This window comes from Macaca thibetana, chromosome 8 (genome assembly GCF_024542745.1).
Source record: "Macaca thibetana thibetana isolate TM-01 chromosome 8, ASM2454274v1, whole genome shotgun sequence".
NCBI classification, from domain to species: domain Eukaryota; kingdom Metazoa; phylum Chordata; class Mammalia; order Primates; family Cercopithecidae; genus Macaca; species Macaca thibetana.
Genome location: NC_065585.1, coordinates 69,696,047 through 69,768,135, shown reverse-complemented (window position 1 = coordinate 69,768,135; position 72,089 = coordinate 69,696,047).

Here is a 72,089-nt window from a genome sequence, read left to right as displayed (position 1 = left end):
ACAGCAAACTACCTCTGATAAGCACTGTGCTAGGCGAATAACGTTACAGTGATGAACAAGATGAGTCCCCACCCTTCATACATTTTGCATCCTACTAGAAGAAAGAAAATAAACACATTTTTAAAATATAGGTTGTGGTAAATGTAGTGAGGAAAATAAAAGGTGTACACAGCAGAATTATTCTACATAGGATGATCTGGAGAATTCTCAATGGAGGTAAAGTTTGGCTTGGGCGATACCATAGTTTTTGAAGCAATTCTAACAACTGCATGAGCACTTAGAAAAATGGCAGTTTTATTGAGGTATAATTCACATATCATACAGTTCGCCCTTCGAAAGTATACAGTGAGTGATTTTCAGTATATTCACAAAGTTTTGTTAAACAATGACCATTATCCAATTCCAGAATGTTTTTATCACCTTTCTGCAATATACTCATGGTCATTAGCACTCCCCATCCACCGTTAACCACAGTCCCTGAAAACCATGGGTACATTTTTTGTTCTTACGATTTTGATTATTCTGAACCTTTTATATAAATTGAATGATATAATATATGTCTGATTGTGTTTGGATTCTTTCACTTGCATAATGTTTTCAAGGTTCATTTATATTATAGCATGTATAAGAACTTTGTTCTTTTTGTAGCCAAATAATATTCCATTGCATGGACAAACCATATTGGTTTATCCATTAACCAGTTGATGCAAATTTGTGTTGTGTTGTTTCCACATTTATGCTTTGAATAATGTTATAATCATTTATGTACAAGTTTTTATGTGAATATGTGTTTTCAGTTTTTTTCAGCACCTAAGCAGAGAATTACTGGGACATATGTTAACCCTAAGTTCAATATTTTGAGAAAATGCTGAACTGTTTTCCAAAGCAGTTGCATGATTTAACATGATCCTTGCAATGTCTGAGGGTTCCAAGTTCTCTACTTTCTCACCAAAACTTTTTATTTTCTGACTTTTTGACTATAGCCATGCTAGTGAATATGAAGTGGTAACTCATTGTGGTTTTGATTATATTTCCCTGATGGGTAAGCCTTTTTTTATGTGTTTGTTGATCATTTGCATGTCTTATTTGAAGAAATAGGTATTCAAATACTTTGTCCATTTAAAAATTTTGGTTTTTGTTTTGTTTTGTTTTACAATTGTTAAGAATTCCATATATATGTGGGATACAAGTACTGTTTTATATATATAATTTACAAATACTTTCTCCCAGTTTGTGAGTTGTTTTTCACTGTCATTGGTGTCTTTTGAAGCAAATCATTTTTAAATATTGATGAAGTCCAATTGAGCTGTTTTTTTCTCTTGGTATTTTGTTTTATTTCCATTTCGTTTCTATTAATCCTTGTTCCTACTTCACTTCATGTTTCATATTGTTAAAGAAACTTATGTGGACTTACTGCTATATATTCAATGTCATTTGTACATTTATTCTATGTGTTCAAAACATTTTACAATATTCACAAAAGTTAAAAAGATGGCTTATAATAAGATTCTCTTAGAAAGATTCTGGGAAGACTTTCAAGAGTTATAAGGATAGGTATAATATTTGTATGTATACAAACAAACTCGAGGCATTATTGCATAGAATAGCTGTAAATGGTTTACCATACAGTTTTGAAAAAGACATCACTTTGTCCTATTTGATGTGAAAAGAGCTTGAATTATTGTTTGGATATGAGTTTATTATTTAATGCTTTGCATACTTGCAAAGTGTTAGAACAAAGCCTTTCCTAAGAAATGCTGTAGAATGAATAGAGGAATGTTAGAGAATTTTTATGTCTTTTAGTGTGTAGTGATTAATATGTGAAGCTTCTTTTGTCTTTTTTTCTAAATAGTTTATTATTATTATTACTATTATTATTATTTTGAGACAGAGTCGTTCTGTCACCAGGCTGGAGTAAGGTGGCATGATCTTGGCTCACAGCAACCTCCACCTCCCAGGTTCAAGTGATTCTCCTGCTTCAGCCTCCCAAGTAGCTGGGACTACAGGCGCATACCACCAAGCCCAGCTAAGTTTTGTGTTTTTAGTAGAGATGGAGTTTCACAATGTTGGCCAGGATGGTCTCCATCTCTTGACCTCATGATCTGCCTGCCTCGGACTCTCAAAGTGCTAGGATTACAGGCATGAGCCACCACGTGAGGCCTATTATTTTTATTTCGAGTCTTTTCTATGATTTTTCTACTTATCATTGACTTCATTTCACCAACTTTTTATTCATACTAATTTAATATTTTTAATATTATTATGAAAATTGCTTGTTAAACAGAATAAATACTTTGTTTAACAAACATTCATCAACTAGTAACCATTTGGTAACCATAAGCATTAAGGGTGGAAAGAATTATGGTATGGTTCCAGTCTTCAAGATTGCCACAGCCTTGCATGAGATATAAATATAATACTAATTATAAGCAGTATAATTATAGCTATGAAAAAATTATAGACTATATTAAAAATTATATACTGTAGGAGTGCAGAAGAGGAAGTAATTCCTTCTTCCAGTGGTAAATATTAGGGTGGGTAAAATGTTAAAAACTTGTTGATGAAATAAATTTGGAAGGAAAAAATAAGTTTCTCCACGTCCAGAGTAAGTGCAGAGCAGAGACTCTGTATAGAGAAATATGTGGGCACTATGCAGGAAGGTACCAAGTTTCCCAGACAATGATGTGTTTGGGAATGGCTTGACTGTGTTCCCTGAAGTTCAGTTCTTCATCTATTTATCCTTTTATTGTACTTGCTGTATTTGAATGGTTTTTTTTGTGTCAGTTGTTTTAACTACTGTTGACATGATAGTGATGCTAAGACCTATATATGCAACCTCTACCTCTCTCTTTAATTTCAGCCATGCGAATCTGATTATTTGCTGAATCTAGTTTTCTCAGTTACTACACAGATAGTTCAAAACCCACCAAGCCAAAGTCATCAAAATCTCCTCAGGTTGTATTCTTAATCTCTGAGAAAAGCACGACAACTGATCTACATGTGAATATTTAAATGTCATTTTCAGGTTCCTTTTTCCTACATCTCTTTTTTCAACAACTCACAAGTTTGGTCAATTTTTTGTTTTAATTGTTTCCACAATTAATCCAGTCCTTTTCCTTCTTATAACTATTCCAGTCCAAACTTCCTCAGTAACATCAGTTAGCAACTCTATCTATGGCGATCAACTCCTTGGTGCTGTCTACCTCCAGTCTTCTCTGAATTTATTTCCTAGGCAAAGATCTTTTTCCTGGCTTCAGAGGCACCAGAAACATTTAGAACATTTTTCAAAACATATTGTAATTAGTAGTTTACATGACTTGTCTATTGCACTGTAAGTCATTGAAATAGAAATTCACAAAAGATAGTACATGGGCCACTTGATTTAGAACCTCGGAATACATATTTAAAATTTCAAGTATTGTCACCCACCCCAGGTTTACTGAGGTATAACCTTAGAGCTATGAGATTTAGGAATCTGTCTTTCAAAACAAGCACTTTATGTGATTTTTATAAACTGTAAAGTTAGTGAACCACTGCTGTGATCAAAAGAAAGTTTTAATTACTTCCCTATCTTAATGTATGCATAGTGAATATGGGAGAGAAAAAAAGCAAATAAGCATAAAACAAATGATGAATGAATGTAGAAGACAGTAGAAGATGAGGCAGGAAAGACAAGAATGGGTCAAATCCTCAAGGGCCTGGAATTCCATTCCAAGGAATTTGAGTCTTAGCCATTAGACTAGTGGTAGCCTACTAAATAAAGAAGGCAGTGTTGTGGATTAGACACATATTTCCAATCCTGTGTTTACCACTTACAGGTCTAGCTATAGAACAACTGCTTTGTAGAGCATAGTTCATACTACTATAGAAGCCTGTTACGGACTTTTGGGTTTTTCCTAGTTTTGGGGTAGCATGAGAAGTCTCTTAAGAACATTTGTCTTCAAGACATTGTGTGGCATATGTTCTCTTGTTTCCTGGGTAGATACCTAGAAGCAGAATGACTTGGTCTTACGGTAAGGTACATTGAATATTTTAAGAAGTTGCAGAATTTGGTTATTTAATGCAAAATCTGAAAACAACTTTGATGAGGCATACATAATATATAAAAACTGCACATATGTAAAGTGTAAAATTTGATTAGATATATGTATACAGCTATCTCTATAATACAAACCATTTCATCTAGGAAAAAAAGAAACTGCAGAGCAATTTTCCAAAAAGTGATTGTACAATTTTGCAGTTCTACCAGCCATGTATGAGAAGGGGCTCCAAATCTTCACCAATAATCAATATTTGCTTTTTGGTATTAATATTTAATACTTAATATCTAATAATATTCTTATAAAATGTTATCACAATGGTCAGGAGAGATAAGAGGTAGAAGTGCTTTTTTAAATTGTGAAGTCCTGTGCAAGTAGTAGAAATTATTACTGCAGTGGATCCTCTATCTTACAGGTATAGAAATGTTTATAGACCTCACTATAACGTCACTTGAATCACATTTTAAATTCTCAAGGGATTTTTGTTGCATCACTAAAGAGATTATTTTTATACCATGCTTTAGAGAGCTTTTGAATTAGTTTTGCTAATAATAAATAAGAGGCTACAATTTCCTGATGTCATATTGGAAGAAAAAGTTAGACATGCCAAGCTGTCTGCTTTAGAACAAAAATGGTTACTTCAGTGGAATTTAAGATTGGTGAAGTAAAAGGATTCAAAACCAACACCAGGCATGATTTATTGAGTAAAAATTTAATGACGAAAGTTGTTCTCCCACAGTTTGAAAATCACTTGACCCAGATATATCCCAAGTGCATGCCGGCTGGGTTATGTAGTGGTTTAAGTGTCCTAGAGTCCGCAAGCTACAGCAGACCATTCGTTTAACAATATTTCTGCCGAAATATTAAAACTCAATTAGCAATCTATATAGAAAAACTATGTTTATTTAAAATATTCAATCAACTTTATTAAGGCATGCATGATATTAAAATGCAGAATTCAGTGAACTTGACAAATGAATACATCTTTACAAACATCCCATTAGTCACTGATTTTTCCCTCTTTTTTTTTTTATTTTTTGTTGAATAACATTCCACTGTATAATAGATCATGTTCTGTTTATCTGTTCATCTGCTGGTGGGCATTTTAGTCATTTACAGTATTTGGCTTGTGTGAAGAAGGCTCTTAAGAACATTTGTCTTCAAGACATTGTGCAACATCTGTCCTCGTTTCTCTTTGAGTGGAATGCCTTGATCTTATGGTAAGATATATTTAACATTTAAGAAACTTCAGGGCAGTTTTCCAAACACGTATTACAGTATGATTTTGTATTTCACCTGTCATGTCTGAAAGTTCCAGTGGCTCCAAATCCTCACAGACAATCAATATTCATTATTTTTGTTTGTTGGTTGGTTTCGTTTTTAGCCTTTCTAGTGAACATGGACTGGTATCTCACTGAGATTTCAATTTGCATTTCCTTAATTAGTAACGATTTTTGGCATCTTTCCACATGCTAATCAACCATTCATAGGCCTTTTGTATCTTATGTCTGCTCAAATCTTTTGCCAATGTTTTCTGAGTTGTTCTTGTTCCAATTTTAGTGTTGAAGAGTTCTTTATATTAGACACAAGTCTTCCTGTATCCAATGAGTTGCAAATATTTTCTTCCAGTCAGTGGCTTGTGTTATTTGCCTAACAATAGCTTTCAAAAAGCAAAAGTTTCTAATTTTGACAAAGTCCACTTTATAATTTTTATATGTTCTTGGTTTCTGTGCCTATGAAACCTTTGTCTATTCCACAGTCTCCAAAAATTTCACCTATGTTTTCTTCCACACATTTTATAGTTAGCTTTTGTATTTATGTCTGTGGCCCATTTTAAGTTCCCGAATTCTTTCACTTAAACACATATGGAACAAAACATTAATTGAGTAAATGCCTTACTTAAGGGGAGTGAAGGTATTCAATACTTACCTTTATGTGTTCATGATGTATTAGATGCCACCCCCCAACCTAAAGGAGCTTTATGTGAAGGTCCTCAAATCATTCAGAAATGTTTTATGTAGAAAGTGCTGCTTATTAAGCAAGAAAATTTCTATTTATGAATTTCCTATCCTCTGACAAATGAAAATCTTTGGGTCCAGTGAAGAATTCTGAGGTCCAATGAAAACACCTCTCGTGGTTTGCCCCCAAAATACCACAAAAGATGGAAGAACAATAGACATTACAATTTTCACTGGTTTCTACCAGTAATGCCCTAATCTTCAATAAACTTTATACCTCTAGTGGGAGAATCCCTTTTTCGCATTCTTGGAGGGGATAGTAATGATAGCAGCTAATATGTCTTTAGTTTTTATTTCATCTCTGGTGTTGGCATAGTAATATTGCATAAAAATAATATACTAATTTATATCTCACAATAACATTGTCAAGTTACAGTAATATTATTTTCACTTTTTGAAGAGAAAACACAAGTATAGAGAAGTTACATGACTTAACCAAGTCACATAGCCATGAGTAGCAGAATTAGGATGATGTTTTTAATAGACAGCAAGTTGTTCCTAAGGAACAGTAATATGCATGACTTTCTGAATTCACATGAAGACACTAACTTTGAGGATAGTTATACAATTTGGAGAGATACCATTCTATTTTCCTTCATTAACATCCCTTTCTCTTTGTAGAAAAATTTAAGTTTTAAGTGGTAGAAACTCAACTCAAACTAGTTTAAGCAATGTAATACATTTGTTGACTCATGAAACTGAGAAAAATGTTGAGGACTTTTGTCAAAGAACTAACAATAATATAAAAAACAAACTGGAAGGGCCGGGCACGGTGGCTCACGCCTGTAATCCCAGAACTTTGGGAGGGCGAGGCAGGTGGATCATGAGGTCAGGAGATCACGACCTTCCTGGCTAACCCAATGAAACCCCGTCTCTACTAAAAATACAAAAAATTAGCCGGGCGTGGTGGCGGGTGCCTGTAGTTCCAGCTACTCGGGAGGCTGAGGCAGGAGAATGGCATGAACCCGGGAGGCGGAGCTTGCAGTGAGCCAGGATCACGCCACTGCACTCCAGCCTGGGCAACAAAGCGAGACTCCATCTCAAAAAACAAACAAACAACAACAAAAAAAAACCCCACAACAACTGGAAGAATACTAGTGTCAGGGTCAGCTACCAACATTTTTTCTCCCTCTTTTTCCCTCCTCTTTTTACACTTCATCTGTCCATTTGTCTCTTCTACGTTTTAAATGTAGGATTTAACGTCTCCTACTGTAAATAGACATTGTTCCTACGTGGTGGCTCCAGAACGCAAGGTTTCTTTACCCAAGGGGAAATGAGCTTTGCTATCCTGCTGTTCATACATTTCTAGAAAGAGCTTTGATTTGCTCTCATGCTGTATTATTTACTGCTGTGTAACAAATGACCAAAAATGTAGCAGTTTAAATAATGTGAATTTATTATTTTAACTCCAGTGGGACAAGAATCCAGACACAGTTTAGTTGGATGCTTTGCTTCAGTGTCTGTCAGAGACTGAGATCAAGGGCTAGGCTGTCATCTGGAAGCCTGACTGAAGAAGAATGCACTTTGAAGCTCACAGGGCTGTGGGCTGGGCTTGCTTCCTTGCAGTCTGTTGAGCTAAGGGCCTTAGTTTCTTGCTGATTATCATGAGGAGGCCACTCTCACTTCCTTGCCAAAGAGCCTTGCTATATGGTGACTTACGTTATCAAAGACAACTGGAGAAGAAGTCCATAGAGAGAGTTTTCTCACAAGATGGAAGTTAAAATCTTGTGCAATGTAATCACAGAAGTAGCATCCTTTTACCTCTGCTATATTCTGTTGATTAGAAGCAAGTCATTGTTCCTGCTCATGCTCAGTGGGTGGAGATAATACAGGGACATTAACAATAGGAATGGGGATACTTGGGGGCCACCATTTGGACTGGAGAAAAATTAACTACCCATCCCACTAGAACTCCTCAAGGACTTTATTCTTTTATCCTTAAGGATAAAAGGAATATGGTCTATGACTGTTCAAGCCTAAGTCAATTATCCTATGGGTCCATGGGGGCCACAAAAAAAGGAAAGTAGAAAATTTTCTGTGGAGAAAAATTAGTTATCCCACTGGAACTTCTCAAGTCTAAAATTAAGTTCTTATCTGTCTCTCCAAACTAAGTTTATTTATATCAATTTCATGTATCATATTTAAAATTATTCAGAACTTACTATTTGGAGAACTTTTGTCTCGATTCTCAATTTGTGAATTTTATAATTGGAAAAGAAAACCATTAATCTACCCTGAAGTAAACGAATTGATCAAATATGTTGGTTTTGAATATATATTTGTATTAATCAAAGAGAATGGCTGTCTCTAGACTCAGAGTTTCTTAGCAAAATGGTCAGTGCTGCATTTAAGGGAAAATATAACCGACCTTATATTTTATTTGCTTTTCAGCTTTATTGAGATACAAGTGACAAATAAAAATTAAACATATTGGCTGGGTGTGGTGGCTCATGCCTGAAATCCCAGCAATTTGGGAGGCCGAGGTGGGCGGATCATGAGGTCAGGAGTTCGAGACCAGCATGGCCAATATAGTAAAACCTCATCTCTATTAAAAATACAAAAATTAGCCAGGTGTGGTGGCATGTGCCTCTAGTACTAGCTACTCAGGTGACTGAGGGAGAATTGCTCAAACCTGGGAGATGGAGGTTGCAGTGAACCGAGATCACACCACTGCACTCCACCCTGGGTGACAGAGATTCTGTCTCAAAAAAAAAAAAAAAAAAAAAAAACCACAAATATATTAAAGATGTACACTTTTATATGTACATGATATATGTAAACTTTAAGATACGTAAACATTGTAAAATGACTACCACAATCAAGTTAATTAAGATATCCATCACTTCACATAGTTACCTTGTTTATGTGTGTGTGTGTGTGTGTGTGTGTGTGTAGTGTTGAGAATACTTATGATCTACTTTCACCAAATTTCAAGTATACACTACATTATTTTTAACAATAGATTTAACAGACCTTAAATCTTTGTTTTTACTTATTTTTTTATAAGTAACATTTGAAAGTTAACTATATTCTGTGAGTAGGTTCTAGGGACTTTCCTATGTAGTATCTCATTTATTTCTTATAACAATCCTTGCAATTAAGTAGAGCAGCTGCCATTTTATAGAAACAGAAGCTTGGATGATGACACCGTGGATGTGTGTTAGTCAGCAGAGATGACTTAGAAGGAAGTTTCAGAAGGATCAGGGGAAAACCACAAGAGTGTGATGCTCCGGAAGAGAGCTACTGTGCAATATGTAGTCTAAGATGTCTCAGAATATTCAGATAAAAATAGGCCAATAGTATTTAACAACACAGAGATCATTGGTGACCAGTGAGAAGACGTTGTCAGTGCATGTTGGAAACAGAAGTCAGTAAGGAGTGTGCTGAGAAGTGAGGACAAGAATAAACCTGGATAGGGTGAGTAGGTATTTCAGGAAATTTGTCTATAAAGGGGAGAAAACAGACAAGGGACAATAATTGAGGGGAGAGAATTTTTGTATTTTTGTTTGTTTAATGAGAGTGTGATTTAATGAGTGTGTGATTTTAAGGTAGGAGACACTTGAGAAACTTAAATGTTGATTGGAAGGATTAATTTTTCTCCAGCCCAATCCTGAAGCAGCAAGGGGTAAAAGATATAAGAAAGAGGCGCAGTGGCTCGCGCCTGTAATCCCAGCACTTTGGGAGGCCGAGGAGGGCGAATCACGAGGTCAGGAGATCAAGACCACCCTGGCTAACATGGTGAAATCCCGTCTCTACTAAAATACAAAAAATTAGCTGGGCGTGGTGGCAGGTGTCTGTAGTCCCAGCTACTCTGGAGGCTGAGGCAGGAGAATGGTGTGAACCTGGGAGGCAGAGCTTGCAGTGAGCCGAGATCGTGCCACTGCACTCCAGCCTGGGCGACAGAGCAAGACTCCGCCAAAAAAAAAAAAAAAAAAAAAAAATATATATATATATATATATATATATATATATATATATGAAAGAAATTATCTGTAGTTCTTGAGAAGGGAGGATGGGATGTGATTCAGAGCACAGGTGGAACACTTTCTCAGAGACACGAAATAAGTAAGTTTGAAGCCAGGACTTGCCCCAGATTTTAATCCGAAACAGGACAAATTCACTTTGAGAGCAAGATGAACATTTTCTTTTTCACACTTGCCCTTCTCTTTCTGTAGACATGGCCAGTTTTGTGTGTGTGTGTGTGTGTGTGTGTGTGTTCCTGAACTAGTTCATCTATTATTTCCCAAGGGGCTCTTTTAAATGGACCAAAAAGTAAATGCAGTATGGATAAATAGGATAAATATGAGGAAAATTGTGCTTTTGGCAAGTTAACAGTTCTGCTTGAATAGAGACTAGATATTAAGGTCAGAAATTGAATGAGGTGATAATTTCTTGTCAGTTCTAGTTATAAAGTCCTTATTTTAAGCAGAAAACAATATGAGCAGCAGGAAGTGGGAGGTAAGTCAGAAGATTGTCATAAGATTACCCAGAAAGCTTTGATGATTTAAACTAGCCTGAACATCACTAAACTTTCTCTATCTAAACATAGATAGTGTTAGAAAGTATTACCAGATAAAAATAGTTTACAATTTCACTCAGTACTCAGTTATTCGCTCCCAGGTACACACAAGGCAGAGAAGTCCCCTGTTCCCAATTAGTGCTTTGGTGCTTTTTATATTTTTTTATATTATATACTTTATATTATTATATTATAGTATATATATACTTTATATATATTATATATTATGTATATGTATACTTTATATATATTATATATTATTATATATACTTTATATGTATTATATATTATAGTATATATACTTTATATATTATATATATTATAGTATATATAATTTACATTATTATGAAAGGACATAAATTACATTTTAAATGCAATAAAATCACCTTCAGTAATGCTTTGTGATCTCAACAATCCATACAAGTGCTCTAAACCTTAGATTTCTCTCCAGTAAAGAAAGAAATGTATACAATAATCTCTAAGATTCTCTTAGCTTTATTAGTTGCATGTGTCTAAGTTAATAATTAAGTCTTTCCACAGGAAAAGTGACATATCTCTAAAACTCAATGCAGAAATCCTCTTATCTAGGTAAGGGTGTTTCTTGTTAAGGGTGGGATGCAGTGAAGAGACTGGGGATTAGCTATATCAAAACCAGCAGACAGAGTTTATACCCCAGACACTCTACGGATACAGAGTACACTTGAGCTAACGACAGTAGGCCACAGAGGGGAAGACTAGCATGTTTTCAAAACAGAAGCCAAAAGCAGATAGAGAAAGCAAAAGTATAAAGAACCCAGGGGTAAAAAAAAAAAAAAATCCCAAAGCAATACGTAAGGAGAGTGAATAAGCGGTGAATAGACTAGGCAATATATGGATCCAAATTCTTGCCTTTGCCTGTATTTTATGTGTTTACTGTGGCATTGTATTTGGAGAGACTCCAATGTTCAACGGGTAGACCTATTTGAACTTCAGGTTCTAAAAGTTCCTCAGATTACAGAGTGTTCAAGAGTGTGACAGTTAATAACCAAAAATAAATATTATATGTATCAGTTCAGAATCTCTTTTAGAGGGAAATAGCAAGCAGAAAGACCAACTCAAGTTGACTTTAAATGCAAAATTACTGGCTGAAGTAACTGAAAACTCAGGATTAAGACTTAGTTATAGACAAAGCATACATTATTAGAGACTTAAAAAATGTCATTGTGGGTACTTTTAGCCATTGCCACCTTCTCCAGTCTGAGAGTTGGGCAGGGAATGAGTAATTCCCCAAAGAAAAATCAGCTTACTGGCAGTGCGGCAGGGGTTACGGAGGCTCAGAGCAAAACAACGAGCGTCTTCTACATGATGGTGAATATCTGTGTCCGCTCCCCTCCCTTACCTACTGAGGATGTCTTAGCATATCTCAGTTCAGCCCCAATGGACAGGAAGAAAACCGCTCGCCTCTTTACCATGACTGATGTGCAGTTGTGTCCTTTGGACCTAAGTGTCTTCAGTCATTCAAAAGGGAATTATTCCCATAAAATAGCCATGTAATTAAGAATGCAGGGAGACAAAGAAATGGCAGGAGGCCGCTTCTATGCCAAGATTTCAAGGTAATTTCTTACCTGGGTTATAATATAAAGCTCATGGAAGACAATATTTATTCCTGCTCAGTGGGCAAGATATCCCTATGAGTTATTTTCTAGACCACAGAGTTAGAGTCAGTTCCCTTCACCACTCTCATAATCCCCATCTTCATGGTTCTTCTGGTTCCTGGATCCAAAACTTTTGAAACCGGGGTGTCACTTATGACAACATTCTCATGGATGTGACCAACATTTCTAAACTTCAAGATTTATCACTTATTTCCCTGCCTTTTCCCTAGTCTCTCTCCCTGGATGCTTTTGTTTTTCAAACAGAAACTTCAAATCGCAATTACTTCCATGCCCCCAGAAAACAACAACAAAAAGGACGGATCTTGAAATCCTTTCCAGCAATGCTTTCCGCCCCCCACCCCCACCGAAGGAAAACTACATTATTCTCTCCAATTAAAAGATTTGAAAGAAAATAAAAATTTAATGTCAATTAGCCATGCTGTTGCATATGCCCAGATGAGAAAAATAACACAAGTAAATTTCAGACTAATGATTTCTAGGGCTGACATTATGTTATTTAAAATGGTTATGTCCAGTCTTCCTTAGCAATGTTCAACTCACTAGAGAAATGTCAGGGAATAAACCTTGTTCATTCTCTGGCTCAGATGTTAGACTTGAATATAGGTGATAGTGGTACCTCGTAGAGTTCTTTTGTGGTTTTTAAATGAAATATTCAGTAAAATGAAAGACTTAGAAAGAACTGGTCCTCTTTCTGAGATAATGTACATTGGTAACTCATGATGTATGTGATGTTGGTGAAGAGCTCTATTTTTAGAAATAAACTTTTGAACTGGAAATCTTTTTGCATTCAAGTGAAAATAGATGATCTCATACTTTGCAAGTTGTCATGAGAGCACAAATGCCAGAAAGGCAGGCGAAGAGCAATGTAAAGGATTTCATGTGCTAAGTGAAATAGTCTATTGCTGCATGTCATTTCCTTCCTTCAAGTCATTCTTTATCAACATGCCCCTGTCCTGCCTCCTAGATTCACACTTGCCAAATGTCTTACGGCTGACAGGGAAGATTTACTGGAAAGAAAACAACAGTAATAAAAGAAGGGAAGGAGGCCCAGCTTGGCAGTTCACTTGCATGTGATGTTGAGATTTGGGCAAAGAGAATGTGAAATGGTTTATGACACTCCAATGTCCAATACTTCTGTCACTGTGAAAATAATCTTTGTCTTTGCCTAAGAATACAGAAAGTGTTAAAGGGAGAGAAATAAGCTTTTTAAAGTACTTGTTTATATCAGACATCAACTAGAATATGTTTTTATGTATTTTTTGTATTTGCAAAGCATATATTTGATGAAGGACTTGTATTCAGAATATAGAGAATACATAAAGAATAGCTTAATAACAACGCATTGAAATATAGGTGTAATGTGTGAGTGGACTCTTCACTGAATAAGTTATATGCATGGCCAATAAACACACATAACAACCTAAATAACGTTAGTCATCAGGGAAATTCAAATTAGACTACCAAGAAATAGTACCACATACCTACTGGAATGATTGAAATTAAAAGCTTTGACAACAAATGCAGCAAAAATGTAGAGAAACCAGAACTTTCATACCTTGCTGGTGAGAATATAAAATGATACAATCCTTTTGATAAACTGTTTGCCTTATTTATTTAGATTTTTAAAATTGATATAGTATAGCTGTATATGCTTTTGGAGTGCATGTGACATTTTGATACAGGTATGCAAAGTGTAATAATCAAATTGGCGTGATCAGTATGTCCATTACACTAAACATTTCTCTTTCTTTTGTGTTGAGAATATTACAATTATTCTCTTAAAGCTATTTGAAATATACAATAAATTATTTTTAACAAGGATATTTTACCTGTGTTTCTTCACTTTACCCTCAAAGAAGTTAAATACTACATACAACTTTACATGACTATGTAATTTTGTAACAGTTAAGAAAGTGCTGCCGAAACATATTATTTCTCACAATAATGCCTTTCTGGGAGGCATTATTCCTATTATTTTAGTGAAGAAGAAACTGAGCCAATTTATTAACAAGGTTAATTTTGTTTGATTTTGGACACTGATGCTAACATAGTCTTTTCTTCTTAATTCTACAATGGAGCCATCTTTACAGGAGTTAAGAAGGTTAAATGAGATGGTGCAGGTGAAGTATTTGTTTGTACAGTGGCTGCACATAGTATGCACTCAAGAAAAGTTCACCCTGATTTTTCAGAGAAGGTTAATGGCTTGCTCAATACTTACATGTAAAGCCAGAATGTGGTAAGATTTAGACTCAAAGCAATTCTTCCAACTCCAAGCTCTTTCTACTATGCTCTGTCTCCTGAACAAAAAGACAAACATGCAGAAAAATTCCATTGTTCTAATCTTCCAAAGTGTGCACAGTGATGTACCCGTGCACACATCACTACCTGCCACCTCTTTCCTGGGCCATCATACTTTTTGGTCCTATTCTTTTCACACACTTGTTTAGATACCTCTTACAGTAGGCAGAATAATAGACCCTTAAAGTTGCTACATCCTAATCCCTGTTACTTTACATGGCAAAAAGGACTTTATGATAAGATTAAAGATCTTGAGATTGGAGTTTTATACTGGATTATCCAGCAGGACCTAATATAATTACAAGGGTCTTCATAAGAGGGAGGCAGGAGTGTCAACCTAGAGAGGAGAGCTGACAACAGAAATGAAAGTTGGATTGCTGGGACCATGAACCAAGGAATGCAGGTGTCCTCTAGAAGCTGATAAAGGGCAAAGAAGATTCTTTCCTAGAGTTTTCAGAAAGAAAATTGAAAACAGCCCTGCCAACGCTGAATTTCAGCCCAGTAAAACCAATTTCAGGCTTTGGACCTCCAGGACTGTAATATAATACATTTGTATTGCTGTAAGCCACTAAATTTGTGGTAATTTGTTACAGCAGAAAAGGAAAACTAATACATCTCCTTTCATTTCTTTCTCCTCCTTTACCATGCTCCTCCATACTAATCTACTCAAATATCTTGGTGGTGAGGGTAAGGTAATTATTTTTATTTGTAACAGCAAATTTAATATTTAATCTTTATGTGGCAGTGGCACAGATGCCAGCAGACTGGGTGTCCCTAGAATCTCAGATCTTCTGGAAGTATCTTTTAATATTTAAAATAAACTGCCTAGAGAATACAATCCTGGTAATTTGGGAAATAAAGCATTCCTTTTAATATTCTTGTGGATTATAGAGGGATTTTGTTTATTTATTACCTTTGATTTAAATTTTTGTTTTTTGGTAAATTACCAGTTTTCTCTCTAGAATTTCATTTTCTGTGGCTGCAGTTCTTTTCTATTTGCACCATGTCAAACTAAGTGTGAGGCATAGACCTCCATTTATCTCCACTCACTATCTATTTATTTTATGCAGAAAGTAAATTAGTAATAACATGAGGTACTGTATATAGAAGAACTTTCCCCAAAAGTTGGAGTAAACAGGGTGGGTTGATGTTACAAGCCAGTGATACAGTAAATATTTAATATTAGCTTGCTGATTTTAAATATCTTTGCTTGTTTCCAGCCTTGGGGATTTCTTATGGGTCTCTGCTTCCATACTCCATGTTAATGAACCCTGTGTCTCTCCCTAGATTTCCTCCTCTTTTACCTACTCTCCAAATGTCCATTAAAAAATTGTTTGTTTCTCATCTAAAATTTGTTAAAGCTCTATAAGCCTCCAGGGAAACCAACCAGGTATAAAAAAGAGTATCAGTTTGGAGAAGTATCTAAAAAGGTAATAGGGAAGGGTTTTTATAGGGCTTTGATAGTTGGAGTTTTAGTCATCAGGTAGCATCAGGTAAAAGTTAGGAAAAGAAGAAAGACCTTATAAACGAAGAGATTTGCTGGAATAGCTAGTCGTCTTATTTTTGAAACATACGTGTCTTTATAAAGTTACTTTTAAATCAGTTAGTCTTTGTTCTTATATTAGAATGCAAGGGTCTGAACTAGCTGGTATTAAAGCATTTTAAGATTTTTTTGTCTCCACTCCAAAGTACTTCAAGTTTTCAAAACATTTTGAAAATATACTCAATTTGTACATCCAAAAACTCTTTTAGGGGCTTTCCAAAACAGAGCATCCTTTGTTTGTCCACATTTTTTCAGCATAAAGTATTCCCAGAGGCATTACAATTATAACCTTTCCTTAAAAACAATTCAATTCTTAGAAATGGCTGCTTTCTCCAGGCTCTCTGGGACAAATAAAGTATGCCATTCTGGTAGAAGGCAGAATCAGAAGAGTAAGATTCTGCAAACCACATGCTTTTCTTCTTGTGATAAAGTGGGCTCTATTCTTTTCATTATTCTCAGTTTTCGGGTGAGTTAAATGATGCTGACAGATAAGTAACTTGCCTAAGGTGTGGCATGGAGGTGTGATATGTCTGTGCTGTGCTACAGCTACGATTCAATTCATTGAGAACTTCCTATGAAAAGGCACACAACTTAGGAGACACCATGCAGGCTCAATGTCCCAATGAGACATTGCCCTAAGATTTGGAACATTTTACAGATGCTAAGATTTATGTCTATATGTTTATTGTCTTTCTCCATAACTGCTTTCATTTCTATTCTTAGAAAAAAATTCTTGTCTCTTCCTACTGTATACTGTCTACATTCTGACATTATGTTTGTGTATATGTGTGTGTGAGAGAGGAGAGAGACAGAGACAGAGAGACTTTAGTATCTGAGAGAGATACAATCTTTGTTTTGTCCATGTACTCCAGATATGGTTAAGTTTGTGTCCCCACCTGAATTGTAATCCCCACATGTCAAGGGAGGAAGCTGGTGGGAGGTAATTGGATCATGGGGGCGGTTTCTCCCATGCTGTTCTAGTGACAGTGAGGGAGTTCTCATGAGATCTGGTGGTTTCAAAAGTGGCAGTTTCCCCTGTGGGCACTCTTTCTCTCCTGCTGCCATGTAAGATATGTCTTGTTTGCCTTCATCTTCCATGCTTGTAAGTTTCCTGAGGCCTCTCCAGCCATACAGAACTTTGAGTCAATTAAACTTTTCTTTATAAGTTACCCAGTCTCAGGTAGTATCTTTATAGCATTGTGAAAATGAACTAATACAGAAAACTGGTACTGCAGAGAGCAGGGCACTGCTATAAAGATACCTCAAAATGTGAAAGCGACTTTGGAACTGGGTAGTGTGCAGAGGTTGTAATAGTTTGGAAGGTTCAGAAGAAGATAGGAAGATACGGGAAAGTTTGGAACTTCCTAGAGATTTGCTAAATGCTTTTGACCAAAATGCTGTTAGGAATATGGACAATGAAGTCCAGGCCGAGGTGGTCTCAGATGGAGATGAGGAACTTCTTGGGAACTGGAACAAAAGTCATTCTTGCCATGCTTTAGCAAAGAGACTGGTGGCATCGTGCCCCTGCCATAGAGATATGTGGAATTTGAAACAGAGAGAGATTATTTAGGGTGTCTGGCAGAAGAAATTTCTAAGCAGCAAAGCATTCAAGAGGTGACCTGGCTTTTTCTGAAAGTGTATAGTTACATGCATTCACAAAGAGATGGTTTGAAATTGGAACTTATGTTCAAAAGGGAAGCAGAGCATACAAGTTTGGAAAACTTGAAGCCTGATTATGTGGTAGAAAAGAAAAACCCATTTTTCTGGGAGAAATTCAAAGCTGCTGCAGAAATTTGCATAAGTAACAAGGATTCAGATGTTAATAACTAATACAATGGGAAAAATGTCTCCAGAGCATGTGATATGGTTTGGCCATGGGGAAATATCTTTCCCCATGTGGAAAGACCACCCATGTGGAGCTGTAAGTCCATTAAACCTCTTTCTTTTGTAAATTGCCTGGTCTTGAGTATGTCTTTATCAGCAGTGTGAAAAAGGACTAAGAGGCATGTCAGACATCTTCACTGCAGCCCCTCCCATCACAGGTCTGGAGGCCTAGGAGGGAAAAATGGTTTCGTGGGTCAGGCCCACACAGCCTCAGGACTTGATGCCCTGCATCTGAGCTGTTCCAACTCCAGCCACGGCTGAAAGGGACCAAGGTACAGCTTGAGGCATGACTTCAGAGGGTGCAAGCCCCAAGCCGTGGCTTCCACATGGTGTTGGGCCTGTAGGTGCTCAGAGCTTTAGAGCCTCTGCCTAGATTTCAGAGGATGTAAGGAAATGCCTGGATCTCCAGGCAGAAGTCTACTGCAGGGGTGGAGCCCTCATCGAGACCCTCTACTAGGGCAGTGTAGAGGGGACATGTGGGGTTGGAGCCCCCACAGAGTCCCCACTGGGGCACTGCCTAGTGGAACTGTGGGAAAGAGGGCCACTGTCCTCCAGACCCCAGAATGGTAGATCCACCAGCAACTTGTACCATGCACCTGGAAGAGCCATAGGTACTCAATGTTAGCCCATGAAAGCAGCCGTCGGGGCTGTATCCTGCAGAGTCACAGGGGCAGAGCTGCTTAAAACCTTGGGAGCCAACCTCTTGCATCAGCTTGCCTGGGATGCGAGACATGGTGTCAAAGGAGATTGTTTTGGAACTTAAAGATTTAATGACTGCCCTGCTCAGTGTTCTATTTGCATGGGGCTTGTGGCCCCTTTGTTTTGACCAATTTCTTCCATTTGTAACAGGAACATTTACACAATGCCTATATCCCCATCTTGAAAGCAACTAACTTGTTTTTTATTTTATAGGCTCATAGGTGGAAGAGACTTACCTTGTCTCAGATGAGACTTTGGATTTGGACTTTTGGGTTCATGCTGGAATGAGTTAAGACTCTGGGGGACTGTGGGAAGGCATGATTGGTTTTGAATTGTGAAAAGGACGTGAGATTTGGGAGGGGTTGGGGTAGAATTATATGGTTTGGCTCTGTGTCCCCACTCAAATCTCATCTCAAATTGTAATCTTTACATGTTGAGGGAGGTACCTGGTGGGAGGTGACTGGATCATGGGTGCAGTTTCTCCATACCGTTCTTGTGACAGTGAGGGAGTTCTCACGAGATCTGATGGTTTTAAAAGTTGCAGTTTCCCTTGTGCTCTTTCTTTCCTCATGTAAGATGTGGCTTGCTTCCCCTTAGCTTCCTGCCATGATTGTAAGTTTTCTGAGGCCTCCCCAGCCAAGCAGAACTGTGACAATTGAGTCACTTTCCTTTATAAATTACCCAACCTCAGGTATTCTTTACAGCAGGGTGAAAATGAACTAATCCACTTCCTAATGGAGGATCTTTTTAATATCAATTGCCACTCATAGAATCACTTCAGCCAACTTGGATTGAAGGTAGAAGTGAAGGGTACATAGCACAGGAATCCTGTCCTGCTAAAGTTACATAGTCACATTTACCAATTAGAAACACTCTAAGAGGTGAGTATTTAATAATCATTTTACAAATAAAGAGAATGTTCCAAGAGAACAATTAATTTATCAGAGGTAGTACAGCTAGAAATTACATTTGCAATGGTGTCCAGTTAGGCTACATGAACTGTCTCAAGTTAGTACACTGAGGTTACCTTTTGAGTCAACTCAGATCAGCCTGAATTTGAAAACTTGGCTATGGTCATTATCCCCTGCCTTCTCTTTGTTTTTTAAGAGTTTATTTAATTCTTACCACTGTGCTTATTGGAATCCAAGAGTTTTAGAATCCCTTTTCTCTATACTGTTTAGTAATGACACACTAACCTAGCAATTATGTGGGGGAAAAAAAAAAAAGAATCAGAAACCCCATATTAGTGGAAGTAAACATTTAGAAAAATTTATATATGTCTTCTAGTTTTGTTTTAGGTCAAACTCTTCTCCTGCCTGCTTAGTTTCCTGGATTGGAATACCAGGTATTATCTATTGTCATTCCGTCAATTTATCTGGAAAGTCACATATGTCCAAATATTTGGGAAAGGTAATGAGGGTCCTGGAGTGTCCAAATCTATAGACCACAGCAAGAGGAGAAAGTGCTCTTATTTCACGACAGCATGAATCAGTTCTGGGTTATAGCAGATACTCAAAGGCTTACTGAAACTTAAAATGAATCAGTATTTAAATCAATATATACAATCCATCTTTATTTTAAAAGAATCTGTTAATACTCTCAAAATTGAATGAAAGGCTGCTGTGTTTACTTATGCTGCCAGGTGGCATTGCTTGTTTGAAAACTCAGGAAGATAATATTGTTTCTGAAGTTAAAATTCAGTCACACATGGGATGGAATTTACCATGTAAATTATGTAGGTCATGTAAACATTTTTTCTGGCTTTCAGAAAATATTGAGCAGTTTACCATTTCCAATTGGAAATAAAGCCAAGCAAATGAAACCAGGAAAGAGGATTATAAAAAAATGCACTGTTCCCTTCAGTTGGCTTCTCTTTCTGCTTACTCATTATAGTCATTATATTTACAAAACAATTAAAACACAGAAATCATCATCAGGAAACTTCCTAGACACTCTTAAAATTGTTCATTGAATCCAGGAGATGTGGATTATCACCATCATTACCTAAGAAGCAAGGCAACTTGAAGTCTACGTAAAGTTTTAAAAAGAAGAGCTTATTTTACTGAATAAATAAAAAATAAATTATTTCCTAATGAATACTTTAGTATGTCACTGGTAAGTTAACTAACATGTTCTGCCTATTTTAAAACAATCAGTACACATAGCTTATTTCTATTTCCTTAGTCCTATGTTTTTCCATTTCATCATGAGAAATCATGTATGAAAGCAAGTTTCAGTACTCTGCCCCTCAAGATTCTGATAAGTCTGGGTTTGGGTCCAAACATTTGCATTCTGCTCTTCTAAAAATTTTCCCCATATGCTTTTGGTCTGTGGACCACATTTGCAGGACCATGGTCTCAAACTACCAAAAAAATTCAGGAAATAAATCATCATTTAAAAATAAATATTTAGTATTTGTTGGAGAAATACACTGCTTCAACATTTTCAAACAGCTAATTTATTTCTCATGAAGAGGATGTATCCAGGCAAAACATGGGATATTTTCTACACCTCCTCAAATTTACACCAAAAATGTAGTCCCAGCTACTCGGAGGCTGAGGCAGGAGAAAGGCATAAACCCGGGAGGTGGAGCTTGCAGTGAGCCGAGATCGCGCCACTGCACTCCAGCCTGGGCGACAAAGCGAGACTCCGTCTCAAAAAAAAAAAAAAAAAATTTAGATATAAGAGGACATTTAACCCAAAGAAACAATTAAGGGGAATAAGGTCTTCAGATATGTGTAGGATATCATATAGATTTTATACCATATAAATATCATATAGATTTTATACCATGCACTACTTATTTACATTGCACAAAAAAGCCTCCTGATTAAAAGAGTTTGTATGTATTAGGAGCATTTCTGAGATAAATTTTGGCAGCACATATGATGAACCAAACTTATGGCTATCAATCCCATGATTATATTGTAAATAAACATAAAGTTCTCTAAATAGGGTGTTTACAATATAACACAAATTCTAAAGGGAATCAATTTTGTGTCGTTCCACAAGCAGAACTAAGATTAATAAATAGAAATTAAGAGAGTCGAATTTGGGCACCCATGAGGTTTTTTGATTTGGGTAACATTATGCAGTAGGAGTTTTCTGTCAATGGAAACATTCAGTTAACATCTGAATGGCCGGCCACTTTGCAGAAAAATTGTCAAGGGGATTCTTACACTAGATTGCTTACTTTCAAATCTAAAAGTCTGTGCTTTTTGATAATGAATACAAAAATTTTAAAATATAGTTGAGGAGCTTAGAGACTAAATAAATATAAATAAAGCATGAATACACTTACATTCCATTTATAAGAAATATTTAGACATCTAAATTTTGCATATAGTGGAGAGTATTGACCACTCCTCAATCTGTTCCCTTCTTTTTCCTGGGAGCATGGTTTCCTGGCCAGACTGCATTTCTCAGCTTCCTTTGTAACTAGGCACAGTTAAATGTGGCTGTGAACCTCAGTTCTAACGAATAGAGTATTTGAAAGTAATGTATACAGGGTTCACTTCATTTAATGAAAAGACTTTTGCAGAGTACTGACTCTCCCTCATTCCTTCCTAAGGACTGAAGAGTTGGACACATGAAATACCCATGGAAGTCTTGTGTATAAAGTAGCAGGGTTAACCATTCCACCGGATTTTTTGGATTACTTTTTGGGGTCAGAACCCACCCACCATCCTTCCACTGAGAAAGAAATGAACTAACTTTGAAAATTAACTTATGGATCTTTGTGTTACTGCAACATATTCTTCCCTATGCCTAATGCACTGCAAATTAAGAATTTTCAGGAATCATTTTTGGTTTAAACACAGAGAAAAAACTATTTAGTTAGCTGGCCTAATGACATAACAATTATTTGTAGAACTGTTGAAATAGAAAGGACACTACTTATTTACGTTGCACAAAAATCCTCCTGAGTAAAACAGTTTGTATGTATTAGGAGCATTCCTGAGATAAATTTTAGCAGCACATATGATGAACCAAACTTATGGCTATCAATCCCATGATTATATTGTAAATAAAGTTCTCTAAATAGGGTGTTTATAATATAACACAAGTTCTAAAAAGATGATACATTAGATTTCTTATTTGTATATTGGGTGGTATAAAATATGTCTACATTTTACAGTTCTAAACAATATACAAGGTAATTATTCAGTACAATTATTTATCATAAACCATAGTAATTGAATAATTTATATTTAATTAATTATACAATTAATAATTTATAAAACATGTTTCAGTGGGTGTTAGCACAGAATCACCTCACTATATCATCATTATCTCTAAAGATAATAGTTTTTATATCATTTTACATAAGCGGAATCTGAGACTCAGACAGCTGTGAAGTCACACAGTTAGTAGTAAGGCCATAGATTTACTTTCAGTTTAGACCCCCACGAATCATGCCATTCGAGTTAATTTAGTTGTTTTTTGTGGTCGATTGTTATAATGATGACTCCCAATGTGAAGTCATCTGTCTCATCGATGACTTCGCTGCACTTGTGAAGTCCCTGTCTCATCGATCTAGGCAAAGCTATATGTGACTTGCTTTGGCCAATGACCATTACCAGATGAGATGCCTGCATACACAGGAAAAGCCCTTCTGAATTGGGGCTTGAACTTTCTTGCTCTTGATAACACTGCTGCCGTGTAGAAGCCTGGGATAGCCCATCTGAAGACAAGACCATGAGGAGTAGACATGAGCCTTCCTAGCTGAGGCCCCAAGCTCACACACCAGCTGATTACAGTCACATGAGTGAGCCCAGGCAAGATCAACAAGTGAACTAACAAGCCGGGCCTACCCGAAATCATAGGCAAATAAATGATTGGTCTTTTAAATCACCAAGTTTTACAGTGGCTTAATTAACTGCAATAAATAGATACAGCTTGCAATCCAGGGCAATTGTGGTATATCTTCAAATGCATTTCTGTAATTGACCTAGTTTTCCAAGACTTCAGGATATAGTCATCTATAAGTACAATTTTAATCTCATTCTTTGTAGCCCTCCCATATTCCCTCCAAAGATCTAATCAACACACTGTAAACTTCTTGATTTGCTTTGCTCTTATTTTTTTTTAACTCTTTCAGGAAACTATGTGTGAACTTAGTGTAATAGCTACAAGAGAGTTCATACAGGTCTTAAAATTACTTAATTTATTGAGCTATATATTTTTAATATGTATTCTTTTCTTCATGTAGATTTTTACTTTATATTTAAAAAAAAAATGTTTACCTAGATGGTAGCCAGAATGACAAGAGAATTTAGAACAGCATTTTCTAACAGAGGTTGGCCCCCTTTTAAGAGAAATGTGTCATGGTTTTAGCAACCAAACTGCTTCTTGACTTTTAATGACAGAGGGTAAAGAATATATGACTATTCTGTGACCATCAATTCTCCTGACAGCAGGAGCTGCCACAGGAGGTATAAAGGAAATTGTGTAGGAGGTACGAAATATTACTCCCACACTCCCCAGGCATGCTGACTTTGGCACATACATCATAGGACCCTGGTTACTGCATGGAATCCTCAAATATAAGCGGAGTTGTGGGAGATTGTGTGTTGAAAAGTACAGGCCAGCATGGTTTTAATTTAATGTCTTTTTTTTAAAGAAAATTACATGCTACATAACAGTGATGAAAAGGTTTAGTGAGGTATGGGGTTTGTTTTGGGAACCCAGATCCTGATAACTTTTACTTGGAATGTTCTTCTAGGCCTGCCCATGTATAGGAACACAGGCAGAGAGTTTGGATAGCATATTTTCCTTTAAAGTCAAAGAAGGTCAATGTCTACTCATGTTCTATCTCTGCCATGGTGTGCATGCCCTAGTGATATCTGAGTCTATTCACAGAGTGTACTCACAATAGTATATTATGTGACAAATCAATAAATGTAAGAATGAGTGAATAAATGATATGTAGCATGACCAAATTCTTTTTCTTTGATTCACTTTCTCTGTAATTTTTTTCTGTTCCTTTCCAGTTTATAGTAGATGTGTGGTTTAAGTGAGCACTGACTTAAAAAAACAGACCATGTTATTTGAGCCAGACTTTCTGCAAAATTACAGTAACTGGAATTTGAATAGTAAAATTTGCAGAATGCAATGCTCAGTTGCATATATTACAACAAACCTTTAACATATGTGTTACTATTGTTATGAATAATAATTGTTATTATTATTATGTTTCTACAGATGAAGAAACAAATTCAGAAAGGTAAATGACTTGTCAAATTCTCATTGCTAGTAAGTGAAAGAAGTGATCCTCAAATTCAGGCTTTCTGGTCCCAGAGTATAGCTGGGTGTTTTATGCTATCTTTGTGAGATGGATGCCTCAGTGAGCTGCCCAGATCAATGCCTATCTCCTCCCAGAACTAAAGCCTTCATTTCCCCAGCTGCTGGGAGTGTTGGTGGCTGACAGTTCTCAGCTGAGTCAGCAAGTCCTCTTTGGGATATACCCTAGACCAAAACGAGCCCAGCCCAGTCCACACTCGCACCATTTGAAAGGATGTCAGTACACCTCTAATTATTTGCTGATTCAAGGGCATAAAAGCCTGTCCACTCACCCCAGTTTTGGACTACTCTAAGGGACCACCCTAGCTGTGGAGCTTCCCAGGTATGATCATCTGATCCCTTGGTTGCAAATGCATCACAGGTCAGCTTCACTCACTGCCTCATCCAGGTGTTGATTCCAAGAGCATCTGCCAATGAAATAACTGTGTAGATCTGTTTCAGAGTCTGCTTTCTGGGGTATCCAACGTGTGAATTTTCATTGCAATGCTGTCTCCTTTATTAATGCATTTTGTGCGTCTTTAGAACTGTATTCATTCAGTCAACACAAATTGAGTTCTCACGTTATCAGTCAAAAATAAATTATAAGTAACAAACAACTCTATTTTTAGCAAAAATGCATTTAAAACAAAGAATTGCATCCTTCCACGTCTTTGGAATGGCTGGACTCCCATGAATTAGTGTCAGTTTTGCCCAAGCAAGAAGATGGAGAGTGAAACAGACTTTCTTAAATGGATGACTTGTTACATTTCAGCACCTAAGCTGCAATTCTGGGGTCAGAAAGAAACTGCTAGAACCATTGGCTCCAGAGTCTCATCTTACCTACTAGATATGTACCAGTGAATTGGATGTCCTTTACCATCTTTGCTGTTTTCCTCTTTTAACATTGTTACAAATTCAAATAGATACATGCATATGATTCAAGAACATAAATCACCTCTGGAAACTTATCTGGGAGTTGTTCTGGTAAAGGTTTTCTTAACTTTCTGGTTTCTGCAGTATAGAAAGTTTTCCCAGAAGAAAGTTGGAAGAAATAAACTGTGCCAGTCTACTGTATCTACCACGTTACAAACCAGACAGTCTTTGCCTTCAGCAACTTACATTTTAGTCAAAATATAAGATGAAAAATAAACAGATGTGGCAGACAACTTGATAATACTCTTGGATAAAGTTATTAGAAAATCAACAAACTTTACAATTGAAAGATGTTTAGGGTGGCAACAGTCAATGAAACTTGTTTCTAGAGTTATTCATATAACAGTGCCACGGTGAGACAGTTAATTGGAAAATACTACTTGGTAATGGCTGTATAAATCAAAATGAGCTTTCAAAGACAGTGTGTGAGTTTAGTTATGTGCTACTACTTATGAAATAATTCTATGGGAGTTGGCAAAACTGATTAATTAAATTTAGAGAATTTATGCTATAGGAATTAAATTTGATTGGTACTTGACCTAACTCATGTTTCTCTAGAGTTTAAATGTGAAAAGTTTAACTTTGAAGAGTTACGGGCTGTAGATTATTCTATACAAGAAGTTAATATTTTGACCAAAAAAAGAAAACCCCAAAAAAGACAAAACAGTAGCTAGTTTTGCAGCATGAGTCAGAGCAAATCACACAAAACTGAGTATAGAATAGTGCTGCTTAAACTGTCCTTGGTGAAGGACTCCCTTGAGAATCTAGTAAAGAATATAAACTCATTATATTTTTGAGTACAGAAATGCACACATATGTACATGTATATATACATACCAAATATTCACAAATATCAGCAGGCTCACAGATGCTTTGAACTTATGAAATCTTGCTGAAGACCTTGGGTCTTGCTTAAGAAATTCTAGACTAGAGTGGTGTTCTCTTTTAGTTTTCTGAGGTTACTGTGACGTTTTAGTTCTCAAAAAGTTGAAACTTGTACACATATAAGTATTTTTGTACATATACATGTGTGCATATACACATATATGTAAAATTAAATATATCCTACCAAATGTCATACTGGTGAAGAATTGTAGCCTCAACTGGTTATCTCAAAAATTCTTGCACCCTATCAATAAAATATTTTTGAGAATTTGCTGATTGTATATATAGATAATATGGGTAAAAATTATATATGCATGTATAGTCTATCTTTATAAATTATATAAATGTATTAGACCAAAATATATAAAGTACATATACAAAATTTGAAATTTACAAAAATAAAATAAGAATGAATTTGTTTTAAAATATTATTTTCCGATTTTTTTATTATTAATACAAAAATATTGTCCTCCTTTAGTACTTCTAAAATATTTTGGGGAATCCTTTTGTCAAATGGGAAAACCAAGTTTTCCAGAGTTTAGAAATACCATTTAACCCAACAATCCCATTACTGGGTATATACCCAAAGGATTATAAATCATTCTACTATAAAGACACATGTACACTTATGCTTATGCACACATATGCACACTATTCACAATAGCAAAGACTTGGAACCAACCCAAATGTCCATCAGTGATAGACTGGATTAAGAAAATGTGGCACATATATCCATGGAATACTATGCAGCCATAAAAAAAGATGAGTTCATGTCCTTTGCAGGGATGTGGATGAAGCTGGAAACCATCATTCTCATCAAACTGTCACGACAGAAAACCAAACACCACATATGTTCTCACTCATAGGTGGGAATTGAACAATGAGAACACATTGACACAGGGTGGGGAACATCACACACTGGGGCCTGTCGGGGGGTGGGGGTCAGGGGAGGGATAGCGTTAGGAGATATACCTAATGTAAATGACGAGTTGATGGGTGCAGCAAGCCAACATGGCACATGTATACATATGTAACAAAACTGCTCGTTGTGCACATGTACGCTAGATCTTAAAGTATGATAAAAAATAAGATGCTAAAACAGAAATTGGGCATTAGGTAAAAGCTAAGGTGACATGAATAATGCACTATTTTTGCAACTTCTTGTGAATTTCTAATTATTTCAAAATGAAATATTTTGAAACACTATGGGTTTAACTAATGTCTCTGAGTCAAATATCCAAGCAATAATTTCTTTAACTTTTCAATTTCATAGATGATATGGGTCAAAATAAAGATATAGGAAATAACAAAAGAAAATTATTTCACTTGCTTCTGTTTTTCTTTATTACACATTAGTAAAAGAGGTAAATTATTTAATACCAATTGAATACTTCTGTGATCTAGCTAAAGTCACACATTTTTTAAGCCCCTGTATCTTCATTTATATGGTTCTTTTAGAATATGATCTATATTCTGTTCAGTCCCAAAATTTTCTCTTAATTGCCTCCAAATTGATCATTCAAATAATTTTTTAAATTACTAATTCACTTAATTGCTACTAAAATATGGGATTATATTTATTGAGTTGTTTTTTGATAGACTGGGCCAATATATGGATCAGAGAAGGTTCTGCTATGCATTGTGTTTCTACAATATGAAAAACCTGAATAAAAAGGCAGATTTCTTATCCTCTAATTCTAATCCACAAAATGAATGAATGAATGAATGAATCAATCAATCAATCAATCATTTAACTTCTCTTTAGGAAAAAATATAACCTCTTAACCCATGATAATGAAACTAGCATGGGGCCTATGTTCTGAGCACTAGGGTGCTCAGGGTAGTATAGGTAGAGATAATGCCCCCCAGAACTATATCTGTTTGTCTTTCATTCTAAATTTGGTGAGAGAGTGATGTGCGCAAGGTACTAAAATAGAATAACTGTGTCTAAGCATAGAATTATCTGGGGAGGGCCTCAAAGACACTGATTAGCCAGAAAACTATTAATAATCAGAGTGACCATAATAAAGTTAGCTCAGGACATGAGTAACAATCTGCAAAGCTAAAATATATCTGTGCCTGCATCGAAGGAGTGAATTTAGAAAACTTGGTTTATTTTATGATTACTATGGGATAGAGTGCTTGAAATTAAAATGCTAGGTCACCAATCCAAGAGGAAGGTTCTGGAATTAGGAAGAGTATGATATTTGATAACAGGGCAGGGTGTTTAAGTATGAGGCAGCCCTAGTGGCTTTATAATTTGCTGTTTCATTTCTGCATGGCTCCTGCAGCCACTAGCTGGCATGAGAGGGCCCCTCTGGTGTTTTGAATCAAAAAGGAAATAAAACTCACTCACACTTCACTACAGATAACCTGAATATTTTGAATTTGGTTCATGGCAAGCAAAATATGGACTTTGGATTTATTATAATAATAGTGGTGATATGTTGGCTGAGTTATCTCCTCTATGATTTGGAAACTTGTGAAGTAGTTCTCTGAGTTTAAGAAAAGCAATATATACCTATGGGAAATAACTTTTCTCTCATCTGAAAATAACTGGAACCTATGAACAACACTTAACAAAAAAATGTCTGTTGGCAAGTAATATAACTCAAATAGAGATGATTGATTTTTTTAATTGAAGAATTAAACATTTCCTCTTAGCGTCACCCTGATCTGCTAAGATTGGCTTTGTTTCTTGAATTTAGATACATTGTTATGCAATAGTGGAAAGAGACAAATGTTGCATGTTCTTTGCATTTGAAGTAATCTCTGATTTGTGTTTAATTTTCCTATTGATGTGTAATGCATAACAAATAAGTTGATATGAATGTAAAACTTCAAGTATTCAGCTCACTTACTCATATGTCCATAATAACTCTGGAAACATTACCTAAATGAATAAATAAAATCTTACCAGAAGCATTCCTTGTCTTTTCCGTGTTATCACTCCCCTAACCTCCTCCAGAGAACAACTATTTTGGTTTCCATCACACAGATCGATTTTGTCTTTTGGAAATTTTTATGTAAATGTAATCATATAATATTTATGTTTGTGTATGTTTTCTTTCACTCAGTAGTATGCCTGTGAAATTTATCAATGTTGTTGAGAGTAGCAGATTACTCATTTTCATTGCCATGTAATATTCCCTTGTATCAATATTCTAAAATTGTATTCACTGTAGTGTTGATGGATATTTGAATTCTGTCCAGTTTCTCACTATATCAAATAGTGATGCTGTCAACTTTTTTGTACGTGTCTTCAGTGTATATATGTACAGGTTTTCAATATCCAATATAATTGCTGTGTCACACGTATTTGTATGCTTTGCTTTAGGAGATACTGAAAGATCAGTAGTTTTTTTTTTTTTTTTTTGGACACCTTTCCAAACAAATTGTACTAGCTGTCACTCTCATTGGCAGTATTTGCCCCTCAGCATTTCTGGCTTGTATATAGTGGTGTCATATTGTGGTTCTCATTCATATGTACCTGATGACTAGAGGTATTGAGCACTTTTACATGTGCTTATTAGCCATTTGGCTACTCTTCTTGTGAATGTCAGCTCAAATGTTTGCCTATTTTTTCCCCATTGGGTTGTCTATCTTTATTGTCTTGATTTGTACACATTGTTTATATATTCTGTTTATATTCAATATGTAACATTATATATATGTGTGTGTATATATATACATATATATATATTTTCTTCTACTCTGCCTTTTAAACTATCTTCATGGGGTATTTTAATAAACAGGATATCTTAATTTTTACGAAGTATAATTTATCAATTGTTATCTTTTGGCTAGAACTTTATGTGTTCTTTAAAGTACAACATTATCATCCTAATTGTAAAGTTATCCACATATATTATCTTCTACAACTTATATTACTTTATAGCTCATATTTATATCGCCACTTCATCTGGAATTTATTTTGTGTTAGGGACATAAGGGTCCAGATTTGTTAACCTATCTTTTTCCCTCATCACAATATAATGTCACCTTTCTTATAAATAGGCTGTGTATATGACTATTTCTAGATTACTTCCAGGGTCAGTTTTTTACTCTTGTGTCAATAGCATGATGTCTTAGTTATTGTGACATTTTGATAAATCTTGGTATGCTAATGTTAGTATTCTTTTATTTTGTTTTTGTTCACAATTGCTTTGCCTCATTTTTGTGTTAGAAAATTTTACACAATTTTATTAGACTTATATTTAAGAATTTGACACACTTCATTCTAAATTTAATGCTTTCTTTAACATTTTTGATTCTCTAATTCTAATACTAAGCAAATTCTAATACATATATCTGCAGATGCTTTGTGTATTTTGTGTGCACAGTTAGTGCTATTTGCATACAATGTTTATTTATTTCCAAACTTTATAATTTGTATTTATTTTTATAACAGTATTGCATGGGCTAGGGTATCCAGGACAAAGTTGAACAGAAGTGATAATATCAGAAACTCTTACCTTATTCTCAATCTTGGTAAGAAATTTTTATATTTCATTATTAAATATAATGTTTACTATAGAGATTTGTAGATATTCTTTTTCAGATTAAGAAGATTATTCTTTGTTTCTAGTTTGTTAAAAGCTTTTATCATGAAAGAATATCAAATTTCATCAAAGGATTTCTTGCATCTATTGAGATAACTTTATGCCATTTTCTCTTTTATTCTGTCAATGTGATTGATTAGATTAATTGCTTCTGAATGTTAAACTTGTCTTATAGGCCTAATAACAACCTTACTTAGTTTTGATGTATTATCTGTTTTATTATTTGATTTGCTCATATTTTGTTTAGAAATTTTCAACTATGTTTCTGAAAGAAACTTACTTGTATTTTCTTTTTCTCATAAGGCCCTTGTAATATTTTAGAGGAAAGGCTATGTTGACTCAAGGTGAATTGGGAATTGTCCTTTTTTTCCTCTCCTCTGAAAGTGTTTGGCAGAAATAATATTTTTTTTTCCAAATTTTTAAAAGAATTTGACAGTGAATCCATCTGAGCCAAAGATTTTTTCATTAGAGTGAAGGTTTTAAATAATATATTCAATTGCATTTGTATATATCGACTTAGTCTGAATTTCTATTTATTTTTCTGTTTGCTTTGGTATATTTTGTTATTTTTTTCTCCAGAGGATATTTTTCATTCAAATTAAGAAAAATCTGACTTAGATCATAGTTCTTTAAATAAAGCAAAAGATTTTAAAACATTTTCACAAACTAAACCAAATATATTAAATATTATATATTGATAGGATATTTTAGCAATAGGTCAGCGATTACATGTTACTTTGAACAAATGTCTTTATTTCCCAATATGATATTAGATTAACTAAAATAGGAATGTTTTTGATAAATATTATTGATAACCCCCACGCCTTGCACATTTCAAAAACTGTGAAATCTATGTAGTTCCACCAAAGCCCAGGTTTTTTTGTTTGCTATTAGATGTTCTTAAGAGATTTTTGCACTATTTCCTGCATTATTACCCTTCTCTTGATCATACTTTTTTACAGTCGAAATGCTAGATACAGTGAAGTTTTCTTAATAATTGGAAGCCGAATTATTTATAAAATTCATGGCCTTACTGCTACCAATATTTAATAAATTATACTATGCAGTATCGTATCTATTACCTGTGCCCTGGCTATTGTCTAGAATTTCAGATAGTTTTTTATTACAGATGCATTCTTTTTTTCTCAAAAAATATTTAGATAAGAAAAATGCAAAAGTTATAAATTTTGACTAGTTATTTCGAGAGAATTAACACAGATTTTAGTCCCTCCAGAAATATCACCCCAGGTTGTAAAATCCCCTCAGTACTATTTATCTTTCTCTACTCAGAAATGAGTTCAGAGTAGAGCAAACCACAGGTAAACTCATAGAGTTTCAGTGTGATCGTGCCACAAGGTGAGGAATAGTAAGGGCAACGTTCAGGAACTAGGTCAAGAATATTAGAGAGGGCCCCACCAATTCAAATTTAGGGTAACTTGTATGAAGTCCAGAAGCAAGAACTACACAGGCTGCCTTTATTAGCAGTTTGGTTATACAAGGTCTGGGCTGGCTCCCATTCTTTGTGGCTATCCAGGCAGGCCATCTCACCTATTTAACGTGGCCGGGTGGACCAACGAAAGCACTGACAACTGGGTGCTTTTCATTGCTAATCCTGGCCCTGACTCACCACTCCGTGACCTCTCTTGGTGTGTTTCCTCAGCTGGAAAGTGAAGATAATAATAATGACCTATTTAAACAAGGGATGTTGTGTGGATTACCAGTTAATAACATGTTTCACAAGACAAGGCAGCATTGAGCTTGTAAATACTAATAGAAAGTTTCTCCACACTACAAAGTCAATGAGTGCTCCTCTTGAAGAAAACCCAACATGCCAGAACATGAACATACAGAGCAGTTGAAATAAGGTGAGTTTTACTTGACAGAAGAAACTTCATTTTCTAAAAGGATACTCTCGAGTTTTCCTTTGGATGGTTAGCTCACCCTTGTGCATTTAAAAGCTTTTATAAAATTCATCTATGCCTATTCCATTAGTTTAGTGTTTGTTTGGAATATATTTAGAATATATTTTTGGTATGTTTGAATACATTTTTCCCCCAAAATTAACCGAAAGTAAATGTCATATAGCTTGACACTGTATTATTGATAATATCATAAGTCTTCTGTAAAGTCCACTTGGAACATATAAAATAACAAATACACATTTTTTACTTTGGTTACCTCATCATGGAGGGATTCTTGTTCTACTGGAGGAACTTATGTTCAACTAATGAATTTGAATTTATACATAGTTTTCTAGGACCCTAAGAAACTTGCGCAGCATCACACAGTTCATGTGTAACACAGCACGTGATCTGAACTCAGTCTGAATGTAGAGCTGGGACATCCCTTAACTGTAAACAAAACAGTCTTCCATTGTTTTTATCTCACACTATGCTAGAGAGCATGGCATAACTTTTTTATCTAGTCAGAAATATCAACCATTAAAATATTGACTTTGGCATACAGAGAGCTTGTTTGGAAACTGGTATAATCATGTCAACTGTAAACATTTTTGAGACAACTGTAGACAACACTACTTTTTAAATAATTAATTTAAATTATTGTTGGTTTTTAGACTACTGTTGGTATTATGGTTGTGTTAAAAGACATGTATTATTTAGAGCTACATTATAAAGTATATTATAATAGACAAAATTATGAATTATTTGCAACACGCTTTAATATATGTCAAAAATGGGATAGGATGATAGATGAAATAAAATTAGCAAAATACTGAAAATTATGAATGTTAAATAATGGATACATTGTGTTATCTTTCAAATTTTGTGCATGTTTTAAAAGTTCATGGTAAAGATTCAAAGGAAATTATTAAAAAATTTCAAAAGTTCAAAATTTGAGTTATTACAAGATCACTGTTTAAACAAATGAATATGTCTCCCATTCACAATTGCTACAAAGAGAATAAAATACCTAGGAATACAGCTTACAAGGAATGTGAAGGACCTCTTCAAGGAGAACTACAAAACACTGGTCAAACAAATAAGAGAGGACACAAACAAATGGAAAAACATTCCATGCTCATGGATAGGAAGAACCAATATCATGAAAATGGTCATACTGCTCAAAATCATTTGTAGATTCAATGCTATCCCTACCAAGCTACCTCAAGCTACCATTGACTTTATTCATAGAACTAGAAAAAACTGCCTTAAATTTCATATGTAACCAAAAAGACCCTGTATAGCTAAGACAATTCTATACAAAAAGAACAAAGCTGGAGGCATTACGCTACCTGACTTCAAACTATACTACAAGGCTACAGTAACCAAAACAGCATGGTACTGGTACAAAAATACATATAAAAACCACTGGAACAGAACAGAGACCTCAGAAATAATGCCACACATCTATAACCATCTGATCTTCAACAAATCTGACAAAAACAAGCAATGGGGAAATAATTCCTTATTTAATAAATGGTGTTGGGAAAACTGGCTAGTCATATGCAAAAAAAAACCGTGAAACTGGAGCCCTTCCTTACACCTTATACAAAAATTAAGATGGATTAAAGACTTAAATGTAAAACGTGAAACCATAAAAACCCTAGGAAAAAACCTAGGCAATACCATTCAGAACATGGGTATGGGAAAAGACTTCATGTCTAAAACACCAAAAGCAATGGCAATAAAACCTGAAATTGACAAACGGGATCTAATTAAACTAAAGAGCTTCTGCACAGCAAAAGGAACTCTCATCAGAGTGAACAGGCAACCTACAGAATGGAAGAAAATTTTTGCAGTCTATCCATATAACAAAGAGCTAATATCCAGAATCTACCAAGAACTTAAATACATTTACAAGAAAAAAACAGCCCATCAAAAAGTGGGACTAGGATATGAACAGACATTTCTCAAAAGAAGACATTTATGTGGCCAACAAACATATTTTAAAAAGCCCATCATCACTGGTCATTAGAGAAATGCAAATCAAAACCACAATGAGATACAATCTTATGCCAGTTAGAATGGCGATCATTAAAAAGTCACCGAGCGGCCAGGCACAGTGTGGCTCATGCCTGTAATCCCAGCACTTTGGGAGGCTGAGGCGGGTGGATCTCAAGGTCAGGAGATTAAGACCATCCTGGCTAACACAGTGAAACCCCATCTCTACTAAAAAAAATACAAAAAATTAGCCGGGTATGGTGGTGGGCACCTGTAGTCCCAGCTACTTGGGAGGCTGAGGCAGGAGAATGATGTGAACCTGGGAGGCGGAGCTTGCAGTGAGCCGTGATCGTGCCACTGCACTCCAGCCTGGGCTACAGAGCCAGACTTTGTCTCAAAAAAAAAAAAAAAAAAAAAAAAAAGTCAGGAAGCAGCAGCAGATGCTGGAGAGAACATGGAGAAATAGGAACACTTTAACACTGTTGGTGGGAGTGTAAATTAGTTCAACCATTGTAGAAAAGAATATGGTGATTCCTCAAGGATCTAGAACCAGAAATACCATTTGACCCAGCAATCCCATTACTGGGTATATACTCAAAGGATTATAAATCATTCTACTATAAAGACATATGCACACCTATGTTTATTGCAGCACTATTCACAATAGCAAAGACTTGGTACCAACCCAAATGCCCATCAATGATAGACTGGATAAAGAAAATGTGGCACATATACACCATGGAATACTATGCGGCCATAAAGAAGGATGAGTTCATGTCCTTTGCAGGGACATAGATGAAGCTGGAAACTGTCATTCTCAGCAAACTAACACAGGAACAGAAAACCAAACACTGCATGTTCTCACTCATAAGTGGAAGTTGAACAATGAGAACACATGGACACAGGGAGGGAAACATCACACACCAGGTCCTGTCAGGGGGTGGGGAGGGGCTAGGGGAAGGACGACATTAGGAGAAATACCTAAGGTAGGTGATGGGTTGACGGGTGCAGCATACCACCATGGCACGTGTATACCTATGTAACAAACCTGCACGTTCTGCACATGTATCCCAGAACTTAAAGTATAATAAAAGCAAAACAAAACAAAAACAAAAACAAAAACAAAAATGAATGTGTCCACTTTAAAGAGTTTGTGGCATAGAGCTTCACTTTCCATCTTGAACCCATCCCATAGAAATGTTACACTGGATCCATTAGATTAAAAACTTACCTTAAGAATTAAAGAGAAGTAGATCATTTCAAAACAGGCAAAGTTTGATGAGAACGGGAGGTGTAAAGAAGGAAGTTGATCAGCCAATTTGGGGAGTGAAGATATCTGAGTGTAAACTCAAACAGGGGCACCATGAAAATATCAATCTCCCAGTGGGGCTGAATGACCAAAAAAGAAGTATGGAAAATGTAGCAATAAATGTCTATTGGAAAATTATAGGCATTTAGAATGATGTCTTTAGACAATGTTTTCCCAGGTCCATTTCTAAAAAGGTACTTCAGAGTTTTCTTAAATAAATGATAAAATCAAATTGTATTCTTTTTATACCTTTTATATTATTTTAAATTGGTAAATAAAAACTATAGCTAAATGCACATACTAAATTATATTTAATAAAAATGTCCAAAGACATTATATCAAAAAGTGTTTACTTGTACAACTATGCTAACTCATTGTTTATTCAGTCTTTAAACAACTATTTTCTTTTTTTCTAAAATATATTTTTTAAAAACTAATATTAATTAAAAATCTTCTTTTTACACTCAGGCCTACCCATAGCACATGTGCACCACACTTAGTAAAATGCCAGGCAGGGCTCAGATGTATCTGCTCTGAGCAGATGCTTAACATAGCAATGAACAGGAGTACAATAAAAAGTAAATACAAATATAATAACATTGTTCCAAAGTGAGATATTAGTATAAATATTACAATTGAGAAAATATATATATGTTGATAAATAGTTTACATTTGCTAAATAGCTGTCAAATGTAGCAGGTTAGAAACAGTTTGATGATTTTGTGGGCTTTTCTTTTATGATTTATTTAATAACTGAACAGTTTTAATTTGCCCCTCTAGGTTCTGTAACAGTGTTACCACCTCACAAGAACAGATAAGTATTTACAACAAAATGGAAAAACTGTATTAAAACTTTGAATATTTCAGTATTTGACAAAGGTCCCTCCTCTTCTCTGAAAAATTGCTGAAATTGTTGTAAGCGATACTTCTGATCATCAAGAAAAATCCCATCAGAAATGAAAATTGAAACTGGATGACAAAAATGTTCCATGATTTTCACCATGTCTAGCACATTAAAGAACATTAGATATCATGAGTGATTCAAATTTGATGTTGTTTTCTCTTTGCTCAGCTTGTGATCCCAAATGGTCTTCTCTTGGGTGGATCCATGTGGAGTATAAATATCGTGGAGTGTGGCTTAAAAATGTGAACTCTAGAGCCAGATTTTCTGGGTTCAAATCCTGGCTAAGCCTTTTAGTAGCTGTGTAACCTTGGAGAAATGACTAAACCTCAGCCCAGTTTCCTCATCTGTGAAACACATATTATAGAAATCTAATGGTGATTAATGAATTAATATTAATAAAGTGCATGAAGGTCGGACGTGGTGGCTCGCGCCTGTAATCCCAGCTCTTTGGGAAGCCAAGGCAGGTGGATCACTTGAGGCCAGGAGTTCGAGACCAGCCTGGCCAACATGGTGAAACCCCACCTCTACTAAAAATACAAAAAAATTTGCCAGGTGTGGTGGCATGTGCCTGTAGTCCCAGTCACTTGGGAGGCTGAGGTAGTGGGGAGGAGGTTGCAGTGAGCCAAGAGGGTGCCATTGAACTCAAGCCTGGGCAACAAAGTGAGACTTCATCTCAAAAAAAATAATAATAATAAAATAAAAAGTATATGGAAGAGTGTCTCCACATAGTGCTATACAAGTGTTTGTGATTTAAACAAAAATAAATTAATATAGAATCTTGAATGGGAGACTAAATTGCAGAGTAAGGTTGAGCACTTTCTCTTTGCAGTTACTTATTTTTGCAAATTGGTGTTTTCTAATGTATTCCTAAAGATTAAATCATTTTGAATGATTGGATATTAAAATGATAGTGGTATAAAGTTGAGTCCGGCACTATGGGAAAAAGTTATTTTACATTTGGGCCGAATTAATATGCCACTTATTCTCATTTGTAGAGTACTAAGATTGCACCATCTGAAAGATAGGCTTCATAGAATTTATCTTCTAACATTGTTAAACATCAAATAACAGTCTCTTTAACTTTTCATTAAGCAGACTATAGCAGTTCTTAACTGTTAAATGTGCTGTGCTGACACATGCATAAATTAAGGAACAATTTACATAATTCTGGCACTCAGAACTTGATTTTTTCAAAGGTTTTGATATAGATTTGTACAACATAGAACTTTAAAATTTTTAAGTATGAAATATAACTTTTGAAAGCATAGAAGTGTAATTTGAGTATTAAGAAATTCTGATTCTCTTGGGTTTGAATTGTATTTTTAAATTTAGGTTTTTGATTCTTTTACTCGATTTAGACATAAACTTTAAAATAACAGGATGTGCTTGAACATTCAGAAGCACATTATTATCCGTACCTCTTTAAACAAGTTGGAGCATTTTTCCCTTTCAGAATCTGAGCTGTCAATCACTCAACAGATCTTTTTTTTTTTCCTGTTCTTTTGCGCCAAAATCCACTACTTCTAAGTTGTTTGGCTCTCCATTAGCCCTCACAAGCTGAAATTTTACACTGAATAAACTAACAATTTCATTTTATGTAGTTTCCTACTTTTATATCAGAAAGATGGACTCCAGTGGTAGAATATAATCTCAGCAGTGATAATTGAATACCAAGGGTTCAAACCTACAAAAGATGCATTTTTCTGAGTAGCACATTCAGTTGGCCTTGAACTCCTACAAGTTTCCAGATTCAATATTTCTGAACCTCTCTGTTCACGCAAATATCCAAGAAGTGCTGGTCTGTGACAGACCCATCAGCAACACTTTAGATGCCATGTGAGTTCTGAATGGGCTGTAGCAGAAAACATCAGCTGCAACCCTGCATCTCATTCAGCCTAGAAATTCATGTTGCTTTTGTTCTGCAGCAATCTGGAGTGTGTTATCCATATAAAGCAAAAATATGCAAACAAGCACACTCTAATGGGCTTTAGTAGTTGATTTAATGTTAGTTTTCCTTACTTCATCATTTCTAAAAAGGTACATGTTGAAACACCACGAAATGGTATGCATGTTTTGCTCAATTTTGGTTAAAAAGAGGTGGCTTACTTTAGGGAAGTGGCCCCAGCTAGTTCGTGGTTTGGAAGATGTAAAGTACGTTAACACCAGACTTGCCTGGGAGGTGAAACCTTAGCTTTTCAGTAAGAGGTGCGTGTGTGTGTGCGTGTGTGTGTGTGTGTGTGTGTGTAAATCTGTTTTTGCCAGATTGAAGGTAATTTGCTCATGATTCAAATCATAATTTGGTTAATATACTTACATTTACTCCTCAGGCAAATTATTATTTCAAATTATCTTAAGTACCTTATAAATAAATTTTTGTAGAAATAATGAGGATCTTGTGAATATCATAATGAATATATGTCCCTAAGTGGAATTAATGAACATACATTTTTTGTTATGTGCTGGGTTGATAACTTGGTATTTGGAGATATATCCTTTGCTATTTAATTAATGGGTTTGGTTGTATTTTATTTATAATCGACATACTAATTTTACATATTTATATGTGATGTTTTGATGCAAATATACATTGTATAATGACGAAAACAGAATATTTAATGTATCCATCATTTCAAACACTTATCACTTCTTTGTTATGAGAGCATTCAAAATCTTCTCTTACTAGCTATTTTTAAATGTACAATATTGTTAACTATAGTCACCACACTGTGCAAGAGAGCACCAGAACGTATTCTTCCTGCCTAACTATAACGTTATACCCATTGACCAATCTCTTTCTATCCCTTCCCAGCTTCCCAGGTTCTGGTTGCCACCAATTGACTATCTTCATGAGATCCAATTTTTTACCTCCCACATATGAATGAAAACATGAAAGATATGTTTTTCAGTGCTTGTCTTACTTCACTTAGCATGTCTTCCAGGTCCATCCATGTTGCCACAGATTTATTTTTTATGGCCAAATAGTATTCCACTGTGTGTATATACCACATTTTCTTTATCCATTCATCCATCAATGGGCACTTAGGCTGATTCCCTATCTTAGCCATGGTGAATAGTGCTGCAATAAACATGAGTGAGCAGAAGATATGGTTTGGCTCTGTGTCCTCACCCAAATCTCACCTTGGACTGTAATAATCCCCACATATAGTGGGAGGGACCGTGGTGGGAGGTATTGAATCACAGGGGTGGGTTTTTCTCAGGCTGGTCTTGTGATAGTGAATAAGTCTCACAAAATCTGATGGTTTTGTAAAGGGGAGTTCTCCTGCACACGCTCTCTTGCCTGACAACATGAAAGCCATCCCTTTGTTCTTCCACAGGCTTCTGCCATGATTGTGAGGCCTCCCTAGCCATGTGGAACTGTGAGTCTATTAAACTCTTTCCTTTATAAATTACCCCTTCTCAAGTATGTCTTTATTAGCAGCATGAGAACTGACTAATACAGTAGCTATCTCTTCAACATACCGATCTCATTTCCTTTGGATGTATAGCCAGTAGTGGGATTGTTGGATCATATGGTGGTTCCAGTTTTAATCTTTTGAGAAACCTTTTACTAGTTTCCGTAATGGTTATACTACTTTACATTCCCACCAATAATGTATAAAAGTTCCCCTTTCTCCTCATCCGTGCCAGCATGTTAATTTTGCCTCCACATCCATGCCAGCATGTTAAATTTTGTCTTAATAGTCATTCTAATCAGAGTGAGGTGATACACAATTCTGGTTTTCATTTGCACCTGCCTGGTGATTAGTGATGCTGAACATTTTTTCATATACCTGCTGGTCATTTGTATTTCTTCTTTTGGGAAATGTCTATTCAAATCTTTCATCCATTTTGATACATCAATATAAACATCATATTTTCCATTATACTTTATTTATACTATTACCGATTCCTCAGAAATTCTCTCTCATCTTTTATATTAATAATATATTCTCTCTATATAATATATTTTTAAATAAAATTTACATTTATATTTTAATGGGAGTTAACTTACCTAAAATTGCATGAATCACAAGACCTTACACTGCAGACAGACTAGAGTGAGTCCTCAGGAGTAGAGGAAATTTGATTCCTAATCTCAATTTGGTTGCAAAGTTCTTTGTTTGACAAGCAACTCACATACCCGATGATCATCACTGCTATGCTTTGTTTAGGTTCTTTTTCTGACTGAACTGTCCCTCACATGTTACCACACAGGAAAAGCTGACCCATCTTTTATCTTTCAAAACCTACTTCTCCTTTTATACTTTCTCTTACTACTGAATCAAACTATCTTTCCTTTTACCAAATTGATAAAATCATAACACATTAATATTAGAAATGTCTTACAAAATAACATAGGCTTACATACCAGTTAAAACAATCACCAATCCAACAATATCCACAACAGATAATCAGACAATCTGAATGCTATCCTTGCCAGGAAGGTCAGTCAGCCAGAAGAAATCCTATTCTAATCTTGGGAAACCTCAACTATTAAAAATGTCACCCCGAGACATGAAATTCTGTAGCAGAGTTGCAATAAAAGTGAATACACCGCATAAGTGGAAACATGCAAAAATCTGAAGCTAATTATATTATTCTTTACGTTAACAAAATCATTTTTCTCTCCCCTAGAGAAGTCTCCCTCTAGACCTCAAATACACCCCTTGTCTGGGAGAGTTGAATATATTTGAGTAGTAACCAAGTAGGATCTTTGCCCTGTAAGAAAGCATTTCTTCCACTTCAGTATAGGAGCAGTGAAGGAAGCCAGTCATCTACCCTCCCCCACCACACACACACACACATGTGTGTGCATACATCCTTAAACCTACTTCCCTGCTTTAACTCTGCAAAGCCAGGAAGAAGGATGTAGAATTTTTAAATTAATTTTTCATTGATACATAATAGATGTACATATTTTGGTACTACATTGATAATTTAATACATTCCTATAATTTCTAAAGATCAAATCAGTGTAAATGGAATAATTATCACCTTAAATATTTGTCTTTTATGTTAGACATTCAAATTATTCTCTTCTAGCTATTTTTTAAATATACAATAGATATTGTAAACTATAGTCACCCTACTATCAAACACTAAGTATTATATCTTCTCTCAAATTGCATGTTTACCCCATTAATCAACTTCTCTTCATCCTGTCCTCCCCAGTACACTTCCCAGACTTTGGTAACTGCCAATTTACTCTCTATCTTCATAAGATCCTTTTTTTTTTTTTTTAGCTCTCCCAAATGAGTGAGAACATGTGATATTTGCTATTTGTCTTTCTGACTTTGTCTTATTTCACTTAACATAATGGTCTCCAGCTCCATTCATGTTGCTGCGAGTGACAGGATTTCCTTCTTTTTATGGTTAAATAATATTCCACTGTGTGTGTGTGTATACACATGCATACACACCACATTTCTTTATCCATTAATCCATTGACAGACATAGATTGATTTCATATTTTCGCTATTGTGAATAGCACTGAAATAAACATGGAAGTGCAGATATCTCTTCAATATTATGATTTTTCCCTTTGAATATATACTCAGTAGTGGAAATGCTGGATCATATGATAGTTCTGTCTTAAATTTTTTGAGAAACCTCCATACAGTTTTCCATAGTGACTGTACTAATTGTATTCCCACCAACAGTGTACTAAGATTCCCCTTTCTCCACATCTTTGCCAGCACCTGTTACTTCATTTTTTATAAAAGGCATTATACCCGGGGTGAGATGTTATTTCATTGTGTTTTAATTTGCATTTCTCTGATGATATGTGATGTTGAGCATTTTTTAAAATATACGTTTTTGTCATTTATATGTCTTCTTTTGAGAAATGTCTATTCATATCTTTTCCTCATTGTTTTATTGCATTATTTATTTTTTGCTATTGCATCATTTGAGCTCCTTAGATATTCTGCTTATTAATCCCTTGTCAGATTGATAATTTGAAAACATTTTATCCCATTCTATGGCTTGTCTTTTCACTTTGTTGACTGTTTCCTTTGCTGTGCACAAGAATTTTAGCTTGATGTAATCCTAATTGTATATTTTTGCTTTGATTGTCTATGCGTCTGAGATCTTACACACAAAATCTTTACACAGACCAATGTCCTGGATCTTTTCCCCAATGTTTTCCTCTAGTATTTTCATAGTTATAGGTCTTCAATTAAAATATTTAATCCATTTTGATTTGATTTTTATATATGGTTATGTATAAAAAGGGTCTTTTCATTCTTCTGCATATGTTATTTTTCTGTTTTCCCACACCATTTAATGAGGAGGCTGTCCTTTTTCCATTAAATGTTCTTGGCACCTGTGTCAAAAACGAGTTGACTGTAACGCATAGGTTTATATCTGAGCTCTCTACTCTATTCCATTGGTCTATACGTCAGTTTTCACACCAGTAACATGCTGATTTGGTTACTATAGCTTTGTAGTATATTTTGAAGTTAGATAGTGTGATGCCTTCAGTTTTGTTGTATTTGCTCAGAATTGCTTTGGCTATTCAGAGTACTTCTGTGATTCCACATGAATTTTAGAATTCTTTTCTATATTTATGAAGAATGTCATTGACATTTTTTGGAGATTGCATTGAATATGCAAATTTCTTTAGGTAATGTGGTCATTTTAACAATATTGATTCTTCCAATCCATGTGCATGGAATATCTTTCCTTTTGTGTCATCTTCCATTTCTTTTTTTTTTTTTAACTTTTCTTTTTTTTTTAAATTATTATTATACTTTAAGTTCTAGGGTATATGTGCATAATGTGCAGGTTTGTTACATATGTACACTTGTGCCATGTTGGTGTGCTGCACCCATCAACTCGTCAGCACCCATCAACTCGTCATCATCTTCCATTTCTATCATCAGTGTTATTCAGTTTTTGTAGTATAGATCTTTCACTTCTTTGATTGAATTTATTCCCAGGTATTTGATATTCTGTGTAGCTATTGTAAATGGGATTGCTTTCTTGATTTCTTTTTCAGATTATTTGCTGTTGGCTTATATAAATGCTATTGATTTTTGTATGTGATTTTGTATTCTGCAATCTTACTGAATTCGTTTATCAGTTCTAATAGTTTCTCTTTTATTAACAGTTCTTTAGGTTTCTCTAAGTATAACATCATATTATTTGCAAACAAGACTACTTTGATTTCTTTTCCTATTTGGATGCCCTTTATTTCTTTCTCTTCCCTAATTTCTCTGCCCAGGACTTCCAGTATTAAGTTGAGTAAAAGTCATGAAAGTGGACATGCTTGTCTTGTTCCAAATCTTAAGAAGAAAGGCCGTCAATTTTTCCCTACTCCTCATCATGATGTTAGTTGTGGGTTTGTCATATATGGTCTTTATTATTTTTAGGTATATTGTGTCTATGCTTACCTTGTTAAGGGATTTTATCATAAACAATGTTGAATTTTATCAAATGCTTTTTTGACATCTATTGAAATAATCATATATTTATTGTTCTTGGTCCTGTTAATGTGATGTATCTCATTTATTGACTTGTGTATGTTGAGCCATCCTTGCATCCCTGCCATGATACCTACTTGGTCATGATTAATATTTTTAATGTGTTATTAAATTCAGTTAGCTTGTATATTGTTGAGAATTTTTCCAACATATTCATCACTAATATTGTTCTGTAGTTTTTTGTTGTTGTTTTGTCTTTCTCTGGTTTTTGTATCAGGGTAATGCTGGCCTGGTAGAATAAATTTGGAAGCTTTTGTTCCTCTTTAATTTTTGTGAAGAGTTTGAGTGGAATTGATATTAGTTTTCTAAAGAATGCTTTGTGTAGTTCAGCAGGAAACCATCAAGTTCTGGATTTTTCTTTCGTGGAAGACTTTTTATTGCAGTTTCAATCTCATTATTCATTATTGGTTTGTTCAGATTTTATATTCTTCATTATTCAATCTTTGTAGGTTGTATGTGTAAAAGAATTTATGTTGGGTGTTGTGGCTCATTTTTATAATCCCAGCACTTTGGGAGACTGAGGTAGGGAGATCACTTGAACCCAGGAGTTCAGGACCAACCTGGGCAACATGGCAAAACCCCATCTCTACCAAAAAAAAAAAAAAAATAAATAAATAAATAAATAGCCAGGTACTTGAGAGACTGAAGTGGGAGAATCACTTAAGCCTGGGAGGAAGAGGTTGCAGTGAACTGAGATGATGCTTCTGCACTCCAGCCTGGGCAACAGAGTGAGATTTCTCCTAGGTTTTCTAATTCTTTGCCGTATAGCTGTTAGTAATAGTTTCTAATGATTCTTTATGTTTCTATGGTCTCATTTGTTATGTGTCCTGTTTAATTTCTGATTTTATTTATTTGTGTCTTCTTTTTTCTTAGTCTAGCAAAAGATTTATCATTTTTATCTTTTCAAAAAAACAAACTTTTTATTTAACTGATTTGCTGGATTTTTTAGTTTCAATTTCATTTATTTTTGCTCTCATTTTTATTGTTTCTTTCTACTAATTTTGGGTTTGGGTTGTTCTTACTTTTCTACCTCCTAGAAGTGCCATGTTAGGTTGTTTATTTAAAATCTTTCTGCTTTTTAGATAGAGCTGCTTATTGCTATAAATTGCCCTCTTAGCTTTAGTTTTACTGTATCTCATAGGTTTTGGTATGTTCTATTTCTTTTTTCACTTATTTAAAAAAATTTTAATCTCCTTCTTAATTTCTTCATTGACTCATTGGTCAGCCAGAAACACATTAATTTATGTGTTTGTATATTTTCCAAAGTTCCTGTTATTGTTGATTTCTAGTTTTCTAGTTTTATGCCATCGTGGCTAGAAAAAATACTTAATATAGTTTATACTTTCTTGAATTTGTTGAGACCTGTTTTTTGGCTTAAGACATAGTCTATTCTGAAGAATGTTCCGTGTGCTGATGAAAAGAATGTGTATCCTGCAGCAGTTGGATGAAATGTTCTGTAAATGTCCATTAGGCCCATTTAGTCTAGTGTGTAGTTTAGCTTTGATGTCTCTTTGCTGATTTTCTGTCTGAACGATCTGTCCATTACTGAGAGTGGAGTGTTAAACTCCTCTGCTATTGTATTTCAGTGTATCTCTCCCTTTAAATCTATTAATGTTTGCTTTATATATCTGGGAGCTCCAGTGTTGGATGCATATTTATAATTGTTATATTCTTTTGCTAGATTGACTCCTTTCTCTATGTAGTAATCTTTTAATCTCTTTTTACAATCTTGGATTTGTGATGTATTTTATTGGATATGAGTATAGCACATATGACCTCTTTTGGTTTCTATTTGCATGAAATATCTTTTCCCACCTCTTTACTTTCAAACTGTATATATCTTTATAGGCTAAATGGGTTTCTTGTAGATAGCATATAGTGGGTCTTTTTTTTTAAATTCCATTCAACCATTCTATGCCTTTTAATTGAAAAATTGAGTTTATTTGCATTCAGTGTTACCATTGATAAGTAAGGACTTAATTCTGTCATTTTTTTTGCTTATTTTTGTTGTTTTGTAACTCTCCTCTTCCTTTCTTCCTTTTCCCGTCTTTTTTCTTACTGGCTTCCTTAGTGGTTAAGTGATTTTCTCCAGTAGTATGTTTTAATTTGTGGCTTTTTATTTTTAGTGAATAGATATAACTTTTTGCATTGTTGTTACTGTAAGGCTTATAAAATACATCTTATAGATATAACAAGTTAAATTAAAGAGATGATAGTTTATTTTAGATCATAAATAAAATAATAGAAACAACTAATAAATGAAAAGACTCTACATTTTAATAACATCTCCCACATTTTGACTTTAAATTTTCTCAATTTAGATATGTTTATATAGTCTTTCTCTTAACAGATTTTTCTACCTATAATTTTTTTTAGGAATTTGTCTTTTGGGCTTCATACCAAACTTATGACTGGAATGCACACCATGATTATAGTATTAGAGCATTCTTAGTTTGTCCATGTGCTTAATTTTATAGTGGATTTTACACCTCCAAATGTTTTCTTTTTTACACTAGTGCTTTTTTGTTTCAGATTAAATAACTCCCTTTAACACTTCTTGTAAGACTGATCTGGTGGTATGAATTCTCACAGCTTTTTGTTTTCCCTATCTTTCCTTCATATTTGAAGGATAGCTTTGCGGGATACTATATTATTGGATGGCAGTTTTTTCTTTTAGCATTTTGAAAATGTTATATCACTCTTTCCTGGCATCTAGGGTTTTTTTGAGAGGTCTGTTGCCAAACAAATTAAAGCTTTTTAATGTCTTTCCCTTTGCTGCTTTTGAAATTCTCTCTACCCCTGGCCCTTGCACAGCTCTCAATTGAACACTAATATTTCTTAATTTAATATTTTGAGCACATTTATATATCTAGTAGGTAATCTGTTCCTTTTCATTCTTTTTTCTCCTCTGACTGTGTATTGTCAAACAGCCTGTCTTTGAGATCTCTAATACTTTCCTCTGCTTGATCCATTCTGCTATTGAGATCCTCTCATAAACTTTTCAGTTCACCAACTGTATTTCTCAGTTCCAAGATTTGTTTGATTTTTTAAATTTAATATCAATGTTAAATTTTTGATAAGTTTCTGAATTGCTCTCCTGTGTTCTCTTAGAGATTAATGAATTTCCTTAAAACTGCTGTTTGAATTATTGGTCATAGATATCATATACTGCTGTCTTGTTAAAGTCAGTAACTGGTTCCTTCCTTTATCTATTTGGGGAAGTGATAGTTCTCTTTTTGCTGTTGTTTCTTGTGAATCAATGTCTGTGTCTTTGCGTTAAAGGATCATTTATTTATTTCAGTCTTCTCTATCTGGACTGTTTTTATTTTTTTATTGGATATATTTGCTTAGAGATACTTTGCAATTTGCCTGTTGATTTTCTTTCTTTTTTTTCTGATTTGCTCCCTATCTTCTTTTCAGAACTAGATGACAACTTAAGCCCAGGTTTGCCTTGATTCTAGTAAACAATCAGTGTGCTGCCCATCCCATCTCAAAGTTGATAGCTCAGTAGTGTGGAAAGGCTGGTTAGAAATTCATGCCCAGGGAAATCTGTGAAACATACTTCCTTCAGCATGGTGCTGCCGAACAGTCACTCTGATTTGACATCTCGTTTGGCCAAGTTACAAGAGCAGAGTTTCCAGGGCTGGCGAAGGCAGTCTCACGTCCTACCTTTGTCTCTGGAAGACCTCAGGAATATTTCTCCCTTCAAACACTGCTGATGCTTCCTATGAATTGAGGCAGAGACAGATGTCCCACCAGGGAAAGGTATCCTTCCACGGAAATCAAGATGGTAGCAAAGCTGGTTGTCAACCTCAATCTCACCTTTTCTAGTGTAGAAACTGTAAGTTGGTAGGGGGTGGGGGGCAATTTGCTGGGTACTTAGTGCTGGGCAGATTGAGGTCAAGGGGATCATGGATATGGAAACCCAATTCTCTTACCATCTGCTCATAGTTTTTCCAGTTCTCTGTGGCCCAGGGAGCTGTCGCCTCATATTTTAGTTTTGGCATATTACTGGTGATAACTTTGGCACTGTATATTTGCTTTTGGTTTTCTGTAGGGGAGAGTGAAGCCAGTTTACTTCTACACACCATTTTAGAACCAGAAGTCTTCCAGAATGTGGGGATTAACGTATCCACTCTGTTTTTGTAAAATGTTTATTTAGAAAATCATTTCATGAGGAAGAAGAAAAAACGATGGAAAATAAATCCTAACTGACTATAGTTTCCCAGTGGTAAAGATCTCTTTACCCAACATCTTTTATTAGATAACTAAACTCAGTAAGTCATCTATTTTGTAAGGTAGCTTATTTTTTTATTTTATTTTTTTCTGAATCCAACATAAATATGGATGAAACCGAATTGTTACTTCCTCCCCTCCTCCCAGTTCTTGGTCAAATAGAAAAAGTTGGATAAAATAAAAAGCCTTTACCTGAATAAATAAGAAAAAAACCTCATGAAAATATTGGATAAAATAATCAATCTATATTTATATTTATACATACACACACACACACACAGGAGTCATGGTGAAAATTCTTTTTCAAATCTAATTAATGATAACTTTTTATATAATCCTATACTCTCTCCTACTGAAATCCTCAAAATATCTCAGAACTCATGACTAAGATTTTTATTTGTCTAATTTTAGGAATTTTAATGAGGTTTTGTTCTCCCAAACTTTTGTAAAAATGCTTCTGATTCTGCCAATTTGTTCAGATTTTCCAGGAGAAAATCTGTCTTTAATTTTTATGATTTAGTAGTTTTCCCAGAACTCTGAATAAAGACTCCAGTCATACAACAAATTAGTTTGTAAAGAAAAATGAACAGATTGGCAAATAAAATGATTAAACAAACCTGCAAAAAAAAATTTAGCTTATATTTGAACATATTAGAAAGATTTGTCTTTGTGATGTGAAAAGAACTTTTTATATCTAAAAGTTACACTAACAAGAAAAATGAAGTTTGTCTTTGAGGATTCTTATTTTTAAAATCTATACAGGAGGAGAAATAATTTGCAATTACCTAGCACAAAAAAAAATGTGCATGCCTTGCAACCTAGAATTTACATTTCCAGAAAGTTCTCACACATGTGCACAAAAAGATATGTACAGGTGTTCATTTCTGTTTTACTAGTGGAAACAAAAAAAATGTTCATTAATACAGGGTAGGTAAAATATGTTACATTTATAAGATGTGATATAGAATATCAGTTATAATAATATAAATAATGTATAAAAAATAAGTCTCAAAGCAAAATGATAAGCAACTGATAAAATGATAAGACAATACAAAATCATATGGTACCATATATGTATATTTATAACAAAACACACAAAAATTCTAAATACTCTTCAAGAATGCATATAATGTAGATTCAAATGTATTAAAAAATATAAGTATACATATTAAGTTCATAATCATGTTTAATTCAAAGGAAAAGAAAATGACGAGATTTGAGGGAAGGGCTTCAAATTTATCTAAAGGATGTGTTATTGGTTGTATAAAAACAGATGAAACAAGTATAACCAAATTGTACTAACTTTTCATTCTGGTTGTTCGGTAAATGGTTATTCATTATATTGTTATTTGTCTATTTCCTCATTTTAGCATTTCTCAACAATAACCACAAAAACCTACATAAATGTAGTTAAATGTTAGTTATCTAAGTACATATAGCAATAATTTATTTTACTGATTATTTGGTGTACTTAAACTCAGGCAGCCTTTGTATAGCAACCAGCAGGGTTTGTCTGTTAAGCCTATATGTATCTAGGATCACAGGAGTCCCAAAACACTTTATTCAAGATTTCCAGGTCCGAATCCATTTTTGAGGGCACTGAGTTTATTGATGAAGCCAGAAGTTGGTCCCAGGATTTTTCGAAATTTGGGGAAAAACAAGAAAATATTATTAATCTTTTCTTTCTACAATTAGACTACTTCTGTAATCTCAATATTTGTGTCATCCTAAAATGTATGTTTTGAAACCTAGTCATCAATGTTATGGTATTAAGAGGTGGAGTTGGGGAGGTGATTAGATCGTGAGGGTGGAGCCCTCATAAATGAAATTAGTGTCCTTATGAAAGAGACCTCAGAGAGCTATCCCTTCCACCAAATGAGGACACAGAGGGAAGGGAAGGGAAGGTGCCATTTGCCACCAAACTCCAGATTTGCCAGTGCCTTGATCTTGAAGTTCCCAGCATTCAGAACTGAGAAATAAATGTCTGTTTTTCAAAAGCCACCCACTTTATGGTATTTTGTTATGGCAGCCTGAATAGACTAAGACAACTATGCTACATCTAGAATCTACTTACTACTTGAGGTAAAACTTAATTTCCAGAAATCATCAAAAATTACTCTTTTGAAATGCCAACAACACATAACCCTTTTATTTTCTGTAAATTAAGATTTGGAATTTTCCCCAAAATTTTGGTTTGAAATTCATTGAACTTAGAGAGTTTCCCTTTCATGTCCCTAGACCCATAAGGAGAACTTATTAGGCATTTTAACAAATGTTAAGCCTCCCCATATCCAAGCTTCTCATCATAAAACTTGCCTCCCTAGAGTATGTTCCTTGTGTGGAATTACTCATCAACCATGTGGCCTCCTGGTAAAATGGTGACTTCCAGTGCTGGCTTCCACTATGGATCATAAAGGAACTACATCCTTCTTCATCTTGTTAGTAGTTGTCCAAAGCTGCATCACTAAGATATATCTGCCAGAAACTTGAAATATTGAACATGTGGTCTCCAGGCAGGGACAGTGGAAGTAAGACTATTGTAGGAACTTTTGTGGTGCCAGAACAGTTTTGGCAGGAACAGGAGTATTGGTAAAGCCTATAGCTGCAGAAAATTGGCTGCATAATTACTAGTATCAGCAACTCATAAACTGTGCTTTGTTTCTGAGCCAAGTTCTCAGCCTCAATTCTGTGAAATGAAAAATTTATTTGCTGAAAATTTCCAGAGTTGCTATCTATTGCCTGCAACCAAGAACCCACTACACATTCAAGATGAATAAAAATGTCCCCAAACAGCCCCAAACAAAAACCTTTGGGAAATAGATTCTTGCATACATCTTTTATCTATGTTTAAAAAGTGGCCATTATATTAACTGTCAAAAGTTGTTTTTTTTTTTAATTCTACATGCAAAGATGAAGCATCACTAAGAATACAACTTTATTTTAAAAATTATTTCATTTTTCTCTGTACTAAACATTCTTTTAAGTTTTCCCTGCCAGATTGACAATATGAGAAGGATGTGAAGGTATATTAAGCTGTTCCTCCATTTCTATAAAGAAATACCTGAGACTACGTAATTTGTAAGAGACTGAATGGGCTCACAGTCCTGCAGGTTGTACAGGAAGCATGGTGGCATCTGCTTCTGGGAAAGCCTCAGAGAACTTATATTTATAGTAGAAGGCAAAGTAGAAGCAGGCCATCTTACATAGTGGGACTAGGAGCAAGAGAGGGACAGAGAATAAGGTGGGAGGTGCTACACACTTTTAAGCAAACAGATTTCAAGGCGACTCACTCACTATCATGAGAATAGTACCAAGGGGAAATGGTGCTGAAGCATTCATAAAGAATTCACCCTTATCATCCAGTCACCTCCCACCAGGCCCCACCTCTAACACTGGAGATTACAATTTGACATGAGATTTGGTGGGAGCACAGATCCAAACCATGCACCCCAAATCTCACGTCCTTCTCACATTGTAAAACACAGTCATGACTTCCCAATAGTCTCCAAAGTCTTAACTCATTCCAATATTAACTCAAAAGTCCAAAGTCTCATCTGAGAGAAGGCTGGTCCCTTCTGCTATGAGCCTGGAAAATAAAAACCAAATCAGTATTTTCCAAGATACATTGGAGGTATAGGCTTTGGGTAAATACCTCTATCCCAAAAGAGATAAATCAGCCAATAAAAGAGTCCAGAGGCCCCATGCAAGTTCAAAATCCATCAGGGCAGTCATTAAACATTAAAGCTCCAAAATAACCTTTTTTGACTCTATGTTCCACATCCAGGGCACACTGATATAGGGATAGGCTCCCAAGGACTTGGGAAGCTCCTCCTCTGTGGCTTTATAAGGTTCAAACGCCATGGCCTTCCTTATGGGCTGACGTTGAGTGCCTGTGGCATTTGTAGACACAGGATGCAAACTGCTGGTGGATCTACCTTTCTGGGGTCTGGAGGACGGTGACCCTCTTCTCACAACTCCACTAGGTGATGCCCTAGTGGGGACTGTGTGTGGGGGCTCCAATCCCACATATCCCCTCTGCACTGCCATAGTAGAGGTTATCCATGAGGGCTCTGCCCCTGCAGCAGGCATCTGCTGGGACATCCAGGCTTTTCCATACATCCTCTGATATCTAGGTGGAGGCTCCCAAGCCTCAACTCTTGCCTTCTGTGTACTGGCAGGTTTAACACTACATGAAAGCTGCCAAGGCTTATGGCTTGCACCCTCTGAAGCAGCAGCCCAAGCTGTACCTGAGACCCTTTCAGCTATGACTGGAGCTGGAGCAGCTGGAATGAAGGGAACAGTGTCCTAAGGCTGCACAGGACAGTGGGGCTCTGGGCCTTGCTTATGAAACCTTTCTTCCTTCCTAGGACTCTGGGCCTGCAATGAGAAGGGCTGTCATGAGGGTCTCTGAAATGTATTTGAGGCCTTTGCCCATTGTCTTCCTGTTAGCATTGGCTGCTTTTACTCATGAAAATTTCTGCAACCTGCTTCTACCATTCCTCCCCTGAAAGTGGGTTTTTCTTTTCTACCACATGACCAGACTGCAAATTTTCCAAACTGTTATGCTCTGCTTCCCCTTTAAATATAAGTTCAAACTTTAGGTCATTTATTTGCTTACATATATGAGAATATGCTTTTAGAAGCAACCAGGACACATCTTGAAAACTTTGCTGCTAAAAATTTCTTCCACCAGATACCCTAAATCATCATTCTCAAGTTCAAATTCCGCAGATCATCAGGGCACGGGCACAATGCAGCCAACTTCTTCTCTAAGGCATACTTCTCAAAGTAACCTTTGCTCCAATTCCCAATAAATTCTCATTTCTATCTGAGATCTCCTCAGTCTGAACTTCACTGTCCATATCACTATCAGTATTTTGGTCACAATCATTTAACCAGTCTCCAGGAACTTCTAAACTTTTCCTCAGCTTCCTGTCTTCTTCTGAGCCTTCCACACTCTTCCAACTTCTGCCTGTTACCCAATTCCAAAACTGATTCCATATTTTCAGGTGTCTTCATAGCAATGCCCCCACTTTATGATACTAATTTTCAGTATTAGGCTGTTCTCACATTGCTATAAAGAAATCCCTGAGAAGGAGTAATTTATAAGAAAAGAGGTTTAATTGGCTTATGGTTCTGTAGGCAGTAGAGGAAGCATGCTGGCATCTGCTGCTGGGGAGCCTCCAGGGAGCTTATATGTAACAGCAGAAGACAAAGTGGGAGCTGTCTTACAGGATGGGAGCAGGAGCAAGACAGAGAGAACAAGGAAGGAGGAGACGAGATTCACTTTTAAACAACCAGATGTCACAAGAACTCACTCACTAATGCGAGGATAGTACCAAGAGAAGATGGTGCTAAACCGCTCATGAGAATTCCACCCCCATGATGTAATTACCTTTCACTAGGCCCCATCTACAACACTGTGGATTACAATTCAACATGAGATTGGGTGGAGACACAGATCAAAACCATATCAGAAGAGAAAAGCTTTGCACCAATCTCTGCCACATTGAGGCCATTGCTAGGGTTGGAAGTTCACCAAATCAAAGTGGATAAGAGAATCTTAAAAAATAAAAACAAGAAAAGCTTAAATTAGTTTCTTAATATCAAAGGATTTGGCAATAATTGTTTCATAACTAAGAATATAATAGTTCTTGTAGAAACTAATATTCTTGCCTCAGAGTCATAGATAACCTGTATAAGTTTGTGAATTTTTCAGTCTTAACATCACTTTGAAACAACTAATCTCAGAGAAAGTAAAAGTCCTGGATAGGTTAATATTTTAATGGTAGTGGTGTTCCCAGTTATTTTGAGTTGAATTATGTCTCCCTCAAATTCAGATGTTGAAGTTCCAGTCTCTAGGACCTCAGAATGTGACTGTATTTTTATATAGGGTCTTTAAATTGGTGATTAAGTTAAAATGAAGCCACTGGGGTGGGTCCTGATTTAATCTGACTGGAGTCTTTTTAAGAAGAGAACATTTGGACACACAAAGAGACATCAGGGACGCGTGAGCACAGAGAAAAGACTATATGCGGACACAGCTACAAGATGGTCATCTGTAAACCAAGGAGCAAGCTTCAGGAGAAACCAGACCTGCTGTTGTCTTGATTTGGAATTTCTAGCTTCTGTAATAGTGATACAATATATATATTTTTTTGTTTAAGCCACTCAGTCTGTGGTGTTTTTTAATAGCTGCCTGGGTAACTAGTACACTAGTATAGGTGGGCTTTTGATCACCAATAAATACAATATTTTAACAAATGAGATTCAAATTATTCTTTGAATCTGGTATAGAATAGAGAGCCTCAAACTGAGAAACATATCAAGAAAGCAATTAAATGTCATATAATATGATAAAATAAAATATTGGGCTATGGTTTTATTGTCTTTGTATTTATGTACATGTATCACAATTGCTTAAAAATTTAATTCTTTGATTTTTTTTTTTGAGTGTCTCACTTTGCACCTAAGCTGGAATGCAGTGGCACAATCTTGGCTCACTGCAAACTCTGCCTTGTGGCCTCAAGCGATTCTCATGCCTCAGCCTCCTGAGTAGCTGGGATTACAGAGGCGCCACCATGCCCAGCTAATTTTTGTATTTTTAGTAGAGACAGGGTTTTGCCCTGTGAGCCAGGTTGATCTCAAACACTTGACCTCCAAGTGATCTTGACCTGCCTTCCTCCGCCTTCCAAAGTACTGGGATTACAGGTGTGAACCACCATGCATGACTGATTATTGGATATTTTAATGTATGGTGGACAATTCTTCTAGGAAAAGGATAGACTTCTGTTTAAAGGATTAAGCTCTTTCTACATTTTTTTTGTTTTAACTTGTTCTTTCTTTTGCAGTATGTTGATTGTAAATGGTAGAAATTTTTGTTCTTTCACTGATATTAACTTCCGTGACTTAGTACAATAACAAGTTTATAACCTTCTGTCAGAGTTGGTAGGAGACATTTAACCCCCTGAGAAAAAACAACTAAAATAATTCCCTATAAGAGTTTAGCTTTAAAAAATAAATAACAATTATAGGCATGATGGCTCATGCCTATAATCCCAATGCTGCGGGAGGTCAAGGCAGAGGATTGCTGGTGCCCAGGAGTTTGAGGCCATCATGGATAACATAGCAAGACACACTCTCTACAATAAAAAATTAAAAATTAGATGGGCACAGGGTTTGATGTGTAGTCCCAGCTACTCAGGAAGATGAGGTGGGAGGGTCACTTGAGCCCAGAAGTTCAAGACTGCAGTGAACTATGATCACACCACTTTACTCCAGTCTGAGTGACAGTGAGACTCTGTTTCTAAAATAAAGTGTAAAATAAAATATTAGTGGATTCATGTGGGAGACAGTAAAAGCATAGTCATCTACTACTTAGTTCATTTATCAAAAATAAAATTGCAAAAAAGTTCAGCAATAAAATGATGGTCAAATAGTTTGCAGGAATTAAGAAAATGATATAAAGTAGAATTCATCAGAGTATCTTTAATTCCTAGCTTATGAAATATTTGTACTTTAACTTAGACAAGTGGTTAAGTCAATATGTTTGTTGTGCTGTCTATAACTGGCATTCAATAAATATTAGAGTCCTTTCTTTCTTCCCTTATGTAAACATTCAGGAATCATAAAATTTTAAGAAATCACTTAGTGAAAAGCAAAGACAATTTTTTTTAAAGAGAAAAATATTTAAAGTAACATTAACATAAAATTATTTTTAAGTATTTGGACATATCAAGCAGCAAAAAACAGTAAGTAAAAGAGGATAGATGAGAGATATCATGGTTTATATGTATGTGCAGATAAAGTATATTTGAAACGTATGTGAATAATTTGAATTTTATATGCAAAGAAGTGCCATTTTTGAAGGATTTGAAGATGGAAGTGATGTGACCAAAGCAATGCATTTGCAAGATTATTTTGGCAGCAGTGTCTGGCAATATGTTGTAGAAATACCAACACAATTCTGCCATTCCCCAGTTTTGTGAACTTACACACTTAATTTACCAAGGTTTTAGTTTTTTTGTATAAAATGCAATCAGTTCCCCGATCAAGCCCAGTAGGCCCTTTTCCCTATAGTCCAAACATCCTATAAATAATGAATGTGAGTAAAAATGTTATACCTACTTACATATAAATTTCTTGAAATTATTTATAATTGTTTTTCTGTTTATACATTTCAATAACTTTCTCCCTCCACACCTCCCCGTGAGCAGAGGGAGCTGGCTCTGGCCTCAGCTATCCCCAAAGAGGGGCCCCCATAGTGCAGTGACAGGCTGAAGGGCTCCTTGAGCACAGCCAGAGCAGATGCCGAGGCTAAGGAGTCACCAAGAGCGAGCAAGGGCTGCTACCAGGTTGTCACCTCTGAATCCACCCTCTAAAGAGGACACCACAACTGCTGTTGGGAATTTGGCCAATGACCGCTCTAGCTACTTCCTGCTGGATAGGGATGATGAAGGGGCCCTGCAGTTGTAGTATCCTCCAGAGGGGAACTCTTTGGGCCAGTGGAAGGGCCAGTGGTTTGGTCCAGGGGTCCTCGGTAGAAGTTGTTAGTTGATCTCATTTGGGGTTCCATTTGTAAGACCATCTGTAGCTTGAAGGCCTTAATTCTAGAGGAAGAAATTTGACAAGAAGTTTAAAAATACAGGGTCCAAAGGTGAGTAACAGCAAGATGGCTGCCATGGGACCTAGAAAGGGGAGAAGCCATGTTGCCCAACTCCAGAGGTTGGTATAAGGGTTTGAAAAGCATTGTCTGATTTCAGAAGCCTTTTCCTGTAAACGCCGGGTGGCATCTCATAGTATCCCTGACTGGTTAGTGTAAAGACAACACTCTTCCCCCAGGAAGGTACAAAGTCCTCCTTTCTCTGCAGTGACGAGGTGTAGGCCTCAGCAGTTTTGGAGAGTCACTGCTGCTAAAGAGTCTATTTGGGATTGTAGAGTAAGGATAGATTTCATTATTTCTTGTGACCTGTCTACGAGGCAGATATCAGTTGAAGTTCTACATAAGAATATGCCTTGTCTGGGTAGACAGAAATTTACCCTGGCTTTTAAAGGAATAGGGTACACTGTTTTTTCTTTACTACTTCTCTCTCTCTCTGTCTGACTCCCTCTTTGACTTTCTGTCTCTCTGTCTCTTCCTCTCTCTGTCTCCTTCTCTTTGTCTCTCTGTTTCTTCCTCTCTCTCTCTTTCTCTGACTTTCTGTCACTTTCTCTCTTTCCTTCTTGCTGGTCTTTCCCTGCTTCTGCCAGTCACTTATGCTGCTGTTCTCCCCTCTCCTTTCCCTTCTTGATGGCTTTGGCAGTGTAAGACTGCCACCTCCTTTGATTTTGCACTGCATGTAGTAACTCCACAGTTTCCTTGTGGTATTTATTGGGGGTTCCCTGAGAGGTTAGGAACTCCCTCTCTTTTCATATTGCAGCATGGGCATGTAGGATTAGATAAGCACACTTGTTATCTATATACACATTTATTCTTTTTCACTTTCCCATTTCTAAGACTCGGGTAAGTGCCACTAGTTCTGCTAACTGGGCACTGGTCCCTGGGGAAAGAGGCTACTTTCAAGAATGGTTACATCACTAACTATGGCATAACCTGCCCTTCATTTTCCATTCTCCACAAATGAACTTCCATCGGTATATAGGTTAAAGTCAGGATTAGCTAAGGGGACTTCTAAGAGATCATCTCAGGTGGCATAAGTCTGGACTATAATTTGTTGGCAGTCATGCTTGATTGGTTCCCCATCCTCTGGGAGAAAAGTGGCAGGGTTAAGGGCCATGCACCTACGTATATGAAGCACCAGTCCCTCAAAGAGCACCTGGTATCTAAGTAGGCAGTTGTCCAATAGCCATAAACTTCCTTTGGCACCCAGTATGTCATTTACATCATGAGTAGTCCAGACAGTGAGATCCTTTCCTTGTATTATTTTGATAGTCTCTGACACTAAGATGGCCTCCGCCGCAACTACCCATAAACAGTGAGGCCAGCCTTTTGCTACTACATCAATTTCCTTACTTACGTATGCCACTGGTTGTGGGGTTGTCCTACGAGTGTGAGTAAGGACTCCAAGAGCTGTTCCTGCTCTCTGTGACATATAAAGAGAAGTTTTGTCCTGTCTGAAGGACTAGGGCCTGATTTAAGGTTTTGAAGGCTGTTTCTGCCCCTGGTTCCCATTCTACTAGATGAGTATTTGCCCTCTGGGTTTCCTTAATTAGAGTATAGAGGGGCTTGGCTATCTTGCTGTATCTAGGGATGCATAGTTGGCAAAAGCTGGTGATTCCAAGGAACCCCCACAGGTGTTTTAAAGTCTTAGGGTGAAGATAAGCCAGTATAGGCTGTATACGTTCCTTGCTGAGGGCCCTGGTCCCTCTGGCTAACATTAGGCTTAGATATTTAACCTGCTGTAGACAAAGCTGGGCCTTCTACCTAGACAACTTGTACCCTTGATTAGTTAGAAAGTTCAAGAGATCTAGAGTAGCCTGCTGGCATGAGGCTTCTAAACTGGTAGCCAAAAGTAAATCATCCGCATACTGAAGGACCAGAGTGCCTGGACTTGGGAAGTGGCCTAAATCTTGGGCCAGTGCCTGACCAAACAGGTGAGGGCTATCCCTAAACCCTTGGGGCAAGACCATCCATGTAAGTTGGGACGTGTGGTCTGTGGGATCCTCAAAGGCAAAGAGAAACTAGGAGTCAGAGTGTAGGGGAGTACAGAAGAAGGCATCCTTGAGGTCCAGAACAGTGAACAATTCTGCTTCCTCTGATATTTGAGAAAGCAAGGTCTAGGGGTTTGGTACAACTGGATATAGAGGAATTACTGCCTCATTGATGAGTCTAAGATCTTGCACTACTCTCCACTCATCATTCGGTTTTTGTAATCCTAGAATTGGGGTGTTGCAGGGACTGCTGCATTTCCTTATCAAGTCTTGAGCTTTTAAATGTTTAACAATATCCTGTAATCCTTTATGAGCTTCAGGCCTTAAGGGATATTGCCTTTGATAAGGAAAAGTGGTGGGGTCTTTTAGCCTGACTTGGACTGGGCAGGCATTTTTTGCCTTTCCAAGTTGTCCTTCCAAGCCTTCCAGACTTCAGGGTTGATTCCCTCCTCAGGTAGGGGACAACAAATGGGTAACTTTTCCCCATATTCATGTAGATAATAACTCCAGCTTTGGCTAACATATCCCTCCCTAATAAAGGCACGGAACTTTCAGGCATAACAAGAAAGACATGTGAAAAGAGCAAAGTCTCCAAGCTACATCTGAGGAGGTGGGAGAAATACCTGGTTACAGACTGTCCCAGGATTCTTCAGATGTTAACGGACCTTGAGGACAGTTTTCCAGTACAGGAGATTAACACTATGAAGGCTGCGTCAGAATCCAGGAGGAATTTAATTTCCTGGCCCTCAATGGCTAAGCGTACCTGGGGCTCAGTGAGGGTAATGACATGAGCTGGCGCTTGCCCCGGGCACCCTCAGTCCTGTTGTTGGATCATCTGGTTGGGACTTCTGACCCAGAGAACCTTTGTCCTCTGGGGCAGTATATCTTCTGCTGATTGCCTCAGCATAGAGGACGTGGACGAGAGGGCGGCTTGTTTCTCACTGGACAATCTTTTTTAAAGTGTCCTTATAAACCACACTGGTAACAAGCCCTACCGGGTGATTGGCCTGCTCCGTTTTCTGTCCTTCCTGAACCACTAAGGTTTGTCTGTCTGAGGGCCATGACTAAGGCTGTGGCCTTTCTCTGATCTTGCTTTTCCTTTTGGACCTGTTCCTCGTGGTCCCTATTATAGAACACAGAGGTCACCAGTTTTAATAATGCCTCCAGATTTTGTTCAGGGCCTAGGGCTTGCTTTTGGAGCTTTCTCCTGATATCTGTGGCTTACTGGGTAATAAACTTATCTTTTAGAATCAATTGACCCTCAAGTGATTTGGGTGACAGGGGAGCATATATTCTTAAGGCCTCCTGTAGCCGCTCGAGGAAGTCAGAAGGATTTTCTTCCTTTCCCTGAGTTATGGTGGACATCATTGAATAATTCATGGGCTTTTTCCTAATTCTCCTTAGTCCTTCTAGAACACAGGTCAACAGATGTTTGCAACTCCAGTCCCTATGATCAGAGTTGAGATCCCAGTGGGGATCCATACTGGGGATGGCTTGCTGACCAGTAGGGAATTTGCCCCTTTCTTCAGCTGTTATTTTATCATTTACTTGACTAAGATAGCAGGGATCTCCAAACTCTTGGGCTGCAGCTAAAGCCACATTCTTTTCATTAAAGGCCAGGGTTTGATCTAACAATAGCATGACATCTCTCCAAGTGAGATTGAAAGTTTGCCCCAGACCCTGTAGGACATCTATGTACCTATTAGGATCATCTGAAAACTTTCCCAGGTCTGCCTCGATCTGCTTTAAATCGAACAGGGAAAAGGGAACATGTACCCGGGTTGGGCCAAATTCCCCTCCCCCTACAGCTTGAAGGGGACATAACCGATAGCCCAAGGGGTTTTGTGGTCTTTTGGAGATTTCTTTGCTTATTTCCTTCTGGGCAGGGGAGATTAGAGGACAATTATCATTAATAGGAAGAGGAGCTATAGGGAGGCTAGGATATGGGGTTAAGCTGAGAGGCCCTCCTGTGGGATGTAAACTGTAAGCTTTGCATAGTTGTGTATTCTTCAATGAAAAGAAAGCTCAGACATAAATAAGATATTTCACTCCATTTGCCTTCCCTCTTATAGAAAAGGTCAAGCTGCAGGATAGTATTGTAATTTATACTTCCCTCAGGTGGCCATTTTTCCCCATCAGAGAGAGAACATTGGGGCCAAGTCATAGTGCAGAAAAAAATGAGCCACCTCTTTTGTGGGTCAGATTGGTCCCAATGGCTTAGGATGCATTTCAAGGGTGAGCCTGTTGATGCCTGAGTGTTTCCCATCTGAAAGACAAAACTGCCCACGGTTTTGGTTTGTTTTGTTTCTCCCCCAGCCCAAGAACCTGCAATGGTCCCTGGACCCTGCTGATCTCAATAGTTGAGCTTACTGATGCAGCAGCAGAAACACTAGTTTTACTCCCAGACCACAAGGAGAACTGGGGAAGGTTGGATTTAGTGCCCTTACTGATGCGTTCTCGCAAACCCGCACCCTTGCCTGTCCACCTAGATCACAAAGAGGACTGAGAAAAATCGGATTTAATGGCCATTACTGACGCATTCTCAAAACCCTGTTAGAGTCTTAAGCATTCTCCTATTAGTATTGGGACCTTATCCATGTCCTATAAAGATGTTATGCCCCCAAAATGAAGCGGAGGGCCATACCCTGAGGGAGGGAAGGAATATCCAGAGTTGGAAGAGTGATGACTTTTGTCCTCACTTATATGAATAAGAAGGATAAAATTTCTGAGGCTCCCCATATCCTAGCCTCAGAAATAGCTTTTTTTAGGCCTGCTTGTCTGAGGAGGGATCCTGAAATTCCAGATAGTCCCCCCTACAATGGGGCTTTGGGCAAAAATTATGTCTTTCTGATTGGTGAGCCCAGGTGCCTAAAGAAGGTAACAGAGTCCTGAAGTTTATACTAGAAATCATTCTTATAGGGGAAACTAGAAAAGCACCAGAGACAGACAGTGGTTTTGAGAAGTGGGGCTAGCTGCAGGGAAGAGAGGCGAGAGGAAGTTTGTCTGGCAGGCATTAGGACCCAGGGGGCAAGGGTCGGGATAGATAGGATGGATGGGCGAGTCTCACTTGGGTGACATGCTTTTGAGAGTTCAGCTCATGACCACAAGGTGAACCAACTTGTTGTCAGGACCCCAGAGCTGAATGGCTCTCCTCTCTGTCTACCCTCAGCTCAGCCCAGAAGTACAGGAAAAGTGGAAGCTGGTTCCAGGCAAGCCAATGATCCCAACTCCGAAGAGTCGGGTTGTAAGAGAGCCCTTTTCCAGAAAGTCTGACACCCGTGTCTTTAGTCCAGCAGCTGCGCTAGTTGCTTTTAGCTGGCCAACAAGTGCCCGGTATTTAGCCCCCGAATTCTAAGGAAAAATAGGACAGAATAGCAAGTGAAAGAGGTCCAATGGTACTCAACACTTGGTGATAGGCAATGGTCTCACCGATAGGTGATGGTCTCACTGTTTGATGATAGTCTCACCACCTGTCGACAGGCAACAGTCCCATCTGGATAGCCAAAATGTGTCCATAATTGGTGTGTTCTTGGTCTCGCTGACTTCAAGAATGAAGCCACGGACCATTGTGGTGAGTGTTAAAGTTCTTAAAGATGGTGTGTCCGGAGTTTGTTCTTTCAGATATTCAGATATGTCTGGAGTTTCTTCCTTCTGGTGGGTTTGTAGTCTCACTGACTTCAGGAGTGAAGCTGCAGACCTTCGCAGTGAGTGCTAGGGCTCATAAAGGTGGTGTGGACCCAAAGAGTGAGCAGCAGCAAGCTTTATTGTGAGGAACAAAAGAACAAAGCTTCCTCAGCATGGAAGGGGACTTGAGCAGATTGATGCTGCTGACTTGGGTGGCCTGCTTTTATTCCCTTATCTGACCCAACCCACATTCTGCTGATTGGTCCATTATACAGAGAGCTGATTGATCCGTTTTCACAAAGGGCTGATTGGTGCGTTTACAAACCTTTAGCTAGACACAGAGTGCTGACTGGGTCATTTACAATCCTTGAGCTAGACAGAGAAGTTCTCCAAGTCCCCACCTGACCAAGAAGCCCAGCTGGCTTCACCTCTCAATGGCACTCGCGGGGACTTTGCAGCACCTAGCCCAGGCACTCCAGCAGCCCAGAGGGATCTTGTCCCTGATCAAGCCCAGCAGGTGCCGGCCAGCCACGCCAAGTGTGGGGCCCGCCCAGCCCACGCCCACCTGGAACCCACGCAGACCCGTGAGTGCCATGCGCAGCCCCAGGTCCCACCCACGCCTCTCCCTCCACACCTCCCTGTAACAGAGGGAGCCAGCTCTTGCTTCAGCCAGCCCCAGAGAGGGACCCTCACAGCACAGCAGTGGGCTGAAGGGCTCCTTGAGCACAGCCAGAGCGGATGCAAAAGCTGAGGAGGCACTGAGAGTGAGTGAGGGCTGCTACCACATTGTCACCTCTCAATCATAGTACAGTGAGACTCTCTCTGCTCCATGCCCAGGCAGATTGCCAGTCATTCACAGCATCCATTCGTGAGCACGCATACCTGGTTCAGTAGCCTGAGCCACACCACTCTTCATGGGCATAGATTAAGGTGCAGTGGAGCATTCTCTGCAACACACCCAGGCATTCAGAGCAGCCATTTGCCTGGTTGGATGGACTAGGTTGCCCCACTCCTCCTTTGCGAGTTCTTGGTGCAGAAGGCCCTCTCCATCCATGCCCAGACAGACCTCCAAGCATTCAGAACACATGTTCACCTGGATCAGCAGCCTGACCTGCCCCACCCTTCCCATGCAGAGATCTTGGTGCAGGTATCCCCTCTTATCTTGTATAAGATATATACAATATATCTTAGTATTATACAGTATATAAGATATATACTATATATAGTATATATATAGCAAATATTTATTGTGTATATATATACCAACCTCAAAAAGTTAGAAAGATCCCAAATTAACAATCTAACATCACACCTAGATGAACTAGAACAACAAGAACAAACCAACTCCATGACCAACAGGAAAAAAATATAACTAAAATCAGAGTGGAATTGAAAAAAATTGAGACCCCAAAATCCACAGAAAGAATCAATGAAATGAACAGTTGCTTTTTTTGAAAGGAAAAACAAGATTTTTAGATGGCTAGCTCGATTAAGAAAAAAAGGGAGATCCAAATAAGCACAATTAGAAATGGCAAAGGTGACGTTAAAACCAAACCCACTGAGATACAAAAGACCTTCAGGGACTATTACAAACACTTCCATGCACACAAACTAGAAAACCTGGAGGAAATAGATGAATTCCTGGAAACACACAATTTCTCAAGATTGAGTCAGGAAAAAATTGAAACCCGGAAAAGACCAAGATTAAGTTGAATCAGTAATAAAATTGAATCAATAATAAAAAACCTAGCAACCAAAAAGAACCCCAGACCAGATGGACTCAGCCAAATTCTACAAGATGTACAAAAAGGAGCTAGCACAAATCCTACTGAAACTATTCCAAAAACTTGAGGAAGAGGGACTCCTCCCTAACTCAGTCTACAAAGCCAGCATCACTGTTTACCAAAACCTGGTAAAGACACAATAACAACAGCAACAACAAAACCTGCAGGCCAATATCCCCTATTAACATAAATGCAAAAATCCTCAACAAAATACTAGTAAACCAAATCTGAAAACACATCAAAAATTTAATTCACCATGATCAAGTGGATTCATTCTTGGAATGCAAGGTGGTCCAAAATAGGCAAATCAACAAATGTGATTCAACACGTTTAATTCACAGAATTAAAAACAAAACCATATGATTATTTCAATAAATGCAGAAAAAGCTGCTGATAAAATTAGACAGGGCTACATGATAAAAATCCTGAAGAAAGTAGGCATTGAAGAAACTTACCTCAAAATAGTAAGAGTCATTTATGACAAACTCACAGCTAACATCATGCTATATGGGCAAAAACTGAAAATATTCCCCTTGAGAACTGGAACAAGACAAGGAGGTCCACTTTTCCACTCCTATTCAACATAGTACTGGAAGTGCTAGCCAGAGCAATCAGGCGAGAGAAAGAAATAAAAGGCGTCTAAATAGGAAAAAAAGTCAAACTATCTCTGTTCATAAACAATATGATTCTATACCTGGAAAACTCTAGTGACTCTTCCAAAAGTTCCTGGAACTGACAAACAAACTTCAGTAAAGTTTCAGGATACAAAATCAGTAGCATTTCTATACACCAACAATATTCAAGCTGAGGGCCAACTCAAGAACACAATTATAATTAAAACAGCTAAAAATATATATGTAATACCTAGGAATACATCTGATAAAGGAGGTTAAAGGTCTGCACAAGGAAAACTACCAAATGCTGCTGTGTGAAATAATAGAGACACATACAAATGAAAAAATATTTCACGCTCATGGATTGGAAGAATTAATCTCACTAAAATGGGAATACTGCCAAAAGTAATCTACAGATTCAGTGCTATTCCTTTCAAAGTGTCAACATCAATTTTCAGAGAAGTAGAAAAAAAATTCTAAAATTTATATCAAACCAAAAAGTAGCCCAAGGAACCAAAGCAATATAAGCCAAAAGAACAAAGCCAGAGGCATCACATTACCTGTCTTCAAACTATACTATAAAGCTGTAGTGACCAAAATAGCATGATACCTGTACAAAGACAGACACATGGATCAACAAAACCAAATAGCAAATCCAGAAATAAAGTTGCACACCTATAGTCATCTGATCTTCAACAGTCAACAAAAAACAAGCAATGTCAAAAGGACTCCCTATTTGAAAAATATCCCTGGAATAGCTGGCTAGCAACATGCAGAAGAATAAAATTCGACTATTACTTTTCACCAATACAAAAATCAACCCAAAATGGATTAAAGACTTAAATATAAGGCCTCTAACTATAAGACTTTGGAAAGAAAACCTAGCAAACTCCTGTCTGGGAATTGTCCTTTGGAAAGAATGTATGACTAAGTCCTCAAAAGCAATTGCAACAAAAACAAAAATTGACAAATGGCACTTAATTAAACTAAAAACTCTGCACAGCAAAAGAAACTATGAACAGAGTAAACTGACAACCTAAAGAATGGGAGAAAATATTCATCAAGTATGTATCCAACAAAGGTGTGGTATCCAGAATCTATAAGGAACTAAACCAATTAAACACTAAAAAGGAAATAACCCCATTTAAAAAACTGCCAAAGACATGGACATTTCTCCAAAGGAGGCATATAAGGAGCCAAAACATCCTATAAAAAATACTCTACATCACTAATTATTACATAAGTGCAAATCAAAACCACAAGGAGATACTATCTCACATAAGTCAGAATGGCAATTATAAAATGTCAAAAAAAATGTTGGTAAGGATGTGGGGGAAATAGAATACTTATACACTCTTGGTGGGAATGTAAATTAGTTCAGCAACTGTGGAAAGCAGTTTGGCAATTTTTCAAAGAACTTAGAATAGAACTACCATTTGACCTAGCAATCCCATTACAGGGTATATATCCAAAGAAAACAAATCCTTCTGCCAAAAAGACATGCACTCGCATGTTCACTGTAGCACTATTCACAATAGCAAAGACAGAGAATCAACCTACGTGTCCATCAATGGTGGACTGGATAGAGAAAATGTGATATATATACACCATGGAATACTACATAGACACAAAAAACAATAAAATTTTGTCCTTTGCAGCAACATGGATGCACTATGGAGGCTACTATCCTAAGTGAATTAATGCAGGAACTGAAAACAAAGCACTGCATGTTCTCACCTATAAGTGGGAGCTAAACACTGGGTTACTCATGGACATAAAGATGGTAACAGTAGACACTAGGGACCACTAGAGGGAGGAGGGAGAAGATAAAGATTAAAAAACTAACCATTGGGTACTATGTTCAGTTAACTTTGTGATGGGGTAATTTGCACCCCAAACTTCATCATCATGCAATATACCCAGGTAATAAATATGAATATGTACCTTCTGAATCTACAATAAAAGTTGAAAAACATGTAGAATTGATGCTGCATTCTCAGTACAAGATAATTGGGGGCATTTGCTGTGGATTCTTGTCATTAGTGGAAATGTTAATTTAATAATTTTGTTGAGGTGGTTTCTATCAGATTTCTCCCTTGCAAAGTTGCTAGTTTATATTTTATAATGATTAATTTTCTTATGATGAGGCATGCTGAGATATTATAAATATCCCCTTACTCTTGACTTTACTCATTTTAAGCATCCATTACTAAATTTTGACTGAATCAATTATTATAATGGCAGTCGGTAAATGATGGTTTCAAATTCCATCATTATTGTACATTTAGTAGTAGCATGTTACTGAAAAGAAGTAATTTATATTATTACCTTTTAAGAATTTATTTTTGTTATCAGTCAACTTATGGAATCTTATTTTTATTGAATGAGTTATAACCTGTTACTATCCTTATTTATTTTGATATTCAATTTACAATGACTCTGGGCCCTTTTGACATTTTACCATCCTTCTTTGAGTATTTTCTTATATTTTGACTAAAAATAATTTCAGGATTATCTTGTAATTTCCCCACCCTAGCTCTGGAATCAGCCATTTCTCCAAGAACTCCTGGTTCATTTAAGAAGACAGGCATTTAGAACAAAAATCTAGGTTGCATGAGTGCTCATTGCTACTGAGGTGCTATTGCTCATACGTATTTTTAGAATACAGAAACAATTACCACATTGATGTTGCCAAAGCCAGTCCAAACCCACAGGGTTCACTCTCTTTTCTTAATTTCCATAATTACTTATTCCTTCTCTGATGGAGAAAGCTGTCTCCCATTTCAACAAAGATTTTACTTATGTCTTCAGTCTTAGAATGTACACAAAGTGATTTTAGAACAACTTACTAGTGCTTTTGTACAAAAAGGAGAGTTTTCATTGTATTTTGTCCTATTTTTAGTGGTCTTAGAGGTTTTCTTTTTCAACTTTTTCTTTTGTCTTTAGCTTGAGAACATATAGTCTAATTAGTGTGTTAAGAATGACTTAGTTTTGATACTAACCATCCCCTTTCGATGTGTAATGTTGTTTGAGAGACTGTTGCGTTAATATGTTCTGTTAGCATTCAGTTTCAGTATTTTGTGGATTTTATTGACTTTTTTTTTTGAGTATATGAAGCATTAACATGGTTCTGAAGGTAGGATATGTGCAAAAAGGTATGTTCAGAGAATTGTCCTTTCCCTTTCCATTTCCTCTACTTTTTACATTTCCACCCACTCTCTGAAGGTAACCCATCTCATTATTATCCGGTGTATCCTTTCTGTGTCTCTTTGTGGCCAAACAGTAAATGTTTGTGCATTTTATTTTCAATTCTTTTTTACACAATAAGTAATATATTAAAGATACTCTTCTGTACTTAGCCTTTTTCACTTAACAATATGCTATATATATGCCGGAAATCACTTCATATCTGTTCTTAGAAATCTTCCTTATTTACTTTTATATCTGCATAGTGCTCTATCAGATAGATGTACTATAGTTTTATTCAATCACTTCTCTACATAGCGGCATTTTTGTTGTCTCCAGTATTTTGAAACAAATAATATTGCAGTGAATATTCTTGAACATATTATTTATATTTTAGTGTTACTGGAGGTGTATCTTTGGATAAAGCTTTGAAAATGAGATTACTGAACTGATAAGTAAACACATATGCATTTTTTTGTAAATTTTGCCAAATTCTACTGCATAAGGTTATGCAAAATTTACCAAAAAGGCATGTGTTTACTTATCAATTCAGTAATCTCATCTTTAAAGTTTTATCTGAATTTATGGCATAAATTTTGTACCATCTGAGAAATGCCTATTTTCCACCACATGAGAGTGCCATTTTCCCAGTCCTAATAATAGGTATGTTGTTTTACATTTCAAAATTATATTTTGCCAATTTGGTAGGTGAAAAGTGGTATATCAGTGATATTTTAAATTGTTTTAAATTGCTTTACTCTATGCGTAACATTATACACTTTCATATGTTTAAGGACAGTATTTCCATCTTTTGTTTAAGAAATCTCTTTTTACCTCTTATACTTACAGGCTTTTGCAATTTTCTCACAATTTTTTATAGTTCTTTATGTATTTGAATGACTCTAGTCAATACATAAAGTCTAGTTTTTTATGTATTTGAATGTTTGAATGAACTGCAAACATTATCTCTCAGTTCGTTGACTGTATCCTTATTTTGTTTATGGTATTTTATGTTATGCCAATTTTTAAAGGCAAATTTATATAGTCAATCTTTTTTATTGACTCTGGACTTTACATTAGAATGTCTTTCCCCATACCCAAGTTAAAGAGTGATTCATCTGTATTTTCTTTTGTACTTGTTAAATCTTCGTTATCTATTTTAATCAGTGTTTCCTTATTTTCACTAATATGTTTTTTTTTAATTTTAGCTATTACCTATTAGATATTTTATGAGTGGGGTGAAAGCTTTCCTTCTGTCCTCTCTGTCATTTCACTGAAATGACTGACGAGAGAGATTAATAGGAGAAAAAGATAATCAGATAAGAAAACTTCAGAGAAAGTCCTTCCTGGTGCTTTGGGGGGAAAAAAAGGATCAGAGAGATAGTAAGAAGAAGGGGAGTCAGAGAGAGACCTTGGTTCTAAGGCTTATTTCTGAGGTCTTTCAATTTACTTTGATTGAAAGCATGCAGCTTGTCAAAGCACTATATTTTTGGGTCTTCTTCTCTGTACCCTAACAATATTTAAGTGTATATTTAATATGTCACATCTTCTTTTTAGTAAATTTGATATTACTTTATTTATTATTGGGCAATAATAGTGTGTTGTCCTTTTTGATAGACATGCCTGGTTATAAAATATTAACATTAAAAAATTTAAGAAGCATTTAAGGAACCAAATAGCACCATACTAAAAAGTAATAATTTTTGCTTTATTTATATAAATGCACAGTGTACAAGTCTTGTTTTATTATGTGGATAGATTGCTTGGTGGCAAAGTCATTCAGGACCTTGAAAAATACCCTGCATTTGTCCTGAGAGAAGTCAGGAATGTTTGTAGGCTTTTAATTACTGAAGTGACATTATCATGGTTATAAGATTATGTGGCTGTAATGTGAATAATGGATTAGAAAATGTATAAAACTTAAAGCAGGAAACAAGACATTGAAATATTATGGTAGCATGTTCAAAGGAAGTGATACTTGTGAGAGAAGTGGAGAGATTCAACACATATTTGGGAGGCAAAATTGACACAATTTAGCAGTAGATGAATGTGGACATTATAGAGGAGTCTAGGTTGAAGGTCAGAGTTTTTGTTTAGGTGAATTTCAGGAATAGTTAGAACAATCATGTCAGTGACAAAAACAATAGAAGAAAAATAAGGCAGAAACTGAGAGAGATAGAAAAGGATGGTAAGTTCATTTTGTTTTTCTTTCAAAAAATTATTTATTTATTTTCAGAGATAGAGTCTCACTCTGTCACCCAGCCTGAAGTGCTATGATGCCTTGAACTCCTGGACTCAAGCAATCCTCCCACCTCAGCCTCTTGAGGAACTAGGACTACAGGCATGTGCCACCATGTCCAGCTAACTTTGAAATATTTTGTAAAGATGCAGTCTTGCTACATTGCCCAACATAGTCTTGAACTCCTAACCTTCAGCAATCCTCCTACCTCTGTCCCTCAAAGTGCTGGGATTACTAGCAAGAACTACCACACCTGGCAGGTAAGTTCAATTTTTGAAATATTGAGTTTTAAGTGACTATGGGATCAGAAAGTGGAGGTTCAGTAAATTGTTGGATACATGGATCTGTTTCCCAGAATACTTTTCTTGGCTGAATTTAATGACTTATCTTTAACACAGAAGAGAATGGATTTTCTTCAGGTAATTATGAGAGTACACATAATCATAGTTACTAAAAATGACATCATAGGAGGTCAAATAGATAAACATTGAAAGAAAAGTTTATTTTTAATACTATTATACATAAAGATATATTTGAATGATTCTATTCATTTCTTCAGAATCTCTGGGGCTGTTGGGCTTAGGAAGAAAGCTTCAAACAGTTTGTGGGTAAGTGTAGCTTGAGGCCAGATTTTCTGGTCAACCAACTAGGACAATTTTAGATGTGAAAGTCTCCTTTTCTGATGGCTTTTTTTTTAAAGCAAGGGCAATGGGCCACAGGGGTTTCACTAAATAGAAACAATTCTTGACATGCTTTCCCTTGAATCCTTATAAAATAATAATAGATGATAGGAGACGGAATAGGTTAGCATATCTAAACTCACGTGGGATAGCTGTTGA